At 40.8% G+C, this 72,089-nt stretch overlaps 1 protein-coding gene across 1 annotated transcript; it reads right to left on the bottom strand.

The window, feature by feature from the left end:
• Positions 1-21,413: 21,413 nt before the first annotated feature.
• Positions 21,414-55,752, bottom strand: ARSF (arylsulfatase F). Its single transcript, XM_058535159.1, has 10 exons — positions 55,742-55,752; positions 54,692-54,841; positions 53,009-53,130; positions 50,940-51,062; positions 47,842-48,265; positions 44,268-44,404; positions 27,398-27,532; positions 25,588-25,750; positions 22,200-22,321; positions 21,414-21,784 (listed from the first exon to the last, which is right to left on the bottom strand). Exons 1-10 carry the CDS (start codon positions 55,750-55,752, stop codon positions 21,414-21,416), a joined length of 1,758 nt encoding a protein of 585 aa, XP_058391142.1.
• Positions 55,753-72,089: the final 16,337 nt, after the last annotated feature.

Here is a 72,089-nt window from a genome sequence, read left to right as displayed (position 1 = left end):
ATGAGAGAAGGAGAGAGAGAGAGAGAAAGAGAGAGCCCACTCTTTGGGTAGCTATATTTAAAAAGCCAGCAGACCCCAGGCCTAGAGAAAGACAATTAAAGTAAAATAAAATAAATCTCGTGTTCTGTCAGGTAAATAGATTTTCCTCCTTTCCCCAGGAGAGCAATGGAAAGCCCCTCCTTATTTTTGTCCATTCTGACTCATAGGTCTCATCGGGGAAATTCCTCTTACGTTCTGGCAGTAATGAGCGTATCGGTCCTAAATTGGGGTCCACGAGAAGTTTGGGTCTATCTGTCTCATTTTGTGGTCCAGATGGACGTGGAGACAGGCTGCATCAGGGGGTGCTAGGGAGCTGCTCTTTAATCCGGGATCTCCCCGCAGAAGACGGGAAATCGCACTCAGGTTGAGTACAGGGCCATCTTCCAGCTGCGGGCTTTATTTTACGCTTTTACTGTAATTCTGATATTTTATACATTCTGAGTCTGACAAGGAGTCCTCTGTGAATGCCTTCTCCCCACTTCCCTGTCCCTCCACAGGCTTCAGAGCAGTGTTTCTCAAGAGGGGCCTCAAGACCTCTTAAGGATGACTTGGAAATTTGGGACAGCTTCTTGCCGTTTTCAAAATGATGAGTGCGTGATTGTCATTTTCAGGGGGCCTCCTGGGACTTTAAATGAGGTGCAATAATCCTACGATGAGGAACGCGCAGCGCTGACCACACAACTGTGGAGTGTCTCACCAGATACTCGCGTAGAAAAACCTTCAAACCGTCTGAGCTTACAACTGCACGTGGTTTTACATGTGAAGCAAATTTTCATACAGATGGAGGAAGATTTACCGTGAGCATATATGTGCTTCATGAGTAATGAGTCAAAGAGAGTGTCCCATTAAGAATTATTGATGATAGATACAAAGTTTTACCCATATGTTTGTAAAACTCTTGAAGTTACTTAACGGCAATAAAATATTTCTTTTCCCCCGGTCATCATCGTTGAAACAGGTGGGACGTGAGCCAACTTTCAAAAAGTTAAATTGGGCATTTGAGCAGCTGCCAGCCTGACTTGATTGTCAAAAAAATCTCAGTGAAAGACTCTACAGATCAATGTGTATTGTTGTCAGAGTTATTAATAAAGCTAAGAGGGTTCCCCTAAAGAATAGATTTTTATGCACCATGGAGCAAAAGAGCTCTCCAGAAGAAATTGTTTTCAGATGTCTTGTTCACTATTTGATGTGTTTGTATAATTCTTGATTCAATTAAATAACAAAATTGAATTATTAACCAACAAAGTAACTTCATATGCGTCTATCTGTCTATCTATCTATCTATCTATCTATCTATCTATCTATCTATCTATCTGTCATCCATCTATCCATCCATGTATCATTTATGTATAACTAGCTAGCTAGCTAGCTATGATGACCAATGAGATCATTTTTGTTAAGGTAAAAGGGATTATCATAGGATTCATCACCATGCTTATATTATTCATAAGTAATCTTGCTTGTTATTTCTGTCTTTACAGAAATTCGATGCAGCTAGACTTTAGAAAACTGACAGAAATAAATCTCTCTCTTTGGGATGTTTAAAAACATTTTGGATGTCGATCTTTTTGGATGATTAAAAAAACTCACCATGTTGATTCCATTCACAAATCAATTAGATTCTACTACTGTATTGAGTAATTAATCCATTAGCAGTGAATATGAAACATTAGCAGGATTTATGTTAGGATGAGCCAAATGAGCTTAAAAACAGCTTTGAGGCCAAAGCACAATTGAATTAGTTTAGTTGGAAAGGTTTGGAAACAAGTTGACTTATTTCCACTCTTTGGAGAATAACGAGACTGTTTGCATAACATTGCCAGCTCAGCATTTGGCAGGCAGGACGAATAGAGTGTGAGAGGACATGAACAGACTTTTGATAACGAAAATCACAATCCCTGCTGGGAAAACCACAATGCACATCATTGAGGCATGTTTACACCTTTGTTTTCCATCCTCTTTCTTTTTTTTTTAAATTATTTTATCGAGGTCAAATTGGCTTATAACAGTGTATAAATTTCAGGTGTACATCATTATTATTCAGCTTCTGTATAGACTGCATCATGCTCAGCACCAATAGTCTAGTTTCCATCCGTCACCATACACATGTGCCCCTTCACCCCTTTCGCCCTCCCCCCACCCCCTTCCCCTCTGGGAACTGCTGATCTATTCTTCTTATCTGTGTGTTTGTCTATCTTCCACATATGAGTGAAATCATACGGCATTTGTCTTTCTCTGTGTGACTTATTTCGCCTAGTATAATATCCTCAAGATCCATCCATGTTGTTGCAAATGGCATGATTTTGTCTTTTTTATGGCTAAGTAGTATTCCATTGTATATATATATACCACATCTTCTTCATCCATTCTTCTGCTGATGGGCACTTCAGTTGTTTGGCTATTGTGAATAATGTTACAACGAACATAGGGGCACGTATAACTTTTTGAATTATTCTTTATGGAAAACAGAATAGAGCTTTCTCAAAAAGTTAAAAATAGAAATACCATATGATCCAGCCATTCCACTTCTGGATATTTATCCAAAGAACATGAAAACACTAATCCATCCTCTTTCTGATGCCATGCCCAGAGGCCACCTTCATGAATGCTCTGTGGTCTCTGTTTCTTTTCCCAACTGGTCCTCCATTCTCTGTTGCCCGAGGTCTAGGTCAGCTCCTGTGACCAGATGTAAGGGATGGCAAGACAGGTGATGAGGTTGGCTTCTGTTGATTTTTGGACCACGCTTTTCATGATTACAAATATGAACCTACCTGGATTCTACACATACGATAATGGCACCTCCAAGATGAGCATATCTCTGCTTTATTTTACATTTCTTCACCATCTATCCTTTTTCTTAGTCCGTGATGGCTATTTCAATTAAGTTGACATTCCTGTTGGCTCTCCTATATATGTATTTTTCACCTGCATTTATTTCTTCGAGCCCTTGTTTTTATTCAAGTGCCCATCCCTGTAGCTGTTTATTTGGTGTGTGTACCCTACTTCCCATACAAATGACTTCCTATCTTCCTATTTCTCTGAAATCCAGATATACTCAGTGGAGACTGACCCATGCACGTGGTTACTTTACCATAAGTTTCATAAAACACGGAAATACAAACGATGGTAACAGAAATCATTCACCCTTAATTCTCCTCTGTTGCAGGTAGACATTGCATTTCCTTCTCCATTTGCACGCAGAGAGGTTATATGCACTGGAGGTTTCAGTTTAGGAGAGGAGGGGGTTGCATGTCACTAATTATGAGAAGGAGCCCCAGAGAGCTGGACGGAAGGGCATCTGAAGACCAGAGCACCCTCTAGGATTCCCATGTGAATCCACACGTCCTGTACAGATGAGGAAGAGAGACCCCCAGTGAGTTACCCAGAGCCTCTCAAAGGTTTCTCAACACATCTTTATATTAGGGAGGATCTGACAATACCCACAACCTTTCTGTGTTTTATTTGGTTGCCCCAAACTGTAAGGTATGATAAAATCCATATAAGTTGTCCAAAGGAAGGGAGAGAACTCTTTATCATCACACCACCCAATGAAAACTCAGAACTCCTCCCGTGTGTCCATGGAACCAGGAAGAATATTTAACTTATTACATTAGTCCCTGTCTCGTTTGATTCTCTAACTAATGGCTCTGTCTACACGAGGCATTTCTCCAAAATTGTTTTGGTCTTCTCTTCCACTCATCCTTCGGATGTGCAATAACACAGAAGTGCAGAGAGTACAACATGAATTACAACTAAGAATGGCCCTGTTCTTGTTTCCCAAACACATCACGCACATAAGGACACTTAACCAATAGGAAATCTCAGCTCTGAGGAGATTTCCACTTGTCCAAGAGCACTTGATTGGCAAAGTTATTGACCCTAAAGGTCAACAGCAGACTCTGGAGCTTCCTAAAGCAAATACAGACTAAAAGGCATAGGGCTTGTGCAAAAGGGTTCCTGGGCTCAGTTCCAACCTGTGTGTGTGCGTGTAGGCTTCCCCACACCAACAACTGGCTTGTACAGGGTGTCCGAGAATTCCACTCAATTCTGACACTATCCGCCTGGAGATAGAATCAGACTCCACAGGTTGAGACTCAGTCCCACAAGACTGCTCTCCCCTTCAGATGCCAGTAGCAAGCCAAGGTGGTTACCTGTGCTTCTGATCAACCAACCGCTGTCAACACAAATAATCTATAATCAATCTATAAATCAAAATTGGGGTGAGTTTATTATGAACCAGGTCTGAGGATGATAGCACAGGACAAATTTGCACCAAGGAAGGAAGAAGTGGGGTGTACAGAGTGGGTATATACCACCTTGGAACAAAGAGCATCCATCACATATGACAGGATTACCTCTTTTACTACAGTCACGAGATGCTTTACTGGCACAGCAGGTCAGGGGTCACCAGGTCAGTGGTCACAAGGTGAGTTAAAGCAGATTGGTAATTAATCCTTAGTTTCTGGGAAGAATTGCTTATCCTTAAAGATATGCTGATATGGGGCAGGCAACATCCTTATCTTTAAAGGCATCATTCTTAGCTTTGAGACACTGTCGACATTTAAAGCAGATGGACAATGCATGCTTAACAGGCCACGTCAGACCTTTGTGGAAAAAGAAGTTCGGGTAAATTAGTTTTAAACCAAATGGCTTCCCCATATACTCCTGTAACCACCAGGAACAGAATTTGCCATCCCCAAATATGCCCCTTTGGCATAAGAATTATTTTAGGCTGATTATTTTTAAGAAACAGCAGACACACGGAAAAGCTCTGAAAACCTAGTAGAAGTTACCCATTTGTAAGGGAAATTTACATTTATAAGAGAAATCTCCATTTGTAAGGGTGCCTTCCTCTCCGCGCCAAGAAGGGGAGGATGACTAATTCTCTAGAAACTTATCAGTCGAGGAGGGAATGACTTAAATTCACATAACAACTTCACTCTTGTTTCCTGTGTTGACCTCATCTTCACAACAGAACGTTAAGGCTATTTTTCAGGGGCAGAGAGCCAGCCAGCAGCACTTACAGAAGAGGAAATTTTGATCCGCCAATGCAAGTCATTCTGCCAGCGGTTCGCACACCAGCCCGTTCTCCCTGACCCCTTAAACCTGACCCCGTACTCTCCGGGAAACAGAGCTGAGAGCCATTGTCTTGTCTCCTTAACAATTGATTGCATAATAAACCTTCTTCCCTCAAAGACTGGGATACCACAGTATGGGCTTTTGTGTGCATGGATGGAGAGAACCCTTGCTCAGTAACACTCCAATGTATCCTATTATTGTTTTTCATTTTTTCATCGCTACAAACTGGAGTTTCCAAGACCCCCTCCAACTCAGGGTGCCAATCCTGCGTCCAGGTTGTTAACTGTACTTCTGATGGACTGGCTACAAAGCAGAGGCTTCCACAACCCCCTCCTCGGGTCCTATTAATTTGCTAGAACGGCTCACAGAACTCAAGAAAACCCATTTACTCACTAGACTACCCACTTACTACAAAGGATATTAAAGAATACAAATCAACAGCCTAATGAAGAGATGCACAGGGTGAGGTCCTGAGTAAAGGAGTTTCTGTCTTCGTGAAGCCTGGAGCCAATCACGGTGGCGCATGGAAGCATTCTGGTTCCCCACCTTAGAAGCCCTTTGAAAAAGAAGAGCCAATAAGATTTCCTTTTGGGTTTTTATGGAGGCTTCATTGCATAGTCATGATTGACAAAGTCAGGGGCCATTGGCAATTGATTCAACCTCAAGCCCCCCTCCCGCCCCTGGAAATCAGAGGGATGGGACTAAGCGTTCTAATCCTCTCATCACGTGGCTGGTTCTACAGGCAACCAGCCCCCATCCTCGGGTGGGATCCAAAAGTCACCTTCATTCACATAAACAAGACACCTGTATCACTTTCAACACTTAGGAAATGCCAAGGGTTTTGGGAGCAGTGAGCCAGGAACTGTGGACGAAGACCAAATATATATGAGAAACATATTTTGGCCACCTGAATGACCAAATATATATTTCTTATAAATCACAATATTGCAACTTGCAATTCAGGATGCTTACCTCATAGCCTGTCTGAACTTGAATTCTCTGAGCTACACGGCAAAATGAGGATGTTACGACCTAATTCGGGAGGATGTTAGAATTGAAAGAGGTAATGGAAATAAAATGTCTGACACATGGTTATTCAAGCATCTCTTTGACAAAAAAACAGCTTCATTTCCAAGAAAATAACTCAGCATATTAATTTTTAAAATTTATTATCGGCTACATACTGTTATTCCAACTATATGAGTATGTTATTCCAACCATACTCTGCGAAAGGCAAAACTGTGGAGACGGTAGAAAGATCAGCAGTTGCCAAGGGTTGAGGGGGAGGCAGGATGGATAGACGGAGCACAGAGGATTTTTAGGGCAGTGAAAATACTCTGTAGGATACTATACTGGTGGATACATGTCATTATGCATTGGTCCAAACCCACAGAATGTACACCACCACGAGTGAACCCTAATGTAAACTATGGACTCTGGGTGACTATGATGTGTCAATGTAGGTTCATCAATTATAATAAATGTATCATCTGGTGGGTGATGTTGACAACGGGGGACGCTGTGTGTATGTAGTGGCAGAGGGCATATGGCAAATCTCTGTACTCTTTGCTCAATTTTTCTGGGAACCTAAAACTTCTCTAAAAAATAAAGTCTGTTAAAAATAATAATAATAAATTTTATTATCTATGAAAACTTTGACCTATATTTTTAAAATGTTGCTGGGCTGGCCCAGTGGCATAGTGGCCATGTTCGTGCACTCTGTTTTGGCAGCCCGGGGTTTGCAGGTTCGCATCTTGGGCGTGGACCTACACACTGCTCATCAAGCCATGCTGTGGCGGCGTCCCATATAAAGGAGAGGAAGATGGGCACAGATGTTAGCCCAGGGCCACTCTTGCTCAGCAAAAAGAGAAGGATTGGCAACAGATGTTAGCTCAGGGCTAATCTTCCTCACAAAAAAAAAAAAAGAAAAAAAAGCTGCATTGTACCCTAAGGCAAGCAACATCAGGGATTAGCATCAGTCATTTCAGATGATTTGTTTATTCATTCAACAAACTCTACTTGAATGTCTATTATGTGATATGGACCCCAAGTGCACAGGATCCAAGAGAGAAAATCCCCAATGTTTTCACATATCTGTTTGAAGGCAAAGCTCTAAATAAGTCAAAATCACATATTAAAAAAAAAAATTGCTTAAGTTTTGAGTGAATAGCTATTTGTTTCCTCAAAGTAACTGGTTCAGTGACTCAATCTCACATCTCCAAAAGTCATTTCTGTGTCAGACAAAGACTTAGCACGTTTGAATGTGTTCACTTCAGTCTGGTTGCCTCGTGAACAATGTCACTGCATACGATGCCCGTTATTTAACGGGACTTTCCAGGAGGTCCGGGGAGGTGCAATAATTGTCTGAAATCACACCTGGATTGAGGAGCAAAGCCCAGATTGAAATGCAGGTCTAACTGGCCTCAAAGGAAATGCTCTTGGCACATTTCTCCTGGGATCATCAAGCTGTCCTTTGCCCCAGGCTGGGAGGAGGAGAACGGGGTTTCCTTGCATGCTCTGGGGAGCCATAAAGAAGAGGAACGTGTGTGGAGCAGAGTAGGAAGGGCTGAGGTCACGCGGGGCAGAGACACAGCCAGGTCAGTTGCAACTACAGCTGCAACCCAACACGCCCTTGTCCAATGCACTTTACGGCAGCTTTCGGATTCCACTTTTATGGTTGTGTCCTAACTGCAGAGGCCTCAGCACTGGGGCTGGTGTTCTTAGAGCAAATATGCACCTCACTGCAGAGAATGGTTAGGTCTCAGAGGGAGAGACGTACAAATGGAAAGCCTGAGACCTCCCTTTGCAACTGAGAAGGACGGAGCTAGCACTGGCTCAGAGACATATGGAGAGTTTAGGTACAAATGTTCATTATCCTGTAGTCTAGACATTTTGAATTATTTATATCTATCTATCTACTTATCTATCTGTCTTTCTATCTATCTATCTATCTATCTATCTATCTATCTATCTATCTATCTATTCCTATCTCTATCTCTCTAACTGTTATCTATCTACCCATCCATCCATACATCCATCCCGTCCAACCACTCTCCCAGCCATCCTTCCATTCATCCATCAGCTGTATAGCTATATGTCTGCAAGGTTTCATCACTTTTCCAAGTTACTGCATGGATAGAATGATGTAAAACCAAGTAGCCACTACATTTTCAGCAGAGTGTGCTGTGTAGGAGGCATTTGCAAAGAGTTCGCATTCCTCTCACTTCAGGAAGTCATCAGAGCCCTTTGGCATGGAAGCCAGCTGAGCTCTGACTGCATTTGGACTTAGTGAATGTTTCCATGTAACTCTGCAAAAACAACAAGTGACCTGAGATTTCATCCACAGTGTCACCAGATCTGGAATATGCATTAACCAGAGGCAATGATTAACTTAACATTTGTCTGGTATAAATAAAATTTACCATACATCTTTTTTGTGGGTCTGATCTAACTATAGTTTCATCATCAGTTTTTAAAATGACTCTCTCCTGCATTGGCTTAGGGTCATTGACACCCTATGGTTTATGGTCTATCCATCTGTTCAGAATTTCTCCAAATTTTAACAATTTCCGTTAATATTTTTAACTCCACAGTGGTGATTAGAGAGCCAAAGAGTTTAGACTCTGACTTGTTTCAAAAGCACCAGTTGGGCTGACACTATCTGAAATGGAACCACTTTTTTCATGGGAGTGGAAATTCCACATCGTGTTTAAAAAGCAGCTATGATCCCTAAAGAGCAAGATAATAGACTTCCTCTAGAATTGAGGTTAGATGTAAACCAAGAATTTGCAAACGCAGAAAGACACAATAACTAAGAGTGTTTATTTAATTTTACCAATAACCAGAAGCAGTATAGATAGGCATGTTTCTTTGTATGCAGAATCTCATGTGGATGTGTAAAACATGGGTCCTGAGCTCCAATATTGCACAGCTCCATCAGACTGACACAACGTGTAAGAAGATGAGTTTCAAAGAACCATTTCAGAGCTGTCTTCTACAAAGATACCACTGTCATATATTCAGCCATTCTTTTGCTGCTGATATTCATCCATTCACTCCAAATCTTAAATTCTTTCCTTTACAAAAAAATGCACTTCACTTTTTACATCTCTGAACCCTCAAGCTTTGTTTTTAATGAAAGGAAATCTTGAAAATCACTCTCTATTCATTTTTTCAGCCTTTTCCACCCAGCTACTTTTTCCAGTGACGTTGATGTGTACAAGGAAATCTATTCTCTCAGAAATTATATTTCTTTTGCTGCTTATGAAGCATAAAAGTTGTCTGGTGAGCTGGCAGGAGGTAGTGAGATTTTTAGCAATTTTTAAATTTTCCCCTTAATTCATCCAAGACCCAAAACAAACATGTAACAGCCGATTACCTGCTATGTATTGTGAGGATTCGTTAAGCAAATCTAGGGAATTTTTATTTTGCTAAAATACCAAGTGGTATGTCAGGATTAACAGTTTATTATAGCTCCTTTTTCAATCCTGAAAAACAGACAGAAACCCAGTTTAATCCACTGGCCACTGGGCAAATATCTAATATAAAGTCTATAGTGGGTTGAGTGGTGACTCCTAAAAGATTTGTCCAAGTCCTAATCCGAGAAGCTTTGAGAGTGACCTTACTTGGAAAAAAGATTTTTGCAAATGGAATGAAGTCAAGGATCTAGACATGAGGTCATCCTGGATGAGGGTGGCCCTTTGTCCAACGACTGGTGTCCTTATAAGAGACAGAAGAAGAAAGACACAGACACAGAGGAGAAGCCACGTGGAGACAGAGGCAGAGATGGGAGAGAGGTGGCCACCAGCCCAGGGACGCTTGGAGCCCCAGAAGATGGAAGAGGCAGGAAGGACCCTCCCCTGGAGCCTCTGGAGGGAGTGTGGCCCTGCGACCCCTTCATCTCAGACGTCTGGTCTCCAGGACTAGGAACAGATAAATTTCTGTGGTTTTAAGCCACCGAGTTTGTGTGATTTGTTACAGTAGCTCCAGGAAACTCATACGGGCACTTTCTTGTAACTCCTGGCTTCTTTTTAGAAAAACCCATCTCCTTGAATGCAAGAACCACTCCTGGAAAACGGGGTGGCTGGGCACCTTTGTTTCTGTTTTGAAGTGTGGCTGTGCATGACTGGGTTTTATCTGTATCACAATATTGCCTCTCAAAGAAGGTGTGTGGGTGTCCACCTGAGTCTTGGTTTCATGGCATAAAAAAAATTATTCCCCATAGCTGCTCCCCTCTTGGCTACATCTTACCTTTCTTGTCATCTACCACTCTAGGGAAAGCCATAGAATTGCACAGATGAGAATGGAGTTCACACACCCGTCTACCAATTTCCAGCTGTCAGAGATGCTTTGTGTCTGAAATTAACCAGGTGAGGCAGCATATCTTCCCTTTATCAGAAAGGAGGAAAAGTAGATGCATATGAGAAAAGGAATCCAGTTTAGAAATAGTAAACATGATGTGTTTAGCATGAGTTTTTCCCAAGTGAGCATGTTTTTTTTGGGAATTTGCAGATCAGAATCACTGTCTGAAATCACTTCATTAGTACTGGTGCACCCTCTTATTCTTGTGTCCACTTGGTCTTGCAGGACAACATTAGCATCACGCAAACCCTTCTCCAAGTTTGAGAGGGGCCCCCAAGTGGTCTCTCCTGGGCTCACATAAAAAGCAGACACATCTATGCCATGGGAGACGGGAATATGCTCCTCTCTCTTTGTTGTTTACTCTGTGAGGGGTCCAGAGAAATCTAGCACAATCCCAGAGTTTTGCAGAGATTGTAACAAAACAGCTCTTTCTTCTCTCCTTATACTTTCTTACCATGCCCCATAAAGACTACAGATGTATACATCAAAACATGTAGTAACAGGATGATCCCATTCACTGAACCTCTTTACAATGTTGCTTTTGGGATGTTCAAATGACCAACATGATAAGAAGTTCCATATAATTTGGAGGTATAGAAATCAACATATAACTCATAGCCTTCTCAGGTTTTGGTAGACTCTTATTCAATATTTGGTCAAGTACGGATGCCTCCTTTCAAGAAATGGTTGGATGGAGATACCCTAGAGGGAACAGAAGAGGTAAAAAGGCGGAGAACGCAATTGAGAAAAAATACGCTGAGTGGTGAATGTCGCTTCAAAGAGCAAAGTCAAGACATGTGACTGAGTCATGAGTTTCACATGAGGGCCATTGAAAGACAATCTTAGGGTCATTATTTTTCATCTCCATAGACATTCAAGGCTGAAATGAGAGGAATGTGCACTACATTATAAGGATGGAGCAGGCTGTGGAGGTGTGTGGGTGACTTCTCCCACCCAAAGTGTTAAGCAGTGAGATCCGTAGGGAGCTTCTCACCGTACATTTCTGTGAACTTGCCTCAAGTCATGAAATCAGTTACCGAGCCAGGATTGGAGTCCACAATCTCCCAGAGCCCAGTTAGCCACGCATTACAGGAAATGACAGCCATCCTTGACTTAATATTTGGAAAAGAAATATGGTCCAAATTAGACTACCTGTCCAAGCCAGAAGTTTTGTCCATAAGTCCCTAAGGAAATGTGTTATGAAAGGATAACCTCTAGCTCTGGGAGCCATTTCTCTATCATTCATTGAGTGACCACAGGTTCCATCAGATCAAACTACTTCCCTCCAGCAGTCCCACAAAATTCCCTAGGATACCAAGGTAAGGGCCAGCCATTCACTCAGCATTGATGTGGTTGCATCATTGCCTTTTATTAATGGAACAAAAGGTCAAAGGAGACCCCTCACAACTATAAAAAATTGTTTCTCAAAGATGGTTCTGAACAAGGAAACAGGAAAAATAATACTGAAGTAGATTCATCGAGGGTGTGACTATCATCTAATTGTGCTGCCTGTTGCTTCAATCTGAATATCTTCCTGGACCAGCGCACATCCTCCCAGCTCTAGTGCCTGCAGCGAGGTTCAATGTTTCATCATCTCTTACTCTCCTGAGTGCAACACCTTCCTAACTAGCACCTTCCCTCTATCCAGTCTTCTTTTTCTTTGGTCCAAAACCCACTTGACAGCCAGAAGGATGTAATTATGTATCTGTCCATGTTGCATTTACGTAAACCCACCTCTCCCAAAGCAAACTCAGGAGTAACTGCCAACCTCAGTACAGTAGTCCCCCCTTATATGCGGGGGATACATTCAAAGACCCCCAATGGGTTTCTGAAACCTCAGATAGTACCGAACACTGTATACACTACGTTTTTTCTTGTACGTACATCCCTATGATGAAGTTCAATTTATAAATCAGGCACAGTAAGAGACTAACAACAATAACTTCCCTTTGGCGTATCCAAATTGCCAGCATCACTACTCTTGTGCTTTTCGGCCATTACTAAGTAAAATAAGGGTGACTTGAACACAGGCACTGAGATACTGTGACAGTTGATCTGATAACCAAGGTGGCAATTAAGTGACTCACGGACGGGCGACATCCACGGCGTGGACCCACTGGACAAAGGGATGAATCACGTCCCAGGAGGGATGGAGCGGGATGGTGCAAGATTTCATCACACTACTCAACGGCCCACAATTTAAAACCTATGAATTGTTTATTTCTCAAATTTTCCATTTAATATTTTCGGAACGCAGTTGACTGCAGGTAACTGAAATTGCAGAAAGCAAAACTGTGAATAAAGGGGACTCCTGTATTTGTTTCTTCCTCCATTAGAATGCAAGTTGAAGACAAGGATGATGGCCACATCCCTAGCACACTCACGACATGCTTGTTGAATGAATATACGAAGCATTTAAAAACCTGCTTCAAAGTTGATTTCAATTCATGAGGTAAAATAACTACATCAAAAGAGATACGGTCAGTTCTCAATTTTCCTAGGTCACACACCATCCCTGTGTAATAACTTTATTGGCACAGATGACACATGATTTTGAAGGAGTCTGTTCTTAAAAGGAGTATCTTTGGTATTTTTGGAGCATCAGAGGGGAACAAAGAATGAACTTCTTGAAACCACATTCTTAGAAGACAGGAGCCAATTTGAATTAGTGGGAGACATACATTTATGTGATCAAGGAAAGCAGCTAGTGTGGTTGGAGCCAATCTCCCCAAGTTCCTCTTGGTCATCTCCAGTCCAACGGGGTCCTCTTATCCAAGTTTCACCATCTATCACCTCCATGGTATTTCCACTGGGATATCTCCGTGGTGGCATCTCCAACTCAGAGCTTGCAACTTACAGGTTCCTCCCTCCAGGCCCATCTTTGCATATGGCACCAGCATCCCTCCAGTGGCTCAAACAAGAAAACAAGAAGTCATCTGTGATAAGCGTCCTTTCTGCTCCTCTCCACCTCGACTGCACAACCAATTACCAGCAAGTCCAGTTACTTCTTCTGCCAATAAGTGTCTCAAATCCAAGCGTTCTTTGACATTTCTAATACTTTTACTTGGGCCAGTCCACCATCATCTCCCACACACCCTACTGCAGCCAACATCTCCCCTCCCATCCTCTATCTCCTGTGCATTACTCTCCAGCACTCATTGCTCTCCTCCCATCCCACACAGCAGCCAGAGTGATTGCCAGATAAAGACATGCCCTCCTTAAAACCCTCCTCCACATTTAGAACATCCTATAAGCTGCCCATGGTGATCTACAAGACCCCAACCACCGTTCCCCCATTTCACAAAGGCCTTCAGGGAGCTGCTGGGAGCCACACGGCTTTGGCCATAAATCTTCATTCCATGTCTTTTCCTCCACTCCTGGCTCCTTCCAAGGTCAGCTCCCTCCCATCTTTCAGTGTCAGCCTAAATATAACTCTTCCCTTAAACAGTAAGCGTCTAGGGACAGGATTATGCTGCTCCAACACCACCTAAAATTTCAGAGATGCTTTTGAGAGGCACTGAAGCTTGTCCAAGAACATCAGTGCAAGTTCTAGAAGAGGTTCAGAAGCATGTCACCCAGAATCGGGGCAGGCTTCATGATGTTCACCCTGGACTGTCACACAGAGCCCCCCTCTTTGAAGGGACCACCATACTTGGCTTAATGCTGTGCTGTCATCAGCTCAAAATTCTTAAGAATTTTCGAAGAAGGAGCCCAGCGTTCTCATTCTGCACTGTGCCCCTCAAATTATATAGCCAGTCCTGACCACAGAAGAGACATGCCCCAAACTAAACTTGCTTAGGTAATTATGACTCAGAATGAGAACGAGGGTAGGTTTAGATACACAAAGCATTGCTCTCAAATGTGCATATTTCTTGCTCTAGATTTTTGGAATATTCCCTCAGCAAAGACCTAAATTCAGCTCTCAGGGTGAAAGTTAAGGTGTCAGAATCAATGATTAAACTTCTGCTAAGACGGGGCTGCCCGGTGGTGTAGTGGTTAAGTGCATGTGCTCCGCTTCAGCAGCCCGGGGTTCGCCGGTTCGGATCCCGGGCGTGCACCAACGCACCGCTTGTCAAGCCATGCTGTGGTGGCATCCCATATAAAGTAAAGGAGGGTGGGCATGGATGTTAGCCCGTGGCCAGTCTTCCTCAGCAAAAAAGGGGAGGATTGGCATTGGATGTTAGCTCAGGGCTGATCTTCCTCACACACAAAAAAAATTCTGCTAAGAAGAAGCAGAGATTTCTTTTAAAGGAAGGATCCAGGTGATGGAGATATGGGGCGATATTTGGCATTTTCCTAGTGGAAGATTTTTAAATCAATGGAAAATTGAAGAGGGCATCTTGGGGAGGCAGAAGCAAGCTCTCTGAATCAGAAATCCATGCTTTTATCTTGCTGCCACCCTCCAGAAAGCCACTAGAAAATGTCCATTGCTCCATTACCATCACCCATAGGTGGCTGGACAACTATCCATCACCCAGTAACCTTCACCTGGAGGTATCCAGGAAACCCAGGCAGATTGTACTTCTAGGAGACTCGAGCTGTCTACATCTCCCATTGTTTTCTGGAACAGTATTAAGGAAACTCACTCTGGCCGTAACCTCGGGTTCAGGAGCTCTTTGCTGACCCAAGTAATGGAGATTCCATAACCCTAATCATAGGAGTCTCTACCATCTGTACATCCATCCCGATTAGGATATTCTCCAGAAACAGTATAGCACCCAAAGGCAAATTTCATAGATTTGCATTTTAAAATGCCATTCCAGGGAGATGCACTGTTTCCTCAGATAAGTTATATTCAAGACCAGAAGGGCAGGAGCTGATGGCAGCAAAGTATTGGAATCATTTATGAGCATATCTCACCTCTAATTCTCTTCTATTTCCATTCCTGAAACAAAAGGGTCTCAGGACAGAAGAAACGATACATCTTTGCTCCACGTTTAGCTCAATGCCTGAATTCTTATAAGTGCCCAGGTAAGGCTAACCGTCAGTGGGGTGGATGAGTAAAACAGATCACTAATTGTGTAATCAATGTATTACTACTGTCGGGGGAAGAGGGAGAATCTCCCTCTGCCCTTTCCCTTAAGGTTCTTCTGGCTGGCCAAATAATCAACAAGACAGGTTAGCAGGAGAAAATAATACCAAGTTTAATAACATGTATACATGGGAGAAAGCAGGGACACTGCGTTTCTCAACACGATAGCAGAAATTCTCGTCTTAAATATCATTTTCAGCCAATGACAAAGGAGGATTTTGGGGGTGGGGGAGTCAATTATAGGAGATTACCACTAAAGCACAGTAAACAAGAGTAAGGTTTATTATACAGCCCCAAGGCCTCATCTTCCACATTGATAAGTTACTAGAAATGAGCTCACCCCCCCTCTCTTCTCCAAACAGAGAGGGAGATACCTTTACAAATGGAGATTTCCCTTATAAATGTAAATGATTGTCTGGCAACTCCTCGCAGGGCCATCCAAAGAATGTGGCCAGAGAGACAGGACTCCCGATAAGATGGGCTTGTTGGTGCCTTTTCTATTGTAACCTCTATCCTAAATTATCTTTTATAGCAGTCATGATAATAACCCCTTCCTAAAACAGATTTTTTTTGGTTTTAAATTCTTTAGGCAGTTTGGGAGGGAAAACTCAAATATTTTTCCTGAGCTCTCTCATTGTCTTCAATGAGAGAGTCCTTATTGTCTTCAGCTCGAAATAATCCGCATACCAGAGTGGTGCTTCCTGGGGCAGCTTGCCCTGAGCACCATCACTACTTAGAAAATTCCATGGGATACATTATGCCCTTTGATTGTTCTCGTTCTGTGGGTCTGTCTTTCTTTCTCTAATTTTTGCTTTCTACTATTCCTATCAGAATATTTAGCTCATACATCCCAATCCATCAGTTAGAGGGGCATATGTAACACAATTACGCTTTGAAATGCACACGGCAGGTGGGGGAGAATTTCTTCATCCAGTCGGAGGTGAGGCATTCAAAAGGGTGTCTGCCCCTTGCAAAATTCTTTTTCAGGAATGGAGTTTAAACTTATGCTACTGTTGGGGCCCCAGGAAGGCCACCCCAAAATATCCCACAATAGCAGATGGATTATTTTGAATTAAAGTTACTTGAGAAGCAAACGGAGCATTCTGACTCTCCTATCTCTGTTCCCCTGAAAGTAGGAAATAACTCTCCCATGTGAAAGGTGATCTCCCTGCATCCTTGTCACCAGAGCTGGGGAATTCAGGTCTAAGAAGCCTGTATAAAGAATCCTTGCTAATTTACTACCTAAAGCCTAAACTCTGGTTAAATTCCTCACTAATTACTTACCCTAAACCTAAGTTTCTTTGTCCTGTCAATTCTTCATAAAATTATTGTTTCTTTGTATAAAAGATATATATACTGCCTGCTTTGTTCACTCTCCGAGCATCGTTTCTTTACGGTTTCCAATATGTACGTATTAAACTGGGTTTTTCTCCTGTTAATCTTGTTTTGTGTCAGTTTTACTATCAGTTCAGCCATAAGAAGATGAAAGGGAAGAAAGGGGATTTTCCCTCACCCGGACACTACTTTTATAGAAATGAAAGAAATGTATATATTTAAAACATTGTTTCATTATTAGCATTTTGAGTCAGCCATGCACACAGCTATATTAGTGTTCCCCCTAGTGGTTAAATTACTTTCATGATTAAAAACATCTAATGCTCAGTAAGGCTTAGATTATTAGATAACGGAGAAGGGAGAAAGGAAAAAATTTATACACATATACAAATACTTTTTCGTAGAGCCATTTCAGGTTCATGGCAATATTGATACTGCCATACACCCTTTGCCCCCCAATACGCATAGCCTCTCCCAGCATCAACGTAGAAATTTTTTAAAGTAACTATATACGTAGACAGAATTTTATCATTTATAACTTCATTTGGGGACAGTGGTTAATTAATTATCCAGTTTGGAGTGTTTTGATGAATGGCAAAGGTTGGCATCAGTTTCATATATGATGTACCCTACATTTTAACTTTAAAGCATCTTCGAATCAGCTAATAGAGAAGCAAAGATTTATCTAGTGCTCTGTGTGAGGCTGTGGTGCTAAGTCTTTCATAGGAATTATCTCCGTGAATCTTCACAACAACCTCAGGATGTAATTATTGATGTTTTACAAATGGAACAATTGAAGCAGGAATTGTCCAAAGATACCTAGCCGACAGAAGCACAACTGCTATTGAATCCAGCTGTCAAACCCTGCAGACCATTTATCTTTTCATCTCTGTAGATACCGCTGTGCAGAAAAGAAAATGCTTCTCGGCTGTGTATGGCTTGCTTTCTCCTACAGGCTTCTGGTCAACAGGTGACTAGAGGAAGCAGAGGGAAGGAGAGAACTGAATTACGTGCCAACAACCTGGGGTCCTGTTCACTCTACCATGTGGCCTGGGTTAAGCCTCTTCATATCTCCCCACTCTGTTATCTTCATCCATAACATAGGGGATTTGATGAAATGATCTCGGAAGTCTTTCTCAGGGTAACATTTTAAGATTCTACTCTATGACATCCTAAATTCAAAAGGAATGTTCCCACAGCAGGCATACGAAAAGATGTCCAACATCACTAATTATTAGGGAAATATAAATCAAAACCACAATGAGCTATCACCTCACTGCACACCCATCAGAATGGGTATTGTTAACAAAACAAGAAATAACAAGTGTTGGAGGGGATGTGGAGAGAGGGGAACCCTCATACACCACTGGTGGGAACGCAAACTGGTGCAGCCTCTATGGAAAACAGGATGGAGAATCCTGAAAAAGTTAAAAATAAAACTACCAAGTGATCCAGCTATTCCACTTCTGGATGCTTATCCAAAGAATGTGAAAACACTAATTAGATACATGCATCCCTATGTTCATTGCAACATTATTCACAATAGCCAAGACTGGAAACAACCAAAGTGCCCATCAACAGATGAAAGGATAAAGAAGATGTGGTATATATACACAATAGAATACTACTCAGCCATAGAAAAGATGAAATCTTGTCATTTCAGAAAACATGGGTGGATCTTGATGGTATTATGATAAGTGAAATAAGTCAGATGGAGAAGGACCATTACTGAATGACTTAACTCATATGTGGAAGATAAACAAACAAACACTAGATAAGGAGAACAGATTGGTGGTTACCAGAGGGGAAGGGGGTGGTGGGAGCATGAAAGAGTTAAAGGGGCACATGTGTATGGTGACTGATGGAAATTAGACTATTGGTGGTGAGCACAATGCAGTCTATACAGAAGTAGAAATATAATGATGTACAACTGAATTTTATACAATATTATAAACGAATATGACTTCAGTTAAAAAAACAAACAAAAAATGAATGTTCTCATCAGATACATGATAACATAAGGATGTCTTGGAAACCTTAGAACAAGGAGTGGCAGAGAAATGACTTAACCTTTGTAAACAATCGTTTCATGGACTAATATGGTCTAAGATGCTTACCCAGGATCACTTAGGAGAAAAAAAAATCCTTGTTCAATATTTAATATTAATACATTTATGTGTGTTTGAGTTAGGTTTTCATATTATTTCTTAGTAAACACAATAAAAAAATAGAGGTGTGCTGAAAAGGGATCCAACACCCATAACTGTGTTGCTCCTGAAGTTACACCTTGGGGATTTGGGGTTGGTGTGGCTAGGGGTCAAATCTTAGTCCAAAAACTTACAAGCTGTGTTCTCCTGAGCAAATTATAAAACATTTCCAAGCCCCAGTTACTTTCCCTTTTATATAGGGGTGTAGTGGGTTGAATTATGTCCCCCTAAAAGATATGTTGAAGACCTAAACACTGCTACCTTTGAATGTGACCTTATTTGGAAATAGGGTCTTTGTAGATGTGATTAAGTTAAGAGGAGGTCCTAACTGGATTAAGATGGGCACTAATCCAACAATAGGCGTCCTTAAAAAGAGAGAGAAATTTGGACACAGGTATACAGAGAGGGAAGATGGCCACGAGAAGAGGGAGCAGAGATTGGAGTGATGCATTTATAACCAAGGAATGCCAAGGAGTGCCAGCCACCACTAGAAGCTAAGAGAGAGATGCAACAAAGGATTCTACCCAGAGCTTCAGAGAGAACATGGCCCCTCTGACACCTTGATTTTGGACTTCTGGTCTCCAGAACTGTGAAAGAATAAGTCTCTGTTGTTTTAAGCCATCACAATGTGGTGATTTGTTAGGGTTCCCTAGGAAATTCATGCGTGGGGTTCTACCTAAATCGTAAAGGTGAAGTAAGGAGGAAATAAGACGCTCCATCAAAGTTCTGGAGTATCATGGGGGGGAAATCAATGCAGGTGCCCCTTCCCAGGTTTTCAGTTTCCACTTCTTGCTACTCTCAGGAATCTCCTTGCTCTGGACAACGTTTTATCAACTATCAGAGCGCCTTCCGGACTATCGGAAACCAATCACTATGCAGACGACCACGTAGTGCTGAAAAATTGTATCACTCTTGATTCATTTTCTGTTTGTTGTGAACAAAAATAAATCTTTTTTTTCAATTATTTTGTTGAGATCATATTGGTTTATAATCTTTGTGTAATTTCAGGTACACATTATTATTTATCAGTTTCTGTATAGACTGCATCGTGATCATCACAAATAGTCTAGTTTTGATCCATCACCATACATATGTGCCCCTTTATCCCCTTTGCCCCCACCTCCCACTGCCTTCCCCTCTGGTAACCACTAATTTGTTCTCCTTATCTATCGTTTGTTTATCTTCCACATATGAGTGAAATCATATAGTGTATGTCTTTCTCTGTCTGGCTTATTTTGTTTAACACCATACCCTCAAGGTCCACCCATGTTGTTGCAAATGGGATGATTTTGTCTTTTTTATGGCTGAGTAGTATTCCATTGTATATATATACCACATCTTCTTTATCCATTCATCAGTTGAAGGATGCTTGAGTTGCTTCCACATCTTGGCTATTGTGAATAACCTGCAATGAAATAGGGGTGCATAAATCTCTTTGTATTGTTGATTTCATGTTCTTTGGATAAATACCCAGTAGTGGGATAGTTGGATCATACGGTATTTCTGTTTTTAATTTTTTGAGGAATTCCCATACTGTTTTCCATAGTGGTTGCACTGGTTTGCATTCTCACCAGCAGTGTATGAGGGTTCCCTTTTCTCCTCATTGTCTCCAACATTTGTTATGTCTTGTCTTGTTAATTATAGCCATTCTGACAGTTGTAAGGTGATATCTCATTGTAGTTTTGATTTGCATTTCCCTGATGATTAGTGATGTTGAACATCTTTTCATGTGCCCGTTGGCCATCTGTATATCTTCTTTGGAGAAATGTCTGTTCATATCGTCTGCCCATTTTTTGGTCTGGCTGTTTGTTTTTTGGTTGTTGAGTTGTATGTGTTCTTTATGTATTTTGGAAATTAACCCCTTGTTGGTTATATGATTTGCAAATATTTTCTTCCAGTTGGTGGGTTGTCTTTTTCTTTTGTTGATGCTTTCCTTTGCCTTGCAGAAGCTTTTTAGTCTGATGTAGTCCCATTTGTCAAAAATAAATCCTTTTGGTTGGCTTCCTGTCTGCTTTAGACTAGATCCTTTCAATGCATTATGATTTAAATGGGGAGTATTTTGCCTCTCCTGATCAATGAGTTGGAAGCACACAGGATCTTACATGTAGAGTTTGTTTGAAGAGCAAGAGAGGCAATGGGATTAAGCATTGTTGATGCTTGATTCCTACCTCTGAAAGGCATGTTTGAAAACTTGAGAATTAGATAAACACTTATCACCAAGAATCCCCCCGAAAACACCTCAACAGACCTTTAATAATTGGAAATGGTAGTAGAATTTATTGGCTCTCAAATCCATTCCTTGCAAATTGGAAAGTGCCGAAGTCAACAGCCTTCAGTTCCCTGCTCTCAACCCTTGCTTCTCACGATGACCCCGAGGCTGAGGAGTTCCCCTCCTTGTCACACAGACAAAAGGGGAACACTCCACAGCAAGGCTTCAGCCATATGCTATCCTGATGGGATCCTGAGATCTGCGGCTGGACTGGGATGATGCTGTCCTTGTGTTTCTTCAGCGCGTTGGCCACTGTTCTGATGACTAAATCATACTGGGGCTCCACGTCCCGTGTCAGAGGTGTGGACTCAGAGGGGTCCCGGGAGAGATCGAAGAGCAGAGGAGGGTTATGGTAGGTGACCAGTTCCCCTGAACAGCGGCAATAGGTGGTCATATAGCAGGCCTGAGCTCCTGGTGGCTGGAAAACTGGTGTCACATAATGAACTTTCCACACTGCCTCACCTGGAGAAGAGAAGACACGTCGGAGACATGCAACCCATGTGCCAACTGCCCTTGTGTTCTTCTACCTCCTCTAGCATTTTTCTGCTATTTCTCTTTTCCCACAAGTGAATGCTAAATATCATTCAGTCCTTAGAACTATAGTAGAACATCAGAAACCCCTAGAATGACCTTACACATCTTCTGCAATAGTCATTAGCTCTGTTATTCACAATTTTTACATCTTAGAGATATCCCCCTGTCTTTCTAAGGAGACCAATTCTTAGAAACTTTTCCAAGAAGGTATTTTCAGTGGTCACCCTAGAATGAAAGGACCGATCTGGGGGAGGGTGGGTAAGAAGGAAGAAGAAAGCGTTGAGAACCGACTTGAATGACCCCACTCTTGGCATCCCCGGGGAGCAGGGGCTGGTGTACTCACTGTTTCTTGGGTGCCAGCGCACAGCGTGGAGGTGTACACCACAGTAATGGAACAGGAACTCGTGCTCCGAGTGCTGGATCTCACCCTGAAGCAGGGGCATGAGGTTTCGGCCGTCGATCACCCTGCAGACATACACAAAGGAGGGAAGTCAACGGATGTTGCCCATCAGGCTGTTTGAAGGATAGTCAATGCATTCCATGACATTCCCCGGGCCCGAGTACAGTGCGCTGACCACTCAGGAAATCCATGCAGGCTCGCAGGGACGTTCAACTCTCGTGGCAAAGAGAAAAACAAATCTCAGCTTTTACAGTGAAATGACAAGACAGAAGAACATATCCGTGAATGCCTATCTAAAGAGGCACAGGATGTCTCACAAGCTCCATGCCACGGTTTCATTTGCAATGGCATTGCTACCTTGAAAAGGGATTTTATAGAATCTCTAAAAGATTGTATGCTTTTTATCTTATACTAGAAAATGTCTTATACCTTATATTAGAAAACAATAATTATAAAACCTACCTCATAATAAAAAATAGAATAAGTCCCAGATAATCCTTAAGGTGATCATAAAAGAAATAAAACTGTCTTTATTCTCAGATAAAATGATTGTCTGTGTTAATAATCCCTTCAAAAGCTACTGGAACTAAGTAAGTTTAGCAAAGCCACAAGATACAAGACCACCTTAAAAAATCAATTTTATTTCTATATTTTAGCAATGAACAACTGTGCATTACAATTTTTTAAAAGTACCGTTGATTACAGCAACAAGAAGCATGAAATATCTAGGGATACCTTCTTTTTTTCTTGTCTTTTTTTTTTTTTGTGAGGAAGATCAGCCCTGAGCTAACATCCGATGCCAATGCTCCCCTTTTTGCTAAGGAAGATTGTCCTTGGGCTAACATTGGTGCCCATCTTCCTCTACTTTATATGGGATGCTGCCACAGCATGGTTTGACAAGCAATGTGTCAGTGCGTGCCCGGGATCCCAACCTGTGAACCCTGAGCTGCTGAAGCCGAGCACGTGCACTTAACTGCTGTGCCACTGGGCCGGCCCCAATACCTTCTGTTTTTAATGATAAAAGTTTGTATGCTGAAAGCCACAAAACATCTGATAAGAGAAATAAAGGGAGAGATAAACCATGTTCATGGATTAGAAGACTAAAAATTGTTAAGATGTCAATTTGCTACAAATTGATCTATAGATTTAATGCAATCTCAATCAAAATTCCAGAGGGTCTTTTGTAGAAATCGAGAAAGTTATTCTAAAATTTACCTGGGAATCTAGAACAGCCAAACAATTTTGAAAAAGAGGAAACTAGTTTGAGGATTCACCCCACATGATTCCAAATTGACTATAAAATTAGAGTAACTGAGACAGTGTGGTATTGACATAAGGGTAGAGATATGGATCAATGGAACAGGATAGAGAGTTTGGAAATAGACCATCACATATATTGTCAGTAGATGAAGGACAGTCTTTCAATAAATGGCACTAGATAAATTGGACATCTGAAAGCAAGAAAAATAAATCTCAACCTATACCTCACACTATACAAACAATTATCTCAATAGAGACCATAAGCCTAAACGTAAAACCTGGAACTATATTTCACTAGAAGAAATCATAGGAGAACATCTTTGTGACCTTGGAACAGGAACATTCTTTTTAGATATATCACAAAAATCACAGTCTATTAAAAAAAAATGATAAATCCGACCTTATCAAAGTTGAAAACTTCTACTTTTCAAATGGCAATGTAAGAAAATGAAAAAACAAGCCCCAGAATGGAAGATAATACTGGCAAAACACATATCTGATAAAGAACTCATATCCAGAATATATAAAGAACACTTACAACTCAACAAGAAGAAAATAAAACACCCAATTAAAGAATGGACAAAAGATTGGAACACTTCACAAAGAAGAGATGTGGATGGCGAATAGGTACACGGAGAGGTTTAGTCATTAGGGGAACACAAATTAACACCACATTGAGATTCCAGTACACACTTACTATAAGAGCTAAAATTAAAAAGACTGACTATACCAAGTGTTGCCAAGAATGTGCAGTAACTGGACTCTCATATATTGCTGGTGGGAATGTCAAATGGTGCAGCCGCTTTGGAAATCAATTTGACAGTTTCTCACAAAGTTCAACCTATATCTATAATATGACCCAGAGTTCTCACCCCTAGGCATTTATCTAAAAGAAACAAAAAATTGATGTTCATACAAAGACTTCTATGAAAATGTCCATTGCAACTTGAATCATAATAGCCAAATCTGTTTCTCCAAAGCAGGCATGCTTTCCAGAATTCTGCAGAGTGATTCACCTCTGTTTCCCATTGAAAAGTGAAATGTACAGGGCATGAAGAAATGACATTTTTCAAGCTAATTCTGAAAAAAAAAAGTCAAATCATTTCTTTGAAGGAAAATCCTAATCAGAGCTCAAAGGAAAATATTACTCCAGATTGAGATTCTCTGTAACCCTTTGTGAACCCAAACTATAGCAATGCCCAAAGTCAATCCACCCCATTGATATGTTGGAAAATTATTTTTATGACTGTGATTAGCTTAGTAACTTAAAAAAATTAGCTTTACACTAATATCATTAGCTTTTTTTAAAAAAAATGGATCATTCAGCTCAAATTGATAAATACCCTTCTAAATGTAAGAGAGCTCTATTCTTTAACGATTTCATACTAATTCCCAATAAATCCTATTATTGGCTAAAACTAAGGTAAAAAAATTTGAGGAGGTCTTTTGTTTGTTTCTCGTTAGCTTTACGATCCTTTGTATTTTCCTTGAGAAATAGATGAGCTCCTTTACGTGAAGAAAGAAACATTACAATAACTCTTTGGGCTCAGAAGTGAGAAATAGCAGTGGATTGGACACTTTAGATTCCCTTACAGAGCTGGGATCAATGAACTACCAGAAAATCAGCTTCAAACCTACTTGGGTCAGTCGCTGCTAGAGACTGGAACAATGCACTATGAAGGAACTCCTCTTGATGGAATTCAAAATATTTATAACAGAGTTCCAAGTATCCATCCAATGTCTTACCTTCATCTCAGCCTCTGGATCCTGCACACCAGAAACTAGAAAATTGTTTTTTCTCTTATATGGATGAGTGAGTCTTACTGGCCATATTCTCATCTCCAAACCTTCCCACCTCCATCTTGAAAATGAAAACTATGATGTGTCTAAGATGGACCATAGTCGTATAAAACTGATGTCTGATACATGAATGACACTCCATAGACATAGCCTCATACAAAGGCAAAATTATCTAGGTATCGGGGAGAAAGTGTACCTGTCTCCTTTGTCCTGAATCCTCTCAAGACAAAGGAGGATCAAAAGGAGCTATGTTAAGATTCTATCAGATCACCTGTCCTGAGGGAGAGTCCCGCCAGTCACTGCTGCGAGGGTTGGGAAAACATCCATTAAACTCGTAGGCTCCTCAATCACTTCTCCAGCTGGCACTTTTCCAGGCCATCGGACAATTCCAGGGACACGGATGCCACCTTCCCATCCGCCCATACCTTTCCCACCTATGGGGCAAGGCAATGAAGTTCCAGTTAAAATAGTCACTGTGGCAAGAGTGTTTAAAAATGTAAATCAACATCAGTACAGACCATCTTTGCTCAGTGCCTACCTGATGGGATCAGCACTACATGTACACAGAATTATTTTCTCTTGGACTGCTGATAGGTTTTTGATTAACTAACGAAACATACGCAATATGAGGCATTCGCACCGGCTATTTCTGCCTAGAATGCTGTTACCCCAGATATACACCTGTTTCATCCCCAGCCTCCTTTGCACCTCTGCCCAAAGTCACCTTCTCAGTAAGCCTTGTGGGAACACCTTACTTAAAGTAGCAATCCCACCCCAGAGTCGTTCCTGCTCTATTTTTCTCCGTATTTGTTTGCACTTTATTTTTCTGTAATATTTACTACCTCATCACATATCATATAATGTAGTTATTTATTTTTTTTTGGTGCACCTCCCTCCACGAGAATGTAAATTCCATGAAGGTGGGGATTTTTGTCTGTTTTATTCACTTTGGAATCCAGCAACCTGAAAAGTAATTGAATGAAATAGTATGGGTATATGCTAATTTAATGTCCAAACCCGAGCATTCTTGAGGACGAAAACAGGAGGGAATATTAGTGACACCAGGTTGATGGGCATAAACCAGGATTCCAAATGAGGAGGAATGTCCACCCTACGGAGTTAATGGACTTTTATTATTTCATTAAATGATTCAAATTAGAGTCTAAATCATAGCATGTTGAGAAATGGAGATTTTTTTAAAAGTCCTCACAGGCAAAAATAGAATTTCAGTAATAACAATTTCCCTTACGGCTTTGTCTTGTTTTCTAAGCACACACTTTACTTGTGCAAGCTGTAAAGAGCCAATACTCCCATCTTTTCTTCTCCAGACTGAGGCAGAGGCTTTATCTCATTCATACAGAAATCATCATTTCTTACCGAACCCAAGACTATAGAATCTATATTTGCATGAATAATAATACATATTCCTCTAGAAAACACTTTGAAATCTCTTTCAATACCTAAGATAAAATGTACCACACATTTTCCAGATAGTTTTGTTATGACATCAGGATATCCGTTATCAACCAGGTCAATGTGCTGGCTAATGGATGTGTTTTCATGGACTAAATGTTGCATCAGGACATAGAATACGTGGACTTAATTGTCAAAACTGAGACAAGCTTGGCTCCTTTCTGTGCTAAGCCATATCCTCAGAAGAGAGCACCACAGCTTTCTTAATAACCAAGGAGCCAGTAGTTTTTGTCTTTTGTACCCTAGCTACCACGTTCCTCCCACTTATTCGTCTCTCCATGGTCTTGTAGACGTAATCCATGAGTAGGTATTCAACCCATTTAAAGACTCCCTTAAAGACATCTTCTTGTGTTAATATTCTGTCATCTCATAGAGCCGCCAAGGAGGCAAATTTCTAGATATCCCTTCTAGCATTCCCTAGAAATGTTGGCAGATTTAAAGCCAATTTCTTTAGCTAATGGCACTACACTTTGTTTTTTACAGAGAGTCAAATATAATGAACTTGTTCAGTTTTTGATGCATTCGTTGCTCCATTCTATGAATTTTAATTATAACGAGCAAAAGAGCATATTCACTGTCCAATCACACCTAAGACTTCCTGTCCTTACCTTTGTATATTCCGTTCCATCCGCCACGCTGGGCGTGGCCCACCCTGGCCTCCAGGTGCCCCCCGTGGTCCGCCGTGAAGTAGACTAGAGTGCGGTTCTTCAGACCCAAATCATCGATGGCACCAAGGATCTTGCCTGAAACAATAAAAAAGGGGCACGTGAAACCAATGACATTCTGAGCTGTGGGCGTTCAGAGCAGTCCCAGCTGCTGCACGTTTCCTCGGGATCCGTTGCAAAAATGTTTCTCATCTAAGAGGTACCATCTTACATACCCAAGAAGATCACGTGAGTGTGCCTGTTTCCTCAGTTCTTCATCAGCGTCTCGTGTTTCAGAGGCGATTATGTCAAACGAGGAGTGAAAATAGATTTCTTCCCATGCCGACACTGACATTTACACATTTGATCTGTAACCTAAGTGTAGCTTTTGATGATTTTTCTGTTGGGGCTTCCGTGTTTCCATTATTGATTTATAAGGACTCCTTTATTAAGGAACTAAAACAACATCAAGTTCTTGGTCGTATTTCCTCAGTTGACAAGGGGCCTTAGGTATGCTGTTTGCCATGTGTATTGTCCATATTTCATGAAATCCAAAGATCTTTGCTTTTGTCATGACTTCTACGGTTTTTACTAGCTCCATACCTCATCCAGAGAGAAACTTAATATTTAACCAGAGTTTTTTCCAGCTTTTTTCCATTTCATTCAATGTCCTTAATTTGCATGGAAAAGTAGGCCAATCGAATTGATAATGGTTTTTCCTAAACTAACTCTGTGGGTTTCCTCAGGCTGCTGTATCAAATTACCACGAGCTCAGTGGCTTTAAACAACAGAGATTTATCCTCTCTCGGTTCTGGAGGCCGGAAGTCCTAAATCAAGGTGTTGGCAGGGTCTCTCTCTCTCTCTGAAGGCTCTAGAGAAGGATGCCTCCTTGCATCTTCCTAGCTCCTGATGGCGGCTGTCAGTCTTTAGGTCCTCGGCTGGTAGGTGCATCATTTCAATCTCTGCGTGCATCATCATAAGGTCTTGTAATCCCTGTTTGCCTGTGTCTTCAGGTGGCGTGTTCTTCTGTGGTTTCTGTCTCTGTGTCTCTTCTCTTCTTATAAGGACCCCCATCACACTGCATTAGGGTCCCAGCCTAAGGACCTCATCTGAACTTGATTACATCTGCAAAGACCCTATTTCCACATGAGGTTACATGCACAGGTTTTGGGAGTTAAGACGTGGGCATATCTTTTTGGGTGGCACATTTCAAACCATAACACCAACTCTCTCCAATGTATTCCATCCCTGCCACTTTGATTTAGAAAGCTTCCTTTCTTACAACTCGTCATTCTCCCTGGTCCTGCTCCAAGGTTATCTATTTCTGCTTCACTGATCTAAAAGTCAAATCTTGCACTTGTATTTCAGAGTTTTAATTTTTATAGTTTTTATTTTTGATAGCACTTTTTTGGTTCTTTCTACCAACCTCCTTCCCAACAGATGTCCTGGGAAAGTTTCTTTTCTCACCATTTGGTTCTTCTAGGTATACTTCATCATCATCTTTATAATGAACATTCTCCAGATAATAGTAATTAATGTCTTAATTAGAATCACATTAAGCCTTAATGTTAATCTTGGAACAACTAGTGTTATAAAAGTCACTCTTCCCATCCAGAATATGGTATATTTCCACTAATTAAACTTTCTTTCTGTGAGTCAGTTGTCTTCAATACAACCATTTATTTTTTGAAAATTTATTTCTAAATATTTAAGTGTTGGTATTGGAGCTACTATGAATGGTATCTTGTTGCCTATTGTACCTTGAAATGGGTTATTTTTAACATAAAGAAGTATTAATTTCAATGCATATATCTAACACAGAGAAACATTTTAGAATATATATGTATAGACATATATTAGAATATATACATATAATAAATTAATTTTACTATTACACTGATATTATCCTAATAGTATATTATATAATAATCTCAATATCTCATATATGATCTCAACACATATATTACCACAAATACTATTAGTATGGTATACAATAGTATAGTATAGTATAATATATGTAATATAATAACAATATATCTGTACATTATATTATATATAGCATGATATATTATATAATGTACATGTGTAAATGTATATATTTAGGTTGATGATGGTAGAAAGCATGTAAGCATTTTTGTGGTGACTAACTGCAGTCATGCATCACTTAATGACGGGATACATTCTGATAAATGTGTTGTTAGGTGATGTGGTCATTGTGTGGACATCATAGAGTATACCTACACAAACCCAGATGGTACAGCCTACTACACAGCTAGGCTATGTGGTCTAGCCTATTGCTCCTAGGCTACAAACCTGTACAGCATGTTACTGTACTGAATATTGTAGGCAACTGCGACACAATGGTATTTGTGTATCTAAACCTATCTAAACATAGAAAAGGTGTACTAAAAATCTGGTATAAAAGATAAAAAATGATACACCTGTATAGGGCACTTACCATGAATGGACCTTGCAAGACTGGAAGTTGCTCTGGGTGAGTCAGTGAGTGAGTAGTGAGTGAATGTGAAGGCCTAGGACATTACTGTACACTACTGTAGACTTTATAAACACTGCACACTTAGGCTACATGGAATTTATAAAAAAATATTTTCCTTTCTTCAGTAATACATTAGCCATAGCTTACTGTGATTTTTTCTTTATAAATTTTTGAACTTTTTTAAGTTTTTGACTCTTTTTTAATAACACTTAAAACAGAAACACACTGTACAGCTGTACAAAAAGATTTTCTTCCTTTATGTCCTTATTCTTTAAGCTTTTTTTATTTTTTATTTTTTTACTTCTTAAACTTTTTTTGTTAAAAGCTAAGACACAGGAGTGATGTCAGCATCATGGCGGAGTGAGCTTTCCCGTGAATTCTTCCCCCACAAGATACAACAAAAGCAACAGCCACAGACCAACAACGGAATCTCAGACAGTGAAAACCTAGAGTGGAGGGATCCACACTGCCGCACATCTGAGAGCGGAGCGTGCTGGGCCCCCAGAGGAAGTGGGGAGAGGTAAGGAGAACTCCGCTTCCTCCCCATCAGATCAGCGATCCGGTCCGCGCGGCTCCCAGAGAGGGGGGAGGGGCGGCCCTCGGCGGGAAACTGTAGCTCTTCGGGCTCTCTCAGCCAGTGGGAAACTCCCGCACAGAGGGCTCAGAGGAGCCACAGGGCTACCATCAACATCTGAGCACCCCAGAGAGCGGATAAAGAGGGGCAAACGAGAAGTCTCCCACGTCAGGGACCCAGAGGGCAAAAGAGAGAGCTCCCCCCTCCCCGCAACCGGGAGTCTGCAGCTCGACCAGACCTAGCGATCCGAGGCAGACCTGAACAAACTGGACTGGACCCATGGATCGCAGTGGGGAAAACAAAACAAAACAAAATTGCAGATCGCAGCAGAAAAACTGGGGCAGAGCGCAGGGGGCTTAGACTACACAGTCCTTTACCACCAGACAGTGGCGGCAGGTGGAAATTGCAACCAGAGACTTCCAGGATGAGGAAAATCAAAACCAACACAGGAACCACAATGCAAAAATATATGAAATCACCAGACCAGAAACAAAATGACAAGCACCCAGAAATCAACCCCGAAGACACAGAAATCCATAAACTAAATGACAGATATTTCAAAACAGCTATCATAAAAACACTCAACGAAATACGAGACAACACAGACAAACAATTAAATGAGATTAGGAGTTTCTTCACAAAAGAGATTGAAATCATAAAGAAAAACCAATCAGTGCTGATGGAGATGAAGAACACAATGGAGGAGATAAAGGAGAATCTGGAATCTTTAAAGAACAGAGCTGACAATATGGAGGAAAGAATTAGTACTTTAGAGGATAGGAATACAGATATACTCCAGATGGAAGAAGAGAGAGAACTAAGACTAAAAAGAAATGAAGAAAGACTCCGAGAAATATCGGACTCTATTAGAAAATGTAACATAAGAATTATAGGTATTCCTGAGGGAGAGGAGAGGGAAAGAGGAACAGAGAGCCTATTCAAGGAAATAATAGCTGAAAATTTCCCAAATCTGGGGAAGGAGCAGGAAATACCAGTAAGCGAAGCCAACAGGACACCTATATATATTAACAGACAAAGGCCTTCACCACGACACCTAGTGGTAAGGCTAGCCAGGGTCAACGACAAAGAAACAATATTAAGGGCAGCTAGACAAAAACAAAAAATAACGTACAAAGGAACTCCCATCAGGCTCTCAGCGGATTTCTCAACAGAAACTTTTCAGGCTAGAAGAGACTGGAATGATATATTCAAAATACTAAAAGACAAAAACTTTCAGCCAAGAATACTCTATCCAGCAAAAATATCCTTCAAATATGATGGAGAAATAGTAACTCTCCCAGATAAACAAAAGCTAAGGGAGTTCATGGCCACGAGACCCCCACTACAAGAAATACTCAAGAAGGCCCTCAGGCCTGAAAAAAGAAGAGAAAGGGAACACAAAGCTTGGAGTAAGGAGAAAAGTAGGTAGACAAAATCAGAGAAATAGTAGATCTTTACCCGAATAGGTTAGCAACCACTTAAATACTAAACTCAAAGATCAAAGGAAGAAATTCACCAAAAAAAATTTAACCTCATCACTGTAAACACACAGCCACAACACAAGATAGAATAAGGTATAACAAGAGCAACTTAGAAGGGGAAGAGGAAAGTGACTGAATTGACTTAGTATAAGGAAATAGGAGGCTATCAGATAATGGACTATCTCATACACAAGATTTTTTGCCCAAACCTCAAGGTAACCACTAAACAAATAATCAAATTAAAACCACATATGATAAACAAAGAGAAAACTAGAAGAATCATAAGACAGAACAACCAAACTGAATTGGCAGTCCAAAACAAATGGGACAAGAAACAAAGGAAATGCAAAAGAACCAGAAAATAAGTGACAAAACAGCAACATTCAGCCCTCATATTTCAATAATTACCCTAAATGTAAATGGATTGAACTCTCCAATCAAAAGATACAGAGTGGCAGGATGGATTAAAAAGCAAGACCCAACAATATGCTGCCTTCAGGAAACACATCTTAGCACTAAAGACAAGCACAGGCTCAGAGTGAAAGGATGGAAGACAATACTCCAAGCTAATGGCAAACAAAAGAAAGCAGGTGTTGCCATACTCATATCAGACAAAGTAGACTTCAAGATAAAACAGGTTAAGAAAGACAAAGAAGGGAAATATATAATGATAAAAGGGACACTCCATCAAGAAGACATATCACTTATAAATATATATGCACCCAACATAGGAGCACCAATGTACATAAAACAACTATTAACAAACCTAAAAGGAGAAATCAACAACAACACAATAATAGTAGGGGATCTTAACACCCCACTTACAGCAATGGATAGATCATCCAGACAAAAAGTTAATAAAGAAATATTAGACTTAAATGAAAAACTGGACGAGATGGACCTAGTAGACATATACAGAGCACTCCACCCAAAAACAGCTGACTACACATTCTTCTCAAGCGTGCATGGAACATTCTCTAGGATAGACCATATGTTGGGAAACAAAGCAAGCCTCAATAAATTTAAGAAGATTGAAATCATAACAAGCATCTTTTCAGACCATAAGGCTATGAAACTGGAAATGAACCAGGAAAAAAAAACTGGGAAAGTGACAAAAATGTGGAGATTAAACAACATGCTACTGAACAACCAATGGATCATTGATGAAATTAAAGGAGAAATCAAAAACTATCTGGAAACAAATGAAAATGATAACATGCCATATCAAACCATATGGGATGCAGCAAAAGTGGTCCTGAGAGGGAAACTCATAGCGATACAAGCCCACCTTAACAAACAAGAAAAAGCCCTAATAGGCAACCTTAAATTACACCTAACAGAACTAGAAAAAGAAGAACAAACAAAGCCCAAAGCCAACAGAAGGAGAGAAATAATAAAAATCAGAGCAGAAATAAATGATATTGAGACCAAAAAAACAGTAGAAAGGATTAATGAAGCAAAGAGTTGGTTCTTCGAGAAGATAAACAAAATAGACAAACCCTTAGCCAGGCTTACTAAGAAAAAAAGAGAAAAGGCTCAAGTAAATAAAATTAGAAATGAAAGAGGAGAAATTACAATGGATACCATGGAAATACAGAGGATTATAAGAGAATACTATGAGAAATTATATGCCAAAAAATTGGACCATCTAGAAGAAATGGATAAATTCTTAGACTTATACAACCTCCCAAAATTGAACCAAGAAGAAATGGAGAATCTGAATAGACCAATAACAAGTAAAGAGATTGAAATAGTAATCAAAAACCTCCCAAAAAATAAAAGTCCAGGACCAGATGGCTTCTCCAGTGAATTTTACCAAACATTCAAAGAAGATTTAATACCCATCCTCCTCAAACTATTCCAAAAAATAGAGGAAGATGGAACACTTCCTGAATCATTCTATGAGGCCAACATCACCCTGATACCAAAACCAGACAAAGACAATACAAAGAAAGAAAATTACAGGCCAATATCGCTGATGAACATTGATGCAAAAATCCTCAACAAAATATTGGCAAACCGAATACAACAATATATTAAAAAGATCATACACCATGATCAAGTGGGATTTATACCAGAGACGCAGGGATGGTTCAACATCCGCAAATCAATCAACGTGATACATCACATCAACAAAACAAAGAATAAAAACCATATGATCGTCTCAATAGACGCAGAGAAGGCATTTGACAAGATACAACATCCATTTATGATAAAAACTCTCAATAAAATGGGAATAGAAGGAAAGTACCTCAACATAATAAAGGCCATATATGACAAACCCACAGCTAACATCATACTCAACAGGGAAAGACTGAAAGCCATTCCTCTGAGAACAGGAATGAGGCAGGGCTGCCCACTCTCACCACTCCTGTTCAACATAGTACTGGAGGTTTTGGCCAGAGCAATTAGGCAAGAAAAAGGAATAAAAGGAATCCAAATAGGTAACGAAGAAGTGAAACTCTCACTATTTGCAGATGACATGATTGTATATATAGAAAACCCTAAAGAATCCGTTGGAAAACTGTTAGAAACAATCAACAACTACAGCAAAGTTGCAGGGTACAAAATCAATCTACAAAAATCAGTTGCATTTCTATATGCTAATAATGAACTAACAGAAAGAGAGCTCAAAAAGATAATACCATTTACAATTGCATCAAAAAGAATAAAATACCTAGGAATAAATCTTACCAAGGAGGTGAAGGACATATACAATGAGAACTACAAGACATTATTGAGGGAAATCCACGATGACATAAAGAAATGGAAAGATATCCCATGCACGTGGATTGGAAGAATAAACATAGTTAAAATGTCTATATTACCTAAAGCAATCTACAGATTCAATGCAATCCCAATCAGAATCCCAATGACATTCTTCACAGAAATAGAAAAAAGAATACTAAAATTTATATGGGGCAACAAAAGACCCTGAATAGCTAAAGAAATCCTAAAGAAAAAGAACAAAGCAGGAGGCATCACAATTCCTGACTTCAAAACATACTACAAAGCAATAGTAATCAAAATAGCATGGTACTGGTACAAAAACAGACACACAGATCAATGGAACAGAATTGAAAGCCCAGAAATAAAACCACACATATATGGACAGCTAATTTTCGACAAAGGTGCTAAGAACATGCAATGGAGAAAGGAAAGTCTCTTCAATAAATGGTGTTGGGAAAACTGGACAGCCACATGCAAAAGAATGAAAGTGGACCATGTGCTATCGCCATTCACAAAAATTAACTCAAAATTGATCAAAGACCTGAAGGTGAGACCTGAAACTATAAAACTCATAGAAGAAAATATAGGCAACACACTATTTGACATTGGTTTTAAAGGAATCTTTTCGGATGACATGCCTACCCAGACTAGGGAAACTAAAGAAAAAATAAACAAGTGGGACTTTACCAGATTAAAGAGCTTTTATAAGACAAATGAAACCAGAATCAAGATGAACAAACAACCAACCAGCTGGGAGAGAATATTTGCAAAACATACATCTGACAAGGGGTTGATCTCCATAATATATAAAGAACTCACACAATTGAACAACAAAAAAACAAACAACCCGATCAAAAAATGGGCAGAGGAAATGAACAGACACTTCTCCAAGGAAGATATACAGATGGCCAATAGGCACATGAAAAGATGCTCAACATCACTAATCATCAGGGAAATGCAAATCAAAACAACACTAAGATACCACCTCACGCCCGTTAGAATGGCTATAATCACCAAGACAAAAAACAACAAATGTTGGAGAGGATGTGGAGAAACAGGAACCCTCATACACAGCTGGTGGGAATGCAAATTGGTGCAGCCTCTATGGAAAACGGTATGGAGATTCCTCAAAGAATTAAAAATAGAGATGCCCTATGATCCAGCCATCCCACTACTGGGAATCTATCCAACGCACCTGAAATCAACAATCCAAAGAGGCTTATGCACCCCTATGTTCATTGCAGCATTATTCACCATAGCCAAGAAGTGGAAGCAACCTAAGTGTCCCTCGACTGACGATTGGATTAAGAAAATGTGGTATATATATACAATGGAATACTACTCAGCCATAAAAAAAGACAAAATCGTCCCATTTGCAACAACATGGATGGGCCTGGAGCGTATTATGTTAAGTGAAATAAGCCAGAAAGAGAAAGACAAACACTGTATGATCTCACTCATATGTGGAATATAAACCAACACATGGACAGAGAAAACTGGACTGTGGTTACCCGGGCAGTGGGGGTGGGGTGTGGGCACAAGGGGTGAAGGGAGTCATATATGGGGTGATGGACAAACAAAAATGTACAACCCAAAATTTCACAATGTTAGAAACCATTAAAACATCAATAAAAAAAAAAAAAAAAAAAAAAAGCTAAGACACCAACACACACATTAGCCTAGGCCTACACAGGGTCAGAATCATCAATATCACTGTCTTCCACCTCCACATCTCGTCCCACTGGAAGGTCTTCAGGAGCAATAACACACATGGAGCTGTCATCTACTGTGATAACAATGCCTTCTTCTGGAATACCTCCTGAAGGACTTGCCTGAGGCTCTTCTGGAGGAGGGGGTCACTCCTTTCAGAAATATGTCCATGGTGGTTTGCTTTATTTGTTTCTTCATTTCATCATCGATTTGCTTATAAGCAGATAATGCACCATGAACATTCCTCTCTATTAATGAAAATCTTTCGGTGTTGGGATCCATGTTTTCCAACTTTTTAAGGAGCTTGTTGAGGTCTGCAAAAGCTTCTGCTAAGCTCTTCACTGTGAATTTTCTGGGAGGTTCTTCTTCCTTTTCTTCTCCTGCAGTTTCCTTTTCTCTTGCCTCTTCTTTAACTATGTGTTCCTGCTCCAGTTCCAACAACTCTTTGTTAATCAATTCCTCAGGAACCACCTCTAGGAGCTCCTCAATGTCATCCTCATCCACACCCAGGTTAAAATTGTTTGCCATCTCAATCACAGCTTTGTGGATTTTTGCAACCTTCTCACCCTTGGCAAATCCCTTAAAGTCATGGATGATCCTCTTGAGCGTCTTCTGCCAGATGTCATTCATACACTCTTTGGTGACATCACCCCAAGCCAAGCAAGGTTCTTAGTGCAGTCATGGATGTTGTAATCCCTCCAGAATTGCATCAGTGTCTTCTCAGGATCTTCCTCAGCTGCAGCCACAGCCTTGGCAAAGGTCCTCCTCAGATTGTAGGACTTAGGAGCTGCTATAACTCCTTGATCTATTGGTTGTATCAAAGAGGAGATGTTTGGAGGGAAAAACACCACTTTGATATTGGGATGAAGAGCATCAATAAAAGGAGGATGTCCAGGAGCATTATCAACAATAAACAAAATCTTGAAAGGTATGTTAGTCTCCAAACAGTACTTCTCCATTTCGCTGGCAGAGCAATTCAGGAGGACACCTTGGGAGGGAAGCTGGGTCATCCATGACTTCTTATAGCTCCTATAGTACACCGGCAGTGTGTACTTATTGATATGCATGAAGGCCCTGAGGTTCTCACTGTACCAGATCACAAAGGGTTTCAATTCATAGCCTGCAACATCGCCCCCAAGCAAGACTGTTACCATGTCCTTAAAAGCCTTGAAATCTGGCATTGACTTGGCCTCCTTATGGATGAAATTCCTTTCACACATCCATTTCCAGAATAGGGAGTTTTCATTGATATCGAATATTTGCTCTGGTAAGTAATTTTCCTCCACAATCAGCTTATCTAGAGTTCCCAAAAATTCTTCAGCTGCCTTCACATTAGCACTTGTAGACTCATCACTCACTTTCACAGTATGTGATGAATAATGATCCTTGAATTATTTAAACCACCCAGAGCTGGCAGTAAATTCAACATCACAATTGGGTCTAGCCTTGTCTTTCAATACCACAAAGTTTTGCTTCAGCTGTGATGGTTATGGTGCAGAGAGGGATAGGAATCTGTGTCTGGACTTCAATCCAGGTCATTAGAAGTTTCTCCATGTATAATATAGGCCCTTCTGCAATTTTTGTTAGTCTCATTGCCTTCAATGAAGCAGAACCTTTAACAGCTTCTGTCACTTTGTTCTTGTTCTTCAAGATTGTAGCTATGGTGGAATGGGACATACCCAATTGGTGAGCAATAACCATCACTGATTTTCCACCATTGTAGTCCTTACTCACTTTTAATTTCATTTTCAGGTCAATCACTTGATGTGGCCTCTTACTGGCACTATTAGCAGCGGATTTCATACACTTAGGGGCCATGATGAACAAAGCAAGATGAGATTAAATCACGTACAAGAGAAAATAATGTAATCAAGAGATACGGTAAACACAAGATGTATGAGGCTGCTGCCAGTGTAACATAGCATGCTGTTTTCCCATAAACTGTTTTTTGTAAGTAGAAAGAGTAGACTCTAAAATAATGAGGCAAGTGATGTCAGCATCATGGCAGAGTGACTTCTTCCCTTTGTCTCTCCCCTTTAAGTTACAACTAAATGGACATTCATTAACCAGCAGAGGACTCCTTGCACAGCACAACAGGACTTCTGAGAGACCCATGCAGCCATGCACCTGAAGGTGGATGGACTGGATCTCCAGGAGGCAGTGGAACTAGGTGAGTGCACTCCTCTTCCTCCCCAGCAGTGGTGAGCCAGGTTGTGGATCCTTACACAATGGCTGGTGCCACTGTAAGAGGAGTTGAAGGCAGCCCGGCCTGCACGATTGCTCTCAGAGTTGCAACCCAGCCTGCACGAGCAACCACTGTGTCTTGGTGGCCTTGCTCATGGGAACGCTCTACGCTGCATGATGGTGGCTCAGCCACTGTGAAGGTGACCACCCACTGAGCACAGCACAGGCAAGAAGGCATCCTGTTTGCTCAGAAGATGCCCCCATCCACAGAGTACAGCAACCTGTGGGACCCACCGAGTGCTGGCTCAGCCCCTAAGTGGGCACCCCTCCTGCCTAGTGCAGCACAGGTGAGAAGGCACCCTGCCCACTCAGAAGACACCCTGCCCATGGAACATAGCAGCCCATGGAACCCACGTGGCTCAGCCCTGGTTTAGGCACCCTTCCCGCCTAGTGAACAGCAGCTCAGCTGGTCCCCTGCCAAGCACAGAGGCCCCAGCTACAAGACCTGACCCCACCCCACCCTACCCACATGAGTGCAAGCTGCAGAGTGGCTGCAGCCAGCCCCAGTAAATGCAGAGTAGCCCTACCCACACAACTCCAGCAGACAGGGCAGAATCAGAAAACATAGCTCCTGCACCCCCCCTAGTGGTGGCAGGTGGAATCTGTGACCTGATACTACCACAAATGTGCCAGAAAATGATCAATTCATCAAACAACATGAAGAACTACAGTAACACTTCAGAGTAGAAGAAAAATGACAAGTCTCTAGAAACCAATCCTGAAGTCATTGCAGTTTACAATCTAAATGACAGATAATTCAAAATAATTGTCATAATGAAACTCAGTGAGTTACAAGAAAACTCAGAAAGACAGTTCAATGAGCTCAGGAATAAAATTAATGAGCAGAAGGAATATTTCACCAAAGAGATTGCAACTATAAAAAAAAAAACCCAGAAATTCTGGATAGGAAGAACACAATTAATAAGGCAAGGAATAATTTAGAAATCATAAAAAATAAAGCTGATGTTATGGAGGACAGAATTAGTGAATTAGAGGACAGAAATATAGAAATGTTTCCAGTGGAGGAGGAAAGAGAATTAATGTTTAAAAAAAAATGAAGGAATTCTTTGAGAAATATCCAACTCAATTAGGAAAAGCAATATAAGGATTATAGGTATTCCAGAGGGAGAAGAAAGGAAGAAAGGGGAAAAGAGCTTGTTCAAAGAAATACTAGCTAAGACCTTCCAAAACCTGGGGAAGGAACCGGGCTTACAAGTACATGAAGCCAATAGAACTCCTAAATACATCAATGCAAAAAGACCATTATATCCAAGGCATATAATATTAAAACTGGCAAAAGTCAATGACAAAGAAAAAATATTAAGGGCAGCAAGGCAGAAGAAAATAACCTACAAAGGAACCCCCATCAGGCTTTCAGTGGATTGCTTAGCAGAAACCTTACAGACTAGGAGAGAATGGAATGATATATTCAAAATAATGAAAGACAAAAACTTTCAGCCAAGAATACTCTATCCAGTGAAATTATCCTTCAGATCTGATGGAGAAATAAAAGCTTTCTCAGATAAACAAAAGCTGAGAGAGTTCATCGTCACTAGACCTGCCCTACAAGAAATGATGAAGGAAGCCCTCTTACCTGTGACAAAAAGGCAAAGGTTTACAAAGCTTAGAGCAAGGAGATAAGTAGACAGACAAAATCAGGAAATTGCAGCACTCTATCAGAACAGGTTAGCAAATACTTAGCTATAACATAAAAGGTAAAGGGAAGGAAAGCGTCAAAAATGACTATAAACACTTCAATTTAGCCATAAACTCACAATACAAAAAAGAATAATTTGTGACAACAATAACTCGGAGGGGGAAGGGGGAAGGGATGGAACCTGCTTAGGCTAATGGAGATAAGAGGCTATCAGAAAAAGGACTATCTCATCTATGAGACCTTTTATATAAACCTCATGGTAACCATGAAACAAAGAATCAGAGCAGAGCCACCAATCATAAATAAAGAGAAAACCATCACAGAAAACCACCAAACTGAAATGACAGTTAGAAATACAAAGGAAGAGAAACACGGGAAATATAGAACACCTGGAAAACAAAAGATAAAATGGAACTATTAAGCCCTCATATATCAATAATCACTCTAAATCTAAATGGATTGAATTCTCCAGTCAAAAGACACGGAGTAGCTGGATGGATTAAAAAACAAGACCCAACAATATGCTGCCTCCAGGAAACACATCTCACTACTAAAGACAAATATAGGCTCAGAGTAAAGGGATGGATGACAATATTCCAAGCAAATGACAAACAAAAGAAAGCAGGTATTGCCATACTTATATCAGACTAAGCAGACTTAAAGATAAAAAGACAATGAGAGACAAAGAGGGGCAGTATATAATGATAAAAGGGACATTCTATCAGAGGACATAATATTTATGAATATGTATGCACCTAACACACAGTACATAAAGCAACTACTAACAGACCTAAGGGGAGAAATTGACAGCAAGACAATAATAGTAGGGAACCTCAACACCTCACTTACATCAATGGATAGATCCTCCACACAGAAAGTCAACAAGGAAACAATGGCCTTAAATGAAACACTAGACCAGATATATAGAGAACATTCCATCCAAAAATAGCAGAATACGCATTCTTCTCAAGTGCACAAGGAACATTCTGAAAGATAGACCACATCTGGTCAAAAAATCTCAAATAAGTAATCTTAACCCACACATAACGGTACCATAAAAAGAAGAACAAACAAAGCCCAAAGTCAGCAGAGGGAGGGAAATAATTAAAATTAGAGCAAAAATAAATGAAATAGAGACTAAAAACAAGTAGTCATGGAAATGGCTAACACGATTCTATAAATATAAATTTATATTATAAACATTATATATTTCTAGCATCAACTGGAATATTATATAAACTTATATATTAAATATATTTATATAAATATTAAATGTATATTACACATTATACAAGTATTATATATAGCTTTATATATAACATATAATATAAATTTATGTATATGACACATATACATATTTCAGTTGATGCTAGAGAGATATTTCTAGCCTTTCCATGGCAACTATCTAATCATTTTTTTAATCTCTCTAAATATTAAGAATAGAAATATCTCAAAGTAACTTGATATCTGTGAAGGATATAAGTGTCTATGTTGAAAACCCTAGAGATTTCAGTTAATGTTAGAAATAGATATATTATATTTTAAATATGTATAATTATATTTTAAATATATATTTATGTATCTTTAATAATTTCATTACGTATATAGTTGATATTTATTTATTATTAATATTACATATAATATTATGTATCTCTCTTTCTAAGACAGTTTTGCACTCTCATAGGCTCTCCACCCTCTTCAATGGAGCTGCCCAAGTGCCCCTGCAATCCCTAGACACCCCCGTCCCGGAAACCTCATTCCAACCCCCATAACTGCCAAACAGGTCCGGCCATGACAATCCGTGATCCCAACTTTCATTTCTCCTCCTCATGTTGGAAGCTCATCCCTTCTCACCATTTTCGAGAAACCTACTCTTGAGCTGAGAGCTGCTGAAGTCTTTCCCATTGAGGATGTGTGACTAATTGGGCCTCAGAGGTGTTTCTCCTGGTGGGGTAAGAGATGTCATTTGCATTGGAAGCCTCCAACGGGATGTGAGTAAGCAAGAAGCCAGGCTAGGGGGAAGTTTCTGGAGCTTTCCCGGAACCTGTGAAACTACACCTTGTTGGAGCCTGACGGGTTTGGTGATACTTGAGAAGAACCTGACTCTCTTTCCAAATCTCTGTTCATAACCTCTTTGCCCCACACAAATGGCCGCTGAGCTACAGAGCCAGAGTGTCCAGGTTCCAATCCTGGCCCAGCTGGACCTGGCCTGTAACCTTGAGCAAGCCACTAAGTATCTTGTGCTTTAGATTCCTCATCAGGAGATAATGATGATGATGAAGATGGTACTCGTCTCCTAGAATGTTTATGGAGATCCATCTGGAACACACTTGAAACAGTGCATGTCTTATACCAACTGCCATGTGTCAAAGTCTCCATTCAATCAATGGAGCCCATCCTGTCACACACTACTGCGTGCAATTCACATTAATCCCCAAATGCATTAGAATGATATCCTAACCAAGAACATCTGCAAATTAACCTTCCTAACAAGCAAAGCAACAATTCCTGGGGTTTGAGGTACTGTTATAGCTTCAGGGTAGATATCTTGGGGTTCAATAAACTTTGTACTATTTCTCAAATTTCATATAGAAGCAGATGTTTATTCTTCCTGAAGGTTCAATTCTGACTTTGGGCACCAGTGGCTTGTGAATCTCCGTTGCACTTTTTCAAAATACGGCTTTCAAATATCGTGGCGTGTCTGCCCACATTCAACACACCCATCCATTTGTGTAATAGGATCTGAGTGTCACTGAGAAAATCCCACTGAAACCAAATCAAAACCAAAGTACCTTATTTGGTGACTTCATGCCACATCATTAATTTTATTAACTTAGATATTTTGAAAACTTTTTACTTATTTAAAATTTTAAAGCAAGTAGTAAGTAATTTGGGTTTGTTTTTTTCTTTTTCCTTGCATCCTGAGTTGGAATGAGTTACTTCATTCCCTTTCAAAAAGACAGAATGACAAGTAGGATAGCCAAAGCTCCTGAGATAGAGTCTAACGTTAAGAATATGCATTTTAAAAACACGCTATGTTGTCTTGTCCTGGTGAAAGTATGAAGTGGGAGACGGACACACACCACACACACACACATACACACCACACATACCACACACACCACACACCCACCCACCATATATACACCACACACCCACCCACCATATACACATCACACACATACACCACGTCACACACACATACACCACACACACCACACATGCCACACACACACACACCACATGCACACACACACACCACATATACACACCCTATATACACACATATGCCTGCATAAACATGTGCCTTTGTGTATATAGTTGATCAAAATAGTATTTCTATTTAAACTAAGTTTTAAATATGTTCTATTTTTAAGACTATGTGAATTGACAGCGTTTTAATGGCTTCCCCTTGGTCAAGCTTGATTTCCAAAGTGTCTCTTTGTTTACTGAAATCTATTTCAAACCGACAGCCTATATTTGGAGAATACTATCACTTAAGTTTGTGTCCTGCAAGCCTGAGAGACCATCATGCTCTTCTGTCACTCATGTTGGAAAAGCCGAATCCTTTTTGCTAACCAATATATGTATCACGGCAGCATGGGAATTCACACTTACCACCCTGCTCTCTCTCACTACAGTTGATCGGGTTCTGGCTTCTGACTCACCACTGTACCCCCACCCTAGACTCGGATCTGAATACCCAGCAGACCTGAAATGAAGGTTTGCTCTGCAACCAAAGAGCGCTGAGATTGGGTATAACAGGTCGGATCTGTTATATCGTTTACGTGGGAGACCAAACGCCCCTGGTGGGGAGGATTCTGTTCACTCTTCAGACAATCATCCCCACCTTCTCTTTCACAGGCTGGCCAGGGACAGTGTCCGAGTGTCCTGAACTATCAAAGCATGGAGGTTTCGTCTACTTAGGTCTGGCAACTTACCCACGATGGAGTCCATCTCCTCCACATTATCCCCGTACAAGCCATGCTTGCTGGTGCCGATGAACTCAGTCGTCGTGGGGAGGGGTGCATGAACGTGGAGAAAGGAGTAAAAGAGGAGAAAAGGTCCTTCACGGTTCCTGAGAAGACATCAAGCACATTGCTTTTGAGTTTTCAACATCTGGGAAAGGGAACATTGCTTTTTGTCACACAGACACAGTTCCTTGCTCTCCAGGCCCCAGAAGAGGGGACACAGGCAAGACGCAGCCCCTTCGAGAGACCATCCTGGCCAGAGTGGCTTCCAGGATCCTCCAGCATCTGGACAGCTCCCCCCAGTTGAGGTGACACCACCATGGTTCCTTCGACTCTCAGATGCCAGGACGCACAGGGGACTACTTAACCCAGAGCTAAAATGCAAATCCAGCCCAGCTTGGGACACTTTCCCATGGCTTATGAATTTCAAGCTAGAGGCACACCCCAAGAGGCCCAAAGATATAGTGGCACGGGAGTGGCTACTTAGAAACTTCAGCACTTTCACAACCCTAGAGCAAGCATGGACAGAAACTTCTTGGCAAGCTGTCCACAGAGCTTTGGTTCGCATGTGAGGACACAGGGAATGAGGCTGACCCACTTCAAGCTCTGACAATCTGTCTGATTAAAAGATAGGTCCTCAGCTAACCAGGGCAGCACACAACACAGATGCCACTCTGTAGGAAATGTCTGCTCTGATGAGATATCATTGTGGAAAGAATGTGAAAAAAAAAATGAATCAAGAAAAAAAGAGTGGTGCCATAGTGTACTGGGTGGAATAGCATTACTCCACAATCCGTGTCTACCTGGGACCTCAGAATGCAATCTTATCTGGAAATAGGGTCTGTGGAGGTGTAATTAGTTAAGATGAGGTCATATAGGGGTAGAATGGGCACAGAATCCAATAACTGGTGTCCTTATAAAAAGAAGTAATTAGGAGACACACATAGGGGAAGACGGCTATGTGAGGAAGATTGGCCGTGGGCTAACATCTGTGCCCATCCTCCTCCACCTTATATGGGGCACCACCACAGCATGGCCTGACAAGTGATGAGTCGGTGAGTGCCCCAGATCCGAACCTGCGAACCCCAGGCTGCTGAAGCAGAGGGCGCAAACTTAATCACTATGACATGGCGCCAGCCCCGCTATGGCACTTTTTTTAATGGCAACCCTAGGAAACTAATATACATACTGATAGAGAATGAGATTACATGATTTCCTATGCTGTATTTTAAAGGGGGAGACACAGAAAATATACACAGGGAGGCCGGTTGTTAGAGACAAACAAGATGGACTTCAGTTCTGTAGTATTTTTTCACTCTGTGTCTTCATGACCAGGTAAGATAGTTTTCTACTCCGGAGTTGACTGTGTGGCATTCAATCTCTTTCAGAACATGTCATTCTTAAAACCTAAATTAGGAAGACAAGGGGGTGGGGTATGTCACACTTATAGCACTTCCAAGTGTTAAAAGCACTTAGCATTCCAACCTAAGCTGTCAAAATAAAGAGTGGTGTTCAGGGTGGTTGGCAGAATAATGCTTCACCTCAAAGCTGTCCACGCCCTAATCCCCAGAACCTGTGAATATGTTGCCTTACTTGGCAAAAGGGACCCTGCAGATGGGATTAAGTCAAAGATCTTGAGAAGAGGAGATGATCCAATGCAACTACAAGAGAGAGGCAATAGGGTCAACGTGAGGGAAGAGAAGAGGATATCTTTCAACAGAAGCAGAGATATGAGTGACATAGCTACAAGCCAAGGAATGCAGGCAGCCTCCAGAAGCTAGAAGAAACAAGATTCTCCCCTGGAGCATCCAGGAGAACTAAGCCTGCTGACACCTTGAGTTTCAGGCCCAGAAGATTAATTCCTGACTTCTGACTTCAGGAACATAAAATAATAAATGGGTGTTGTTTTAATCCACTAAGTTTTTGGCTATGTGTTACAGCAGTCATAGGAAATGCATACACTGAGAATCAGATGAAAGTAATTTCTAGTCTTTGTGAACCTGAGCCACCTACTCGTAGCCACATTGTCAACCAATGGAGTAGCTTCCAGATCTTCAGATTCCCTGTTCACTGTTAGTTTCTCTTTCCTTTTGATATCGTGTCACTACGGATCACTTAGAACTTTTGAAACTCAACAGAGGTTTAAGTGATGAAAGTACATTTCCACACCAGCATTTGTTCTTAAAGGACTCCTGTAAAATATTAAGCCACAACGTGTGTGGGTGTGCAAAGACTTGAACTGGCTGATGGAATGGAAGAGGACGGCTCATCTTTAAATTTCAGAGGGGTGCACGTCACCTTGCAACATGCCAACATGTCCTTTGTAAAACTTCCTAAACTCTGCACATTTGGAAAGGTTCCAGAGTAAAGAGTTTGCCCTAAATGAAACCAGCCATTCATTTGCATCTACCATGCAAATATGGTTTTCTCTCTCCCACACTCTGAATTTTTATTGTCTCCAACTGAGCTACAGGTTAAGGACAAAGCTAATTATCAGGTTACACAAGATCCTTTACATCATCAGTCAACTCTACCTAACAGTTGAACATGTCGACTTTTCCTACAGCCATTCCTGGCTTGGCACATTACACGCTGACCAGGGCAAACTGCTCACAGATCCTTGCACACACACTCTCTTCCTTATGCTCGCATTTCTGCCAGTGATGCTTGCCCACCCTTCCTTCTTCTTGCTATTACTCACCTTTGAAGCTTCAGGTAAGATTGTGTTTTCTCAAACACGGCTTCCCTGATGTCTTGGAAAGTCCCTAGTGTATAGACCAATAGCATCCTGGACTTCTGCCCATGAACCTATTTCTTATCATGTGCTTGTACGTCTGTTGTCATCACTAAATGTGAACTCAACCTTGAAGTGCCAGATCCCAGGATGGTGATTGGTAAAGAGAAAGCCTCAATGTTGAAAGAGAGAAAGAAAAATGTGTTCATAGGCTTTTCCTAAAAGAAAGTCCAGCAATTAGAGGACGGTAAATGTGGCTCCCTCGGAAAGTTTCCAGCTATTGTGTTATGGATGCATCAAGCTTTATAACGATCACCATTAACATTATCCAAATAATATCCCTTCCATATCACATGCTCATCTGATCAATCAACCTTCTTGTTTTAATTTCTCAAGTAGCTTTTTCTCTAACAGGGAAACAATGCAGTGGCCAACTTATTCTATTGCTTAGTTCCCTGGGAGATATAATTCCCATTGTAAATTAATAGGTGACAATATGCATTGTAAATTAACAAGCCAGATTTATGAGTTTGAGTCTAGTGTGAGTCTGCCTGCTTGGTCTAACCAAATATGAATTTCAGGGCCAACAGAGAGACTGTGATTTTGATAAGAAGGACTCAAACAAGATACCACCTCCTTAGGCACTGCCAGAAGCATCCAGCTGTCTTCCAAAACATTTCATATTATTGTCTAGACAGTGTTTAGCAATATAACATTTCTTAACTCAGTTTGGTTAAAGTCCTCACCCTCGTTTCTTAAAATACTCATTTTTTAGCATAATTGCATGGATTTAAAAAAAAATATCTTTACCTTTCTAAGAAGGAAACCGCCTCCTTCACCATGATGGACCCAGCTCGTTCTGCCTTCATGGGCTGCTCGGTGATCTCATGCTCTCTCATGAGGAGGCACGCCCAGTACAGAGGGGATGTGTAACTGGAGAACCAAAAGTAGCCCAGGAGAAAAATAAAAAGAATCATGGAGAGGATGAGGGACCAGGGAACAGAGATCCAGCGACTCAATTTCCCAATAGTCAAGGTAAGCACAGTGATGGCGACCAGCTGTACACACAGCCAGATTTTGCTCCCAAAGGCTAATTCTGCGTCACGTGAAGGATCTGGCCAGCAAGGTTCAAACAGAGTGAGCGGCATGCCATAGTAGTAATCAAACCCGTAATTATATGGATGATGGCAGTGGTCACTTCGCGATAGGCAATTTAAGCCTTGATGCCATTTGCCTGAAATGAAGCACACACACACAAATAAAGCGTAATATGCTCAGACGTCATAAAGACCATGTGATCATTCTTCATTTGAAACAATCGGCTAATGTACAAAAATGGAGCAGCAAGTAATTTTCTTTTGCTTAAAAATCTGACATCAGCATAGGCTCATTTTTTTCCTTTGTTTCACAGAAGTTTGTGTTAAGAGCTGGTTGTGAGTGACTAGATAGGATAAAAAATAAAGGGAGGACAATACAATTGTGAGTTCACAGCAAGAATGCGAACTGGGCAGCTTCTCATTCACAGAGAGGACAATGTCATAGCAACAAAGATATATACATGATAGAGACAAGGGTAGATTATAGGTAACAGATAGGTAGATAGGTAGATATTAGATAGTGAGATAGATAAGACAGAAGATGATGGATGAGTAGGTGGATGGATGGATAGATAGACAGGCAGATGAGTAGTAGATGAATGGATGGACAGATGGATGAGTGGCTAGATAGATAGATGGATAGATCAATGTAAATTGTAGTCAAAAGATAGATAGGTGATATATGATAAATTGATATATAGGTGATGGATGGATGGATGGATGGATGGATGATTGGGTTGATGGATAGACAGATAGATGGGCAGGTGGATGAATGGTAGATGGATGGATGGATAGATGGATGGATAGATGGGTGGATGGATAGATAGATAGAGAGATAGAGAGATAGATGTAAATTATACCTACATGGATAGATAAACGACAGAGACAAGTTAGATGATACAAGACAAACAGATATATAAATGATGGATGGATGGATCCATAAAAAGATAGATATGACAGATACAAATAAATCATAGAAGATATCATTTATGTATGGATATATGGATAGGTAGATGAATAGATATATGATAGATAGATACATGGGTGGATGGGTGGGTGAGTAGATAGATGAGTAGATAGATGATAGATAAATAGATATATAGATATCTAGACAGGTAGATATAGATAGATAGATGATAGACATAGATAAATGATGGAGGATGGACCAAATGTGGATGAATGGATGGATGGATAGCTGGCTGGCTGTAAATCCTAGGGTGTCCCACTAAAGTTCATTGAAGTAAGGAATTTATTCAGTAAAACTTGCCACACCTCTAATGGTAACCAAAAGATCCGTGTGAGTCCTGCTGGCATGTGGACTCTAAGAGCATATAATAATGTGTATCTAACAAAACATTAATAGTTTTCTGCATGCAGTCAAGGCCACATCAAGGATGCACGTGCTCACATCTCTGGGAGCCTGAGGGGGTAGGTAGATGAGAAGCAATGCTGCTGGCCTAGGTTTTTCTTTCCTGCAACTGAACTAAGATTGTCTTCTCCTATCAATGTCAAATTGGTTACAAAAATCAAAGAGATTTAAAATAGCATGGTATTTTCAAGCCAATCGAAGCCCAGGCCTCTCAAACAGGCACAGTAGGTTTAGCTTCAAAGGGGTCATCGTTAGTTTACTTCTATCATCTTTGGCAGCAAGGAAAAGGAAATCCTTGTGGTCTAGTTTTAACGAATAATGAGGTTGGTGAGAGAATATACAATGAGTGAACTAGCAAGGCATGGAGACCCTGACAAATTTGATCTTCTTCATGTACAACATTCGCTTTCAAACATCGCATATGTCTCTCAGCCTTGGGAAAAATCAATGTCCTTCTCTCTGAAATTAGGGCGACAAGTTACTCTCGGACATCTCTTCCACCTGTAATCATCAATGTTTCTGTCAGTGCACAGTGTCCTCTTACTGCAATGCAATTAACCAGGGACCATGATCATTGCCAAAAGGAGCACCCAGGTTTCTCCTCTGAGTTGACCTTCATGCAGCAAGAGTGGAGAAAGGGGGAGCTAAGAGAGAGGGATGGACCGGAAAGGAGTAAATGTGAGCTTTCTGAGGCCATGTACGTGCTCCTTATCTGGGTTTGGGTGCCAAAATTAGGGTGTAGACATTTTTCAGAAGTCATTTTTTTGGCTGTTTGGGTAATGGATAGAGAGTGTAGACATTTTTTAGGGAGTCAAAAGTTGACGCTCCGTAAAAAGTTAACAACACGTAAGGCTATCTGTGTGTTCTTGGGAAGACTTGTTACGTTTCTTAAATGATACACAGTGGCTGAGATGAAGGATTTCAGAATCTGCAGAGAATAATGTAGAAACAGACCATCATAGTACAGCGTGGTCTGTGCAAAGAGGAAGTGATACAGAAACAGGTAGGAGGGACACCTGGCAAGGCCCGGGGGGAAGGTAGGAAGGGATGTTCAGGCATGCCTGAACTATGTCTGAAAAGGATGGGCAGGTGCCACATAGGAAAGAGTGCGTGTGTGGCTGGGTGGGAGAGCATTGCAACACAGGGTCCCACGTGAACAAAGTGCAATGATGAGGGAGAGTTCTGGAGGGTGCAAGAGCACACATTTGGCTCCAAAAACCATACAAGATATAACTAGCTTAATTGGGGAGGGTCAACATGGAGATAGGAGGTAGCCACCGAAATGGCAGATGTGGAGGCCAGATGGCACGGAGAGTCTTCTCTGCCATATCCAAGATGGAAACTCATTTTTAAACAGTTTCCAAGAAAACAATATGTGAAGGATAGAATAACATCTATAGTTACTTGACGATAAATGAGTAAAACCAAAGATGGCTTCTTACCGATGAGTGCTGTGGTGTATCCTTGGTTCTTCACTAAGGCTGCAAATGTTGTTTCATTGAGAAAGAGTCCGGAAGAAACTCCAAGGCTGGTGATGACACGGGAATCCATTTTAGAAACCATGCCTAAGTGTAATGTAAAAAAACACACACAATGAGTAGGTGTTTGTCAGCTGAAGAGGGACACGGTTGTGGAGAGTTCAGAGCTGGAAGATGGAGAGATGAGGTGCCATCCCGGAAGGAAGAGAAAACCATCCTGTGGAGGGGAAAATCACATTCTCCAAACAGAACTCACACTGTTCCGTATACAAAGCCCCTTTAAGCCCTTGTGCGTGCACACACACGCACGATACTGTCAGGTACACACAAACATGCTGTCCAAATCACACTTCCTGCATTTTTACCAGCTTCACAGGGTATTATTTCTACAGACAACTGCTGCTTGCACATCTGACATGTGCCTGCCCTCAATGGGGTAATGTACATATTGGAAAAAGAGTCAAGAAATGAAATCTCATGAAAACCCTAATGCTTCTGCAACGGATTTTTTTTTTTTTCTGACAATAGGATTAAGTTCTATTTGTGGCAAAGGTGTAGAAGCTAACTTCTTCCCAAAAACCTGAAGTTGGTGCACCTAGGAAGAGTGGACACATCGTTTTGGACTCTCTCGATTCCTTCACAAAAATAGAGTCATCACAAAGGAAAACTACAAAGCCGTGGACATTGCTTATGACAAAACGAGGTAACCAGTAGGTGAGACAAATCACCCAGAGACCCAAGATCTGTATCTTACAGGAGAGGGGCAGAAGAAAGCAAATGAATTCCTGAAACATCCAGGAACAAAAGAACACCCAAAATAGCCAACAGGCATTCCCTGGAGAGTAGCTGAAGCCAGAGGGGTTTTCATAAGTCCCATCAAGGGTGATGCAAGGATCTTAGGTACATTGAATATGATAGAACAATCTTGTTGGGATGAACTCTCAAGACTGACCCTTCCTGGCTTCCTTCCAAAATAGGGGCCCAACCCCAAAGCAAAATCTGGAATGGAAGCAAAATTGAATAAGACAGGACAAAGTGGGTAAAAAGAGAGAGAAGATCCAGATAAAAATGGGAGAGCAAATCAGGCTAAGAACTCTCAGAGAGCAGCCATCTTGGTTTAAACATTGGATACGGTGACTCAAGACATGAAACTCTACAACTCCTTCTAAAAGGTTAGGAAAATGAGTTTGACATAAAGTGACTGGCACTTTCTTCTTACTACAAGAAAAAAAAGAGAATATATAGAGGTTTACTGGACCTGATTAATCTTAGTACCAGCCAAGGCAGATATTGTGAACCTCACAGGATGTAAACGTTTACACGATATCCTTAAGAGCTGAAGGGACCTCTCGATCTTGACTAAAAGTAGACATAAATACTAGTGTCTCTGAATTGCACGCCTTACTCTTAAACTACAGAATCTGTGCCCATCAACCAAACCCTTCTGCTCGCCTTTAAAAATACAGCCATACGACCCAGCCATTCCACTCCTACATCTGTATCCAAAAGAATTGAAAAGAAGTGTTCAGACAAAAACTTGTACAGATGTGTTCGCAGCAGAACTATACATAAAAGGCAAAAGGCAGAAACAATCCAAGCAGTTCATCGGATGAAGGCAGAAACGAAAGGTGTCCCATCCTTACAAGAGCTAAAACGTTGGGATGAAAGTTGGCGACATTCTGATAGATACTGCCTTATGACAGCCTGCAGGAGGGCAGACACATTCCTTGTTAACTATTTCCTTCCGAGGCAGTTTCCCGCTCTTTGTCTTCAGATAGAAAGTCAGGCCTATGTCCAGACACAGGGCGCTCAGAAAAAAAGTCATCAAGAGGTTAAGAGACATAACGTAGCCACACAAGGTGGTCTTGGGTCAGCTGGGAGCACAGTGGTTTTCATGGTGGCCTCCGTAGCTGCATACGCGAGCACATGTGTGTGTGCACTCTTGCACTTTTCAAAATGACCAAGCCACATTTCCACGTCCGCACATCCTGACGTGACAGCAGGGGGTGGCAGAGCCTTCTCCGTTTACACACCTGATCGGATGGGGTATCTTCCCGTTAGAAAGGCAGCCCTGCTTGGGGTGCACAGTGAGGCTGCCGAGATGTGCTGGGTCAGTCTCACACCTTCCCTGGCTAAGCTGTCCACGTGAGGGGTCCTGGAGGGAGAGACAGAGGGGAAAATCAGAGAGAGGAGGTGGGGAGAGGAGAAACAGAAACACAGAGAGACAGAGAGTTACCTGCAGGTAGACAATATCTCTGTTTACTACGATTCCCTGAGCTCAGAACTGGAGAAGAAGTACCTACACACAATGCCCATCCTTTTTCTGCCCTTCTCAGGGTGAAAACACAGTTGAGGTTTCAGGCAGCTGTTTGTCGCAAGATTGGTAAAATTTGGTTGTGCCATATGGTGTCTATTGAGTATAGGACTGCATTTTAAAATATGTATAAAAGTATAGAGTATCTCTAGACTGATTCATTAAGGCCAATTACTTACAGATCTTAGTGATGCCTAGCTACAAACAGATCTCAGGATGAGTTCAACTCACATGATGGAGAGAGAAACATCCTTGCTTTACACACAAATGGTCCCCAAAACTGCCATATGATTAAATATAAAGATATCTGGAGGTTGAAGAGAATGAAAGAGAGACTTCTACAGAATAGAAACAGTCGCCTCGTGGGATGAAAATGAAATATAATGACACTTAGATTTATTCATGAGAGAGATTATGAGTGGCAATTAGTGCATGAAGAAGTTCCAGCTTTACCAACACATTTATCTGATTCTTCGTTTAAATGTGAAAAATCACCTAGGGTCTTTTAAAGTAGGATTCGATTTGCATAGAAAAGACTGATTTGTAAAATGTCTGTCTGGGGCATATGTGCTGATTAAGATCTCACCTCTCAAGTAGCTAGTACCTTCAGCAAAACACTTACCCCCTTCTACATACTGTCTGAAAATTGCTGCTCTTTATTTTCTTATGCACCTTTTTATGAGTCTTAATTCCTTTAACGGGCTGCAATAATTAATTCTGATACCTACGTTTTCATGACTCCTAATTTCTTTGATCGAAAGCAGAGACTACCAGCTTTGGCATTTATTAGTAACACAACAAAGAAAAATCTTTTAAGTGTACAATTCATACGTGTTATAAAGATGTACTCTGAAGCTTTGTATAAGCACGGCTCATTAGATGGCTTTCCTAATCCACCAGAAAGCTCTGAATTTTTGTTTCATGCTTTTTTCTCCTTTCAGAATTTCCGTTATTAAAATAGAAGGATGTTGCCTTAAAAGGTCTGTTGCCTTCCAAAATTAGCAAGCATGAAATGATTAATTCTACCGAGTCAAAATATGTATAAGAATCAGCACTCATCATAATATTCTATTTCCATAGAGAACTAACTCACTATGTGCCAGGTGACTATTCTGTGTGCCTTGCCTATATGAGCTCAGAGGAATATACTATTCACCTGGGCATTTAACAGATTAGAAAAAGAAGACACGCAGAGATTACCTAACTGGTCCAACATTTCACCACTCGTGAGAGCAGAACCGAGATTCAAATGCAGACAGTCCTGATTTTAATACTATTTACTTCTTTTAACAAAGTCTCCACAGATCCATTTGGTTTTGCACGTGGACACAGTCCTAAAATCTATCAATCTTCCCCGCCTGAACAATAGGTAAAAAAACCATGATTCAATACAAAGACATACCTGATTGTATCATTGCCATAGCAACCCAGATCTCCAATCCCAAGATCGTCCACCATTATTAGGACAATATTGGGTTTGTCTTCATTCACCCCCTGTGACAGGCACGTGTTTAAGAGTAAACACATCCAAGACAGGGAGATCAAGAGGTTCCTGAAAAGAAAGCATGGATTTTATTGTAAACACACGGCTCTGGGTGGTTTCAGGAGCTACATCCTATTCCAACATCACCTTCTCATAAATGCAACAGGCTCATTGGAAACCAGGCTCATCTCCCAAAAACAGGCAAGAATTTCTCTCTCCAAGCATTGGCCATTGCTATGGAATGGTACCAGCAGTGTTCAAAGGGAGGCTGTCCTGGGTTCCACCTCATATTTTGCTGAGTCCCAACTAAAGTCCCGTTTTCTCAAAAAAAAATATAATGTATCCATACAATTCTCTTCCCACTGGATCTGTCTTCCATTATCAGGGAATGAATATGTGACATTTGAACTCTTGGTTCCATCTCTATCTCGTCTTTACTCATATTTCAAAACCCACCTCAAATATTTCCACTGGGAGGGAGGACAGAAATAGTCGCTGCCCCTGTCTGCACCCAGAGCCCTTTATCAATACCCTGAAACAATGCTGACCCCGTGAGATTGCAACTCTTTGCTTTACCCAAACATATCCTCCAAGGCTGTGAATTTCTTGAAGGTGGGAGCTACATCCCAGGACTTTTTCTATTGCTAAATTGCAATAATTACAAAAATGCTTTTCATCTGCCCAAAGTTGGTTGAATTCCTTTTCCCATTTTCCTGTTTTTTACAATATTTTAGAATAATACAAGCGTGTTGAAAATTTGCAGTTTATGTTTGTATCCATGGCGTAAATCGCTCCTGTTTTATTATAGACTTACCAAATCCAGAGCATCAATTTAGACATCTTATAGCCAATCAGATGAAAAAAATACATGAGATTGAATGCCTCTATCTGTAAAGCCGAATTCACAAATGTCACAAAATTGTCCATTAGATTCAAAGTGCTCGCAATATAGCTTACTACTTCATTTACCTGAGCTTCATTACGTAGTCCCGAGTAACTTCCTGTTTTCTTTGGCCAAAGATAAAAGGTCCTGAGAAAAAAAAATGCATGTATTCAGTTAGTTCTCACTACAAAATTCTCACAGGATTAAGGAGGCGTATCCCTACTTCCAACATTTCAAAACTGGTTTCTAAATCCGTCATGGCACAAACCCTGCACTCTTGATGAATTTGCCCTGTTGGCTCATTTCTAAAGAGCTCATGCTGTGCCAACTCCTGGGGCTCGACTCTTTTTGGCTGTTAAGTGAATTGGCTGGGTCCCTAAACCCACCCTACAACATGCGTGGATGACAGTATAATCTCAAGGAGCTGCTGAACTTACTCAAGAGATCTATGTGGAATGAATTTGAATCACCAGAAAACAGGCGATTACTTGAACTTATCCACTTCTTTGATTTTGCATTAGTCCAAATCCAGACCGTATATGGTGATTTTAGGATAAGTAATGGTTACATCTAATTGGGAAGGGGAAATATATAAACAAGTGATACAACAGCAAAACTCGTTGCAATGAAAGAAAAGAAACACGCATCTTCCATCGGCACGCTATTACTTGTATTTGTACCTTAAAATAACACTAAGAACATAATACTAACCTCCTCCTTCAAAAATCCATCTTGCTCAAAAGCAAGATGATGGAGACCACAAGCAAAGAGTTATTCACTGAGAAAGAGAAAGGAAAGAAGAAAAGAAGGGAAGGAGAGAGGAAGGAGAGAAACTTAAACAAAAGTTGGTTTGAAAGCAACTTGTCAATGCCTAAGATGACCCATTGAGTTTTAGAAAATAGCCAAAGGACCCTTCAAAAGCCTGAGCCCATCAGGTGTGCCCATCACATCAGAAAGAAAAAAAAAAAAAAAACAGAGCTGAGAATGTCTCTACTTAGAAGCCTTCCCCAACTCACCTGTCAGTGGTGTTGTCTATCTGATGTGTAGGACAAAATGCAAAGCCGGTCCTGAGGAACTTTTGGCTCTATTTACAGCCTCCCAGAGTCATGACCCAAATGATAATCTGCTGGCTCCACCTCTCTCTGCAACAGGGAGGCTAGTCCGTACTGTGCTCCTCAAGATGGTTCATGCTTATGATTTGCAAATGAGGAAAATTGCACCCCTCATTTTCATCTCCTTCTACAAGGGCAGGGAAAAAAATTCCATTGGCAAATCATGTGCAGCCTTCCTTGCAAGGCATGAGTGTTCTTATCTGCATCTATCACCAAAATGATTCATCAAGGAGAAATGAAGACCGGCTCTCCTGTGGAAAAACAATCCTTTTCGTTCCATCCACTGGATTTTGATGACATCCTGGCCTCCAGCATTGCCTCAGAGTGATCTGTGCACCTAAATAAAGGAGAGAAAATACAGTACCTCCCCCCTGGATTATTTCCTAATTCTGTTCAGCAAGACAGATGATGGAGGATGGTTTGGGGGTAGTGAGTATCCTATTTGTCAACACCATGCCCCAAATGGATTGCTATGAAACAGTGAGAGACGCAAATCAAGACAGCCTCTCTCCCAGCATTATAAATAAAGATTTGGGTGTATATGAACCAAGGCATTATCATTCTACACACAATGAAAATTTCATGACCACCCAGGTAAACAAACCAGAGCAGTTTGCTCTCTGAATTTGCTGCAAATAGTCTCACAGCACAGCCTTCTTTCACTGGAACATTGTGGGGTTTTTTTGAGGTGGAACGTTCTATTAGAGATGCCACTGTGTGGGTCCATCAACTCTAGATACCAGATCCTAGACCTTCAGGCCAAAAATACAGATATCACTAGACCGATGTGTGGAGGGGAACTTTGCATTGGAATCATGTAAAAACACCAAAAGGAGATGTCTGGAAAGTTTAAACCCCTTCTTCAGAAGGAGAACTGCCTACGAGTTTTCATCCTGAACAATAAAATATGAAGGATAAAGGTGTCTGAATGGGGATTCCCATGGCAGCTCCATAACAAGCTGGTTTAAAATCTCATCAGTGTGGTAATTAAATAATTCTTCTCTTTCCAGCTTCTGGGGCTATCTTTATGTATTCCATGTTTCTTTGTGGGGTGAGTCTTCACTTTGGGGGTTGCTCAGGATCCTTACTTATAATCCCAGAAAGGTTTTTCACTCTTGAAGGCTTGCTCATGGCAGGGTCTTGCAGCTCCCTGTTGTTAGTAATTAGTTTCAACAGGATTTGCCGATCTTGATATGTTCTGCACTTGCTGGTTGCCACTTTGTTAACAAACACAGCACTGTGGCCACATTCTGTCAAATTTCAAATTTGATTGATGCCATGTAATTAGTCAAGTTTATTTAATGCAATAACGCCATTGTACGCAAACATCTGAAAGGCCAGAGGAGAAAACGTCAGAAGACAAGACGCAATGAAAATATGCAAGCCTTTGGCCAAAGTGGGGTGATGTTGCTTGAATTGCGTAAATCAGGTACAAACCTACTGATGTTCGTGATTTGAAATGCCCATCCTCCAAATGGGTGGTTATGGGGATACGATGGAAAAACTTGATTTTACCTGAACAGTTCAGATTTGGCACTGGGCTACTGTGTCTGGAAGAGATGGATGAATTTTAAACATAAACCTGAAATGTGACTTTTTCACTTTTCACGATGATATTGAGTACATGCAAACATCTGTACCATGTGGACCCTGGTGAAAATTAAGGTCTCCCAAGGATGACTTCTAATAGGATGTCTGTCTTATCAAAGTTTGCATTTCTTTGAAAGTATGGATTCTGCAAATGAAATAGGGTGTCACATAGAATAGGAGGTAGACTTAGATTGTAACCGAATATCTGCTTATTGCTGATTACGGAGTCCATGGCTAAGCTTCTTATACTCTTTGGAGTTCACTTTCCTCATGAGTGAAATCATGGTGGCCGTTTTATATGTGCGTAGGCATTGTTATAAAGACAACACTCTCAAGAACACTCCCTAGCCACGGGGCCTGATAACTTCAGGTATCCCTCTAAAAGGATGCCATCAGCCTCCTTTTTCAAAATTATCAGATAGTCACGGCTCCATAAATATTCCAGGTGACATGGGATCAGCTCTCTTACCCTGCCTAGAGATGAATGGAGCGTTAGTCAGATAACAGACGATTAACTGCTCAGGGGAGCAAAGTCGATGAGAGCGGAAGAGCTTCGTGCCTTTCTCATGTGGAAGATAGTTTCTGCCAAAACGAAACAAACCAGCACAAATCCTTTTCTGACTCTCCTTCATCAAAATGTTGCCTATCAATGTCCAGTTTCAGAGAAGCAGTCACGCAGATCATTTTGCAATGAGCAACGTGCTAGCATATCCTTTGTGGAAAATGTCCAGTCTTCCACCAAATGGTGGAGAGCTAACGCTTGCACCTAGAAGCAAAATTTCATTTGCTCAATGGATTTTTATGAAATGCCAATCAAATATCTGATAACCTGTGGCAGACTTCAGAGTTTCAAAGCTGGGTCACAATCACTCCTTGCTCAACACAGAGTCTTAAAATCCAGAATAAGAGACAGAGATGTGGAAACAGAGAAGTGCAATAAAGGATTGGGGAGGAAAAAGTGAACTTATCTGGGTTGAAATTAGGACACAGATTAGAACATAGACAAATTCTACCCAGGATGATCAGGTGAAATCTTAGAAAAGGTAACTTTTGGACTAAAGTCTTGATAAGGTGAATTTAAGGCAGATGACAAGGCAGTGGAGTGAAGTGAAGAAATACAAGTAACAGAGGAGGACATCGTGAACCATAAAATGCTGGGATCTTGGTCACTGTCCTATAGAACTTGGATTTTAGCTCACAGAAAAGGAGAACTACTCCATGATTTATGTCTGGAATGAACACACCCTGGCTTGTGTTTGGAAAAAAATGTTTGAAACAAGTGGGTCATAAATTATAAAGTGATAGGGGAAGCAACTGTTCTTTCTTGTGAAAGCAGGATATGCACCTGAAATGAATCTGGAAGGTGTTGTGCAATGCTGATAAAGACCGTGCTCTGGGGGCTGGCCCGGTGGTGCAAGCGATTAAGTGCACGTGCTCTGCTGCAACAGCCCAGGGTTCGCCGGTTCGGATCCTGGGTGCGCACCGACGCACCACTTAACAAGCTTGTTAAGCCACGTTGTGGCGGTGTCCCATACAAAGTAGAGGAAGATGGGCACAGATGTTAGCCCAGGGCCTGTCTTCCTCAGTAAAAAAGAGGAGGGTTGGCATCAGATGTTAGCTCAGGGCTGGTCTTCCTCACAAAAAAAAATAGATAAATAAAGGCTAACAAGAACTATCTTGAAAAAAAAAGACCACGCTCTGAAGGAGAGTGGGGTGAAGCCAGGATCCCTCAAGGCTACCGTAGGAAAGCATTTGCGTCTCTTGTCCTTCTGTGGAGGGGTGTTCGATTCCTTCCAAAGGCACAAGAGGTCAAGCAGACAGCCTGAACCTCAGACGAGAGACCAAGACAAGAAAGGGCAAGGATGCTTCTGAGGTTGAGTCCCAGCTTCCGTACCAGGCAGGGCAAGGAAGTCTGTTACCACAAAAGTCAAACTCTCAACCCAACTGTCCTCATCTGATGATGCTGCAATGCTTGCCTTGGCTTCTAGAGTTGGATAGGGTGGAAAATGACCCACCTGTTTTAGGACAACATACAAAGGCTTAATGAAGGCATCACATTCCACGGCACCCCCCGTCCACGCAGGTACTCCAATTGCACTAAAAAGGTTCTTCTATCACACACAAGCTAGAATACCACTCCAATACGGTTGCCAGATTTGGCCAATAAATGCCCAGTTAATTTTGAATTTCAAGTAAACAAGCAATATTTATTTTTCAGTCTAAACATGTCCCAAATTTTGCATGGGAAACTCATACGGAGAAAAACTATTCATTGCTTATCTGGAATTCAAATCTCACTGGGGCATTTGGTATCATGCCCGGCAACCCTACACGATGATAAACCATGGCTTTCATGACTGAGACCAGTTTTAATAATTCACTAACAGACAAACACTATGAAACTTGTTAATGTAATACCTGACCTCTTTGGGATGAAGTCAACAAAGTCGTATGGTCAGGTTGGCTTGAAGGCATGTGACACCACTGGGTAACCATCCATCATTCAAAAAAATCTCAGGGAACTAACAATAGAGTGTCTTTCCTTCTTTTAAATGGGGACAATGCATGTCTGTATAAGTGTGTATGTCTACGTCTATTCATGTATCTGTGTGCGCGTTTCTACGTATGTGTATGTATGTGTGTGTTTGTGTGTGTCTCTCTGTGTACATGCATGCTGTGCCTTTGTATATGTGTGTGTCTGTGTGTATGTGTGTGTCTGTATGCCAATGTGTTTGTGTGTATATGTGTGTGTTTCTGTGTACGTGAGTGTATTTGTGTCTGAGTGTTTGTGTGTGTACATGTGCTTGTGTATGTACGTGTATGTTTCTGTGTATCTGTGTGTCTCTCTATGTGTACATTCATCCTGTGTCTCTGTGTGTGTGTCTCTGTGTGCCTCTGGGGATATCTTTATACACGTGTGTATGTGGGCACTCCAGTGAATGGCTAGCATTGTACTAAAGAGCAAAGCCCCAGAGGCCACCCCACTAAAAACAAGGCAGGGTGTAGCATCCAGTTCCCTCTCCACTAATATTAAACTTTGGTATTGGAGCTCTACCCAATGAACATAATGAACTCAAGGAGGAAAGGAAGGAGCCATGTTGTTATTTATTAAAGAAATATTGGCAGCCTGGAATACCAACAGTCAATGGAGAATCAGATAAAATCATTGAACCGAAAGACTTGAGAATCTACACCACCATCTTGGAGAAAATTGCTGCATCAGTGTCAGGGCCGACCCCATGTGAAGCGGAGGCAGGATGCGTCCCAAATGCCAGGGGATAAGGACTGACTGTGTTGGGGGTACAGATCCCCGGGGAGGTTGGAACATCACAACCGAATGGGAAGAAAAAGTAGCATTCTCAGCAGCATGCGGGTGCAATGGTCAATTCTTCGGAGGACCCAATTCCCCCGTAGCTCATATCCCACTTACCAATGGTGTCACCTCTCCATTTGCAGAGAGGAGGATGTGAAGCAGGGAAGGGTGAGACCCCATTCCCAGGCAGCATTCGGAGCACATGAAATCCACGGCTCCACAGAACAGCCGAGAGTTCCCACTTTCCAAAGACACAACCCCTTCTCGCCACCTCAAGACAAGGCGGACCCAATCTACTCAACTACATCCCAAAGAGAAGCAAATCTTCCCCCTTGCCCTGTGACACATAATCTCATGGAAAAAGAAATACTCAAAGTTCCAACACAAGGAAAATGATGACCTGACATCAGAAAAGATTCTCTAGTCCAAAACACAGAGGTCTTTGTAAAAATTCAGAATATGCCACAAGACAGAACTTCTCCATGCAACAGAGGAGCATAATGCTAGTGTGTAGCATCAGTGAAACTTGAAAGGGCATTGCCTACAGCAAAGGGGGCCCATCCAAAAGCAGGAAAGACAATTAATGATGAAAAATGATTACGTAATTAAAAACTGCAGTGGAGGTAATAAATATGATTAAAAGCCACAGGATGTGCAATGGAAATTTATGAGAACCCAGAGGGAAAGAGCAAAGCGTGTGATGGATAAATGTTTAAAGATGCAAGAGCTGTGTTATGAAAGGAATTCCAGAAAGAGGGGGAGGAACAGACAAGAAAAAAAAAATCAAAGAAATACCAAAACCCTATTTTCATGACCCCAAATCACAGGTTAAAATTACTGTTGCCTAAGAATCCAACGAAATAATAATAATGGACACATCTCAATAATTTGCTTGTCTTCAGTTTCAAGTATAAAGAATAAACCCAATATCATAGAGATCAGAAAAGAAAACCAAATTAAGTGCACATTTAATTAAAATATATTTTATCATTGGACTTTCCATTAGGGAGAAGCAGACACAGAATTTTGGAAGCTGGAAAATATAGGGATGGGTGGTGGAATAGTTTCCTGGGACTTCTGGAACAAATGACCACAAAGTTGGTGGCTTAAAACAAGAGAGATTTAGTCTGTCTCAGTTCTGGAGACCAGAAATCCAAGTCAAGGCATGGGCAAGGTTGGTTCCTTCTGGAGGTTCTAAGGTAGAATCCGTTCCATGCCTCTCTCCAGCTTCTGGGGGTTTGCTGGCAATCCTTGGCGTTCGTTGGCTTGTAGAAACATCACTTAGATCTCCACCTCCATCCCCACATGAACTTCTCCCTCCTTCTGTGCATGTCTCTATCCCAATGTCTCCTTCCTACAGACACACCAGTCATTTTGGATTCAGGTCCCAACCTACCGCAGTGTGACCTCATCCTAGCTTAGCTGACTACATCTGCAATGATTCCATTTCCAAATAAGGTCAAATTCTTATCCAAGGTTACGGGGGGTTTAGGACTTTAACCTATGGGTGGGGGAGACAATTCAACCCATAAGACACCCTCAAGTCCAACTCGTTATTTCCTCACTGGTCACAGATACACATGCATGCACTCACCTCTGTCCTCTCTAACATTCCTTCCTGAGACCTTCCATGGTCAACCCCTCCTGTCCCTCCCCAGTGCCTGTTCCACGATCACGTCACCAGAAAGGTCTTCCCTGACCATTCCCTCTCCCCTTGGTTCATCGCATTTGTCCCTGTCTGGCATACACACTTTCTTCCAAATGCCTGTCGTGTCCCACTAGAATGGGAGCTGCATGAGAGTAAGCATGCGGTTTGCTTAGCTATCTTCATTCCTAGCACACGGAAGGCCCTCCATAAATAAACCCAGCTTCCGGGGCCAGCCCCATGACGTAGCATTTAGGTGCGCGTGCTCCGCTGCTGCTGGCGACCCGCGTTCAGATCCCGGGCGTGCACCGACACACCACTTATCAGGCCATGTTGTGGCGGCATCCCATATAAAGTGGAGGAAGATAGACACAGATGTTAGCTCAGGGCCGGTCTTCCTCAGCAAAAAGAGAAGGATTGGCATGGATGTTAGCTCAGGGCTGATCTTCCTCAGACACACAGAAACACACAAAAAAATAAATTAATTAATTAAAAAAAAAAAATAAACCCAGCTTCCCAGCCTATAACTTCAAGACACAATTGTGAAGCCGGGTTCCTCTTTATCACATCTTGCCATGACTCAGCTGAGTCGCCTTTCGTATTGTTAAAAGATAGAATGACATACATTAAAATCTTGAAGAGTTTATTTGAGCAAGCATTGATTCTAAATGGGCAGCGCCAACCTAACGTGGTCAGGGAGCTCAGCGGGTAGGATCAAGGGAGATGTTTAATAGGGCAGACACAGAAGGAAAGCAAAGAGATAATTTGACAGGCTATGGCTTAAGTGGATGCCTTCTTTGGGAAAGGCGGGCTGGCTGTTTGCGAACGGCTGTTCGCAAATTTCATTTTCTCGAATTCAGATGCGTCTGCAGGAACTGACTCTGACTTAGGGTTGGGGTTGCTCTGCAGGCTATCAATGAGAACCACCTCACCCTAATGGACTTCTTGATTAGTTAATTACAAAATTAGAGTATCTTGCTGGCCTGGGTGGTGGCTCTGCTGAGGCCACATTTTCATGTCATGTTGGGGACCTACATCCATCTCTCGGGAGGTCCAAAGCAACCTGGTTTTCCTTCATCATTGGTCAGACCTATGTCCCCAAGACAGAATATGAGTTAAGATAGAATGTGTATGTTCTGTGAAAAGTACACATCTTTCAACACTAGAATCACTCCAAGGGAAGTCCGTGACTATGATGGGTGTAGTTGATAAATCTTTCTGGGAGCAAAGCAGGATATAACACCATATATTCAATATCATCTCATTTTGGAATGAATACACTCAACAATTTATTTATTTATTTATTTTTTTAGTGAGGAAGATCAGCCCTGAGCTAACATCTGATGCCAATCCTCCTCTTTTTGCTGAGAAAGATTTGCCCTGAGCTAACATCTGTGCCCATCCTTCCTCTACTTTATATGGGACGCCGCCACAGCATGGCTTGACAAAGAGTGCGTTGGTGCACGACCGGGATCCGAACCTGCGAACCCCGGGCTGCTGAAGCAGAGCGCGCGCGCTTAACTGCTGCGCCACTGGGCTGGCCCTACACTCAACATTTAATCAAGACATTAGGCATTAAGGAGTGTATATTCCCTTTTTCCTAAAATATATATATATTTCCTAACATATATATAAATATATATATCTTTTACTTTCTGTGATACGCATACAAAATTAAATTTCAGTGAATAAAACAGATTCTCAGCAGAAACTTTGTTTCTGAGCATTGAGTCATCAAAGTCTATTTTTTGTTCCTCCTGCTCTTGATGCAACTAAATTTAACTCAAACATGGATGCCTTCAAGCAGATCCCTTGGATTAAGATCCTATTACGTCCTCAAATTGAGATGTGGCAAGAATTGCGTGGGAATATGTCAAAATAATCTCTACAATCTATGACCCGCTCAATGAAAGTACAATGAGGGCTTGCTGAGGAAATCACTGTTGTTTGTTGAAAGGTTGTTGCATGTCAGATATTGAGATCAGTGCTGGGGATGTGAAGATGAGGACGAATAATGCCCCAGTGGACCTGGGATCCAGCTGGGGAAACACACGAGTATCAACCTCGCTTAATTGAGGCTACCAGTTAAACATTTGTTAATAAAAGATATTCAATAAAAATCTCTCTGCATTGGCAATAAAAGAAACATCCAGAAGGAAAGATAGTTTAATTACATGTCTACCCTCTCCCTTAGGCAATCGACATTATATTCCATTTAATCCTGTCAAAATAACCTTTGAAGAAAGGAATATTTTTATAGTTTTCGGACAGAAAAATGATGTCCAGCTGAGCGGCTTCTTCAAGAATATGCAGGCACCAAGGTGGGGAGGAAAAGAAGTGTAAACAAATTCATTCTGGTGTCAAGAGCCCACACCCTTGCCTCTATAACAGGAGGTCTCTTAAGCACAAAACAAAAACACACAGATCAATAAAATAAACGGCTTTGTGAAACTTATAGTGCCCAGTAGATGTTTATTTTTGTTTTTCGATGGATTCTCCAGCAGGATCATCTCCGTATACAGCCTCTTCTCTATCTCGCTGTACAAGGGTGGCTTTATAAACCACGTGCAGCGTTCATTGTAAAATGGACTGTGCATGTATAGTACAATGCATTGTCATACCCAGGGAGGCACTGAAAGCAGACGAGCCAAGTATGCTTGACTTGCAGCTTAAACAAGCATGTTCGCAAGTCGTAGATAAAATTAGCCTTAGAGGTATAAATTAACTCCCGTACAATTTCATTCAGGACGCCAATAAGCCACCAACGGATTCATTTGTTGAAATTTTGAGTATGCACTTTGTGCCAGGTGGATGAGATTAGATAAAACCAAGATATAAGTCGTATCTTCAAGAAGTCTAGAGACGGCAGCGGTATAATCAACAAGCTGTAGCATGATCGCTGAAAATTGTTTTACTATCTTGATCGCTAATCACACTCGCTCAGAGTTATAATTCAGCGGTAGGTACAGCATTCTAACTGCAGACCACTCATTTTGTTAGAGAAATGATCTCTCGGTGTATGATCAAATTGTTATCAACTGATGGGTTGGGAGTTCTCCCTAGATAAGACGTCTATAAAAAGTGTACCTCCCCATGTGGGCCATAGAACCCACAGCATCCTTTCCCCAAATTTAATATGCAACTTACGATGAATGTCGGGAACTTTCTCCTGATGTTACGCAACTGATCATTGTTTCCAGGAAAGCAAGTTCCTGCAGTGGCCTCACCCCCGTGCAAGAATTTGCAAAGTTGCAGCCTCTTCATTACTTCCGCACAAGCTGGGGTAGCCCACCTTCATAGCTGCCTCACCCAGTCTTCCTCACTGACAGTTGCCAATCTTTATTATCAATTATCAATTTTATTTTATCAATTAATGATTTGCAATTATGATAGCAACGTTAGGCTAGTGCGATGAGCTCCAGAGAGATGGACTTCTAAAAAGAATCTACTCCTTGTTTTTATTTAAAAAAATAATTATTCTAAATAATTTTTAGTAGGTGGTGGGTGAGAAAGAAAAGCAGGTTTACGAGAAACAAAAATGATTGTCATTAGAGAGCTACGTTTCCTTGCTTTGCACGTTCCTTGTCACACACTGTTTGGTTTTGACTTCCTAGAAAGTGTTCTTACCATAGAATATAATTTTGAGTTGTCCCTTTTCAATGGATGAATTGGAAAACTATGAGAAGAGAATGACTCTGTTAGGTGGACATTTAAGGCTATATTTAAAGAAGCATATCTTTTAGATGACCAATGGTGAAGGTCAACGAGCAAAGCAGAAATATGAAGGAAAGGACAAGAAGAAAAACAAAGTATTCTCCAAGGGTATGAATTTGACAAAATGTGGGTGCAAGTATCGAAATGGTAAGACTAGAGTGAATGGTTAAATCCAGCTAGACACAGAATCTATGGGAGAATGTAGGCAATTTAGAGAGTTGCACATTCGTCCTGTCTCGGAGGAAGCTTGGTAGAGCACACATGGAGTTGATGAAAAAGCTTCACATTTTAAGGAGAACACTGGAACAGAAAATTGCAGAGGGAACTTCCAGTTAGAACAGTAAGGGATTATAACACAGTTAGTTCAAAAGATGGTAACTGTCGGTGATACACTAAAGGTCATTTTGAAATCTTGACTCAAGAAGGAAAGAAAATTGTATGGGATTCTCACCTCTCCACCCATTTCTTAGCCAACAGAAATGAAAATGGCGGCACCAGAGACTTGGAGAAGCAGAGAGCCCTGTCTTGTTATCCATGCTTATGAAGAAAGAGTCATGACAGTTTCAGATGCAGTGCCCGCTCCCTGCTGAGGGAGTCACAAGGAAAAGGTGACATCTGGAAATGGCCTCACAAAACCACATCAGTGCCACTGGCCTGGAAGTCAGACTGTCTATTCTGTCTCCACTAGGAAATAAATCTATGTCCTTGGACAAGCTCCTTCCTGTCTCTCAGCGTCTGTTTCCACATAAGCCACACATGGGCAGTGTTTTCACCATCTCACTGATGCGTGTGTGAGAAGTAACATAGGAGATCCAGCGCAGCAGATCTAAATTTTAAATGTGAGTTTCTTTATCCATCTCAGTGGGAATTCCATCTTCCTTGCAGAAAAATCTCATGGTTGCTATAATTTTGTCTTGCTGTTTAGAGTTTAAGAGTTTGAAGTTTTAGAGTTTGAAGTTTGTAGAGTTTTAGAGTTTGAAAACCCAGGAGGCTGGACTCTTTCTCTGCTTCACCACTTACAGCTGTGTCATCTGGGAAATTTAGTTAAATACAAAACGAAGATAATAACCCTCCTACTTCATAGGTTACTATAAGGAATAAAGGCAATGATGCTTGTAAAGCCCTCAGGATGAGTGATATATATATATATGAGATAGACAGGTAGATATCTATATACATAGTGTTCTACAGAGTTTCTTGGGACATATTTTATTAGGATAAAAATGCCAGTTTATCCAAATTTATCTATCTATCTATATATATAGATATATAGACTCTTTCTTCATAATATATATAGATATATCCAAATTATATATATCTATCTATAGATATCTATAGACATAGATATACATGTCTATGATACCTATAAATATCTAAAAATCTGTATAATATCTATAATATATATAATTCCATATTTATCCAGATTTATATATATAGACATATCTTTATCTCATATATATATTTTATCCATATATACCATATACATCTATAACATCTATATACCATATATATACACCACATATATACTCTCTCTCTATATATACACACCATATATATGTACACACCAAATATACACACACGCACATATGTATATACAACACATATCTATACCATATATGTACTCCATATGTATATATACACACATCATATATATATACAAATGCTACATATCTATACATATATATACTCCATATGTATATATATGCACATACAGCGTATATATACACACTATATATAGTAGTATGTATATACACACAGACCATATATAAACACCATATACATGTACTCCATATATATATACACCATATATATTAAATATATATTATAATTTTATAACATAATTATAATTAAATATATAATTTTATAATATAATTATAATTAAATATATAATTTTATAATATAATTATAATTAAATATATATTATAATTTTATAATATAATTAAATATATATTATAATTTTATAATATAATTAAATATATATTATAATTTTTTAATATAATTATAAAATATCAAACTCATTTTAGGTCTTAAATTATTACTCCTCTAGAAATCTTTGGTCAACAGCCAGATCCACTATTCCATAGCATATCCTTCATTTTTATATATTATTTATATATTATTAAGGGGATGTCTGCTTTGAATTGTATATCTATAAAACGGCTCTTTCTTGGGGGAAATAAATCAACTTCAGAGGGCTTTCTTTAACTCCTCTCAATATGGATAACGGATACTTCATTTCCTGGTCAGTGAGGTTAGCACAAATGCATTTGGCAATGAGTTAGGGACAAGACAAAACAGCCAAGCATTCGTCTCTGTAGATTCAACAGCCCCCGATGAGACGTGTCACAGTGCAAAACAGGAAATGAAATGACAGCCACCAGATAGAGCCACCAAAGAAATATTAATGCATTCATTGAAATTACTATTGGCACTAACTCTTAGATTTGTAAATGAGATGTCCAAGTTAAAATGTTATTGAAAAAGCCACATGGCTCGGAACTCCAGTAAGCCGGACTCTTAGTTTACCACTGAAACCAATGACCACTGACTTAGTGGCTTAAAACACAGGTATTATTCTCATATTTCTAGAGACCAAAATTCTGAAATGATTATCACTGGGCCAAAATGCAGGTGTGGGCAGGACCATGCTCCCTCTGGTGGCTCTAGGGAAAGATCCCTCCTCTGAGAATTAAAAAAAAAAAAAATCTACCTAACTTCGATTTCAAGTCAAAATCAAAACTGAAATCATACATGATTTGTTCTCAATGAGTTTTCGTTCAAAAAGGCACAAACAGCTCATTTGCTCATGTCCCTTCACTTGAGAGATCATGTCAAATTGAAAATAAAGCTTTGCAAAAAGAGCTTATGCTGTGCAGTGGGGAAAAGAAAAAGCGATGTCCTGAGGAGGCAAAGATGAGATGGATGTCGACAGGACATGGTGCAGCAAGATGATATTTATGCAGAAAACAGAAAAACAGACTTGCAACTCACAACATGCTCGTGGAGGGCTGCCATGGGTACTGACGCTACTGTTCTCTTGGGTTACAGCCAAGCTCCAAGCCGGGGGTGAGCAGCCAGCATAAGGATGTGGCACGGACCCTAACAGGATGTCTTAAAGAATCTGATGGATTCCAGTTTCCCCAATCCTCACATGGGCCTCACTCACATTGCAGCTGAGAGCTGGTTCCTAAAAAGAATGTAAGACAAAGAACCAATAAAAAGTGAAACCTGACAACCCACTGTATGGGCCACGTGTTAGGAAAGCACAACTCTCATTCGTGAAAGTTGGGAGTGCAAACTGGCACTTTTTTCTCTTTCTTTGGAAAGGCCATGGGGTCAGATGCCATCAAAATTATAAACTCTCTTTTTCTGACTTAAAATCTTTAGAAGGTGAGCTACAGACAGAGTCTCCTGTAGGAGGTGAGCTACAGACAGAGTCTCCTGTAGGAGGTGAGCTACAGACACAGTCCCCGTAGGAGGTGAGCTACAGACACAGTCCCCTGTAGGAGGTGAGCTACAGACCTAGAGACAGAAGTCCCCTGAAGGAGGTGAAGTACAGACACAGTCCCCTGCAGGAGGTGAGCTACAGACACAGTCCCCTGTAGGAGGTGAGCTACAGACCTAGAGACAGAAGTCTCCTGAAGGAGGTGAAGTACAGACACAGTCCCCTGCAGGAGGTGAGCTACAGACACAGTCCCCTGTAGGAGAGATACAGACACAGTCCCCTGCAGGAGATGAGCTACAGACACAGTCTCCTGTAGCAGATGGGCTGCAGACAGAGTCATCTGCAGGAAGTGAGGTACAGACACAGTCTCCTGGAGGAGGTGAGCTACAGATCCACCCCCAGGTGTGGGAAAGTGACCTGTGTGCAAATTTACTGACTGAATCATTGATTTTGATAACGTAGGAGTAGAGGTAATCTAAATGCCTGTCAACACAGGGTTGGTGTATCAATTTGTGTTTCATTATACATTATATTGCATATATATGTACTCAATATATGTGTGATTACACATATGCATGTATCTACATAGAGAGAATATATATACAATATGTAGCATATGTACTATTGCTATACATGTATTACCATATATGCATCTTTATGTATTCTATATTATAACATATGCATCTATATATAGATTTCATAATATATTTTATATGCATTTAATATAATACATATAAAACATACATATTATATATTAATAAATATTTATATATAGATGCAACTATATAATATATAGTATATGCTATATATATTATATGCTATTACTATTTGATTTCTATGTAATCTTTATTGATGCCTCTAATACAGATTTTATATTATATTTTATGTATTACATATTACTCATACATTATATTTATTTATTAATTTATATCTATTTATATAGGTATATAGTTTACTATAAATACCATATTTATTGCAAATAGTATATATTACATATAGTAAATGGTATATATACAATATAATATTACTATATCATATATATACCATATAAATATATGCACCTGTATATATAGCATAAATGGAAAGAGTGTGAGAGACAGAGAGAGACAGAGAGAAAACAATTTATAAGGAAGATAAAATTGGGAGATTTCTGACAACATTGTTACTGAATCCAAACACAGTTCCTTTACCTGCTGCATAGTAGGGCCAATAAAGACGAAAAACTGAAACACCAGGCTTGTGTCAAGGAAAGAGGTTTACTATTATGGAAAGGCAGTCAGGTGAGGGGATAGGAGTTAGAGAAACAGGAAGGGGTTTTTTTCTGGGGTTTTAGGTGGGGGAGGGGGACCTGTGCTGGGGTTTTAGGGAGGGGAGGGGGAGCATGTGCTGGGGTTTTAGGCAGGGGAGGGGGAGCATGTGCTAGGGTTCTAGGGAGAGCAGGGGAGCCTGTGCTGGGGTTTTAGGTGGGGGAGGGGGGGCTGGTGCTGGGGTTTTAGGGAGGGGAGGGGGAAAGTGTGCTGGGGTTTTAGGTAGGGCAGGGGAGTGTGTGCTGGGGTTTTAGGTGGGGGAGGGGGGGCCGGTGCTGGGGTTTAGGTAGGGGAGAGGGAGCATGTGC

The sequence above is a fragment of the Diceros bicornis genome, chromosome X (assembly GCF_020826845.1).
Source record: "Diceros bicornis minor isolate mBicDic1 chromosome X, mDicBic1.mat.cur, whole genome shotgun sequence".
Lineage (NCBI taxonomy): Eukaryota > Metazoa > Chordata > Mammalia > Perissodactyla > Rhinocerotidae > Diceros > Diceros bicornis.
Note: the sequence above shows the minus strand (reverse complement) of the source record. Positions and strands in the feature narration are given on the sequence as shown.

What these genes read in the sequence shown, in the direction of transcription:
- ARSF (XM_058535159.1), bottom strand. An exon ending in TATGGCAATGATACAATCAG is followed by an intron (nt 53,131 to 54,691) that starts GTATGTCTTTGT and finishes CTCTCCCTCCAG; the next exon opens with GACCCCTCACGTGGACAGCT. An exon ending in AAGATACCCCATCCGATCAG is followed by an intron (nt 51,063 to 53,008) that starts GTGTGTAAACGG and finishes CATTACACTTAG; the next exon opens with GCATGGTTTCTAAAATGGAT.